Here is a 72,089-nt window from a genome sequence, read left to right as displayed (position 1 = left end):
TATTCAGTGTTTTCAACCATATAATGCTTATTTTAGGTTTAGACATTTAAATACACAAGTACTAGCAAAACCATACATTTATTTATTCATTGTAAAATACACACTGATGTCTATGGAAGCGGCAATAATGTTCCTACAAATATATTCTGACAACATATTTTATATGTTTATATAATATGTATATTAATATTAATATGTATATTAATCATATTAATCATATACAGATTATGTAGGTAACTATAAAGTTCACTCTCCTCTTCTCCCAGCTCACCAGAGACTTAATTTAATGGCTTTCGGGAGGAGAGGATGAATTTGGGTGTTGTAAATCCCACAGCTCGGATTCAGCGCAAACAAACATGGCGGCGCCCATCACCCGGTATAGATTATCTAACGTGGTCATAATAAAAGTGTTTGGACTTTTAAATATATTTACTTGCACATATTTCGAAATCGGAATATCAGATTTATTTTTATTTACATAATATAGTGAGCATGCTTGTGAATATTAATAATAAAAAAGGAAAAACTAAATAAAAGCGATCCATGTGTCTTACAGTGCTGTTGTGGCTGCAGTGTCACATGACGCGTCGCCATGGAAACAGTAATGCGAAACATTTTAAAATAATGGTCGCCTGAAAAAAACTCACCCTTTGGGGTAAAATAGAATATTTTAAACTCACGTGTGAAAAGGTTAAAGCAATCTAGTACCAAAGTTTTATTTTTTTTACAATGAGGTCAAAGAAAACAAATCGCTTCAAATCTCTTCAAATCACACAAACTATGTGATTTGAAAGACTGAGCAAGGGTAAGCGTGTAAGTATGTCTGTATTCATATGAACCGTTTACTTAATATGGTCGTGAGATAAAAAAATAAAAATAAAAAAATCACTATGCAGGTCTTGAAAAACTCTGAGACGTCCTCACGTAGATACACAGGAAGGGCATGAAGAACAGTAACACGCTTGGTGTGTATGTCATGAAACTCCTATAACGATAAAAACAAAATTTTAAATAACTTATTTAATGTTAAACAATACAATCAGATATACAAACATCAGACAAATACCAAAAAAGTGGACAAGTTGTTGTATTCAAAGCTCATTTGAATCATCAAACTTTTCAAATGTTTTCCAATGTTCCTCTTTTAATTAAGAATTAGACCTATAAAATAGGTATAACAATATTTGTACCTGTGCATCATGGATTTTTAGGATTTCAGTCAAAGCATCTGATGTCTTCCCGGTTCTGCCTGCCTTCTGTCTGAACAGAGTCATCAGTCTAGGAAGATGTCGGTCAAGCTCAGAGTAGAATGTGTTGGGCAGGTTCTGGTTTGTAATCCGTTGGAACTCTGCATACACCTACATTTTAAAACAAAGACAGACAGACAGACAGACAACACAGCCATATTAACTATGTGAATCTGGTAAATCTACTACCCTTCCATAAGGCAGAAAACAGCCCCTGAATGTGGTATATGTTGTCAAAAAAAGAAATAACAGGAAAAAGTGCTACTACATTACCTCAGATTCCATTTTGAGTGCAGGCCAGAGTTCCATGAGCTCTTTCACTGGTGGGCATGTCTTCACTATGGTTTGTCGCCGCAGGGCAAATGTGGTTTGCATCATCTTTTTTATAAGCGGTAAGTTCTTCTCAGCTTTCTTCATTTCATCAACGACTTTCTGCCTCAGCTGTTCAAGGGTTGAGGGATTTTCTCCTTGGGGAATGTTGGGCAGAAAGTTTACCTCTGCTCGTTTGGGTCTTTTAATATTTGAATGTGAAGAGTCATTGTTAGGATTCATTCTACTTCTTTTTCCAGCATTCACTGTGATCTCTGGACATCCAGCCCTTCTCATCTTGCTCCTATAGTTGCCCATCTTAAACTTGAGGCTGTTCTTCCATCCATTCCAGCCAGTTTCAGATCCTGCTTCCTTCAAGCAAGGATATTTTAACACAAGAGCCTCAGCTACCATTGCTATCTCCTTGTCACTGGGATAAGCCTTGTAGCCATACATCTCAGATGCTAGCTTTTCTAAAATGTCATGTTTTACGTCTCTTGTTAACTGAAGATACTTGTTGTTCTTCTCAAATTCGGCATTACCTTCCCGAAGTTTCAATTCAACATCCAAAGAAAATGTGGGAATTGGAAAAAGAACTGAAGGCCATCTTCTCCCACGTTCTGAGGATGATACGCTTGAGACTGTTTCCATTGAGGCAACAGAGCTGGAATCTTGCTCAAAAGACACATGCACAACAGCTTTCTGTGGCAACTCATCAATGTCAGTGAGGGATGTAAGTTTTCCATCAAAGTCGGGGTCTTCATATTTTAAACTGAAGTCAAGGTTTATTTCCAGCTGTTCTTTTATAACAGCAATCAGTGCATCAACAGACGCTGGTCGTGAACAGATTTTTAATTTTCTAGCCCGGTCTGGTTCAACAACACGAAGGACCATGGGTTGTGGGGATAGATCTGCCATTATGCTAATGGGAAGCAAAAGATTGGAATGCATAAATGGTTAATAAAATACACAGATTATATGCTGCTAAATAAACGGTAACAAAAATATAGGAATTAATTCATAAAAAACTACTCACCACTGGCTAGACTCAGTTCTGTTTTATTTGTATGAATCTCTTGGGTGTTAACAGAAGCGAGCCTTCTACCTCGTATGCAGAGAGCGGGACTGAATCGTTGAGATCAGACTTCAGGTGGATTGACAGACTTGTCTGGGAAGGTGACAGCTCATAGGATCCAAGATGTTCTAAATACCAGCAATCATAATTAGAACATAGGAATGAAACAGTGCTATTGACAAGGTAGATGTGCTCTACTCTGCAGAACCTAGGTAGTCCACCACTGTCTCCGACAGACAAAAACATTTCACAGACATAGTCTGTGCCATCAATGGTAACCTTTGATGTCTGGTATATTGTGTCACTAGTTGTTAGTCTTCTAATGTGTAGCTGAGCTACTTCTGGTAGAGCTGAAATCAGAACAGAGTCAACCCTGGATGCTTGTGTTTCTGGCTTGAAAAATGATGGGGCAGCAAGATGGTATGCCATCATGTGTTGGTGTCTGACTGCCATAGTCTTCAAAACATTTTTGAAGTTTTGAGCATCATGCACCACTCGTTTAAAAAAACGGTGTTTGGCCTCAAATCGCATTGTCCAAACATGCACCAGGGGCCCATAGCACTTGATCATGGTGGGGTAATGCTCCACGTAGTGATGTTTAGGACGAAGGCTAAACTCTGGGAATGTCTTCAGCAGTACTTGCTTATGATCGCTGATTTTGGACTGAAAATAGTCTAAGGTTTCATCAGTAAATGATGGGCATAATGCTAACTGCACTAACTCTTTCAGTTCCATCAAAACTGTCCATGCACCATTACCTTCTGGTACAACATTGCCTACAAGCAATGGAAGCAGTCGGAGCAGAGTAGCATTTTCATGTCCATTCCCTCCTATCGTTCCTCGAGACAGAAATGTTTTGGGAATTGGTTGAGGCCTATCCACTTTATCAGCATGTTGATATGGGAAAGATGCAATCTTTTGGTTCAAATACTCTAAAGTGAAGTACTTCATCTGGATCAAGGTCTTAATGCAGAGAGAAAGCTCCACAGGAACTATGCCTTCTAGAAGATCATGAAGGACATCTGGAGGGAATCCTGTGATTGGATGAAAGTAATCCAGGGAGTCACGCAAGACACAACTAGCTTTAACACCAAAGTGGCTGGAGGACGTGTCACTTTCCTGAATGTTTTGTACATGAAGGTCATGGCTGTCTTTGGTTCTTTGAGAAAACTGCCTGGCTTCAGTTGCTGGAAACTGTTCTCTTGTGGCCAAGCAGAATCTGCAAACATAACCTGCTTTAAATGACTCCACAAAGCCACCTAATCCATGGGCAGCTAGATTGTCAGCAGACACACAAAATATGGTGCCTTTGACATTGCGACCAAGTCTTTCAATAAAGACACCATCCTGTTCAAGAATATGAACATCACGTAATAGTGGAGCAAGTACAGCTGCATACCCATGCCTCTGGAGGTCTGTCACTTTTGCAAGCATTGCTAGCTGTATATTGTGTAATGCTGACCTGTATTTTGGTGACATATTGGCAAGTGCCCAGTATACAGCACAAAGTTTGTGAATTTTACGTGATGTGCCAAGTGGGTTGGCAATTTCAAGGTCATCAATATAAAGCTGGAGTGGTAGAATGAGATCACCTGTTGAAAATAATTCATTTTCAAGGAAATATGAGCCATTGTAGCATGAGGCATATTGACCAGAATTGGTATTTGGATCAGTGATCATTTTTAGAATGTCTGTGTTTTTAAACAACTCTTGAATCATTTGAAGGATAGGAACATACATTATGGTATGTCCACGTAGCTCCAGCTGATACTCGACTGGCATTACACACGGATAGTTGTGCTCGAAAAATACTTTTCTGCGCTTGGATGTGGATAACTCTGCACCTTTAGAAGTACTAGTAAATATAACATTGGAATCCATTACAGCACTTACAACTTCATCCAGTGTAGATTCTGCCACATTGCAACCATTTTTCTGCAATATCTCTCTAATTGCCTCCTTGATCAAAGGCTGAGATAAGAAGCAGACCTGATTTAAATGTTCCACTATTTCTTGGGTAGCTGTGTTTGAGACATGTAGGATTGTCTGCATCTTCAAAAATAACGAAGATAAATTTATTCTGAGATGTTTTTTTAGTTCGTCAGTGTCACACTGACCATCATCTGGATCCTCATCTGTGCCTGGAGGTTCTTCATACAAATCACCATCAACTGAAGGAATACTGGCTTGACCAACTTCACTGACAATGTCATTTTGAAAGTCTGACGAAACACTTGCTTGGTGTGATCTACTTTTATGAGAATTGAATGAAGAGTACACATTTGTGGTAAAGCTACAATCCTTATATGGGCAAGCCACTGTTTCATGATTTCTTAAATGCCTTCTAAGATGGCAGAAAAGAACAGATTCAGAAAATTGCTGCTGAAATGGGCATAAAGGGCATTTAAATAACAGAGCCTGCTGAGAGTGTTCTGCACTACTGCCAAATTGGCGAGTATGATATCTTGACAAATGAGTTCTAAGACTATTAAGTGTCTTAAATGTACACATGCAATCATTATAGATGCATGGAAGGGGGCTTACACTGGAAAAGTGACTGTGCTGCAGTCTGTAGTGCTTAAATATTTGCAATCTGTCAGTAAAAGAAGCTGAGCACAACTTACATTGCCAAATCATACTGTAGCCAACAACCTGAAAGAAAAACAAAATTAATGTTAGAAAGTGTATAGCTCCATCAAAATAGTTTAATTATTAAGTACAAGTCAACTAACAGGTTACATGATCATGACCAGAGAATACAACTAACACTGTTCTCTTTATAATGTGTTTTTTCATGTGTACAGATAGAAAAATGTATGTTAATGTTACACCGAACATAGTACTATAAGTACATATGAGTACTATAATAGACAAGGCTGTTTAAAGATTAAGCAGGAAAATTATAAATGTGGACCTCTTCATATAGACATCTCAGCACTGTTTTATATTTACAAACAGACGTCATAAGTCAATACTTTAACACATAACGGCTCTATATTTTGCAAAAATACAGGCAATGGCACATGCTCTCCAGTTCCCTAGTTTGCGTATCATTGGCACGCCAACACATTGGGAAAAGTATATTAGTTATCTAGTTTTGTGCACACCTGCCAAAATTAGCAATGGATGCTTTTTTAATTGCGTTTCATGGCGGGCGGGTGCGGTTTTGAAAAATGGTCAAAAACGTGGTGCGGATGGATGGCGGACGGATGATGAGTTTTGTGATGCGGTTGCGGATGAAATAATAGGCCATCCGCGCATCTCTAGTACACGCGGAATTATAGACTATGGTCCGTTTAAAAAATGATAAAAGTTAGCTGATGTGTAACATATGCTTCGTCGTTCATTGTTTTTATTAGGCCCATTTCATCAGTTATTCCTTGCTAGACATCCATGGCTTTTGAATGTAATATACGTAACTGACGAACGCTGTTTAAAGTTTTGTCTTGATTAAACTGCTGCAACTGTTCACTAGATAAACCCCTGTTTAAAAACACATTTAACACTTACCGTGACACCGAAGTTGCTGATAACTGCCGACAGCTTGAAGCTTACATCCTCCTCACTGCAGTCACTTGTGGCGCCAACCTAACTTAAAAACGATCCACGTGTTCGTGTTGCGCGTTGACCTTGGGGCACGTGAGCCTCGCAAGCCAATAAAATGATGATCCTTACGTCAACCGAGTCGTAACTTTTTAATCAAACATTTTTAATTGCTTACGTTATTATCTTAAGCAGTGATTCCTTAATATTCTTTGTGCTCACATTAAACCAGCTGTAAATAGACGTACAATTAGTGCTTAGAGTGAATTGAATATTTTTCTTGCTAAAATCTTTTACAGCTGAATTTATGAAGACCCAACCATTAGGAAAATTAAGTATTTTTTTAAATATTAACTTATTTAAATACATATAATTTAATTAAAACTATCAAACAATTGGTTACACACACAAACACACACACATGCAAGCACACACAATGTTGAAACAACAAGAAATAAGTACAGTTAAATTATACACCTAAGTGGGACTTACTTAATAAGCAAATTGTTTAAGTTAATTAAAAATAATAAGTTTAACTCACTCAAAACTATATAAAAGTCACATAAACTCAAAATATTTAGGTTAGTAGAACTGTTTCAGAAAATTAAGTTTATGCTACTCAATAATTTTAATTATTTTGAGCATTTGGGTTTACAGTGCAGCTGAAAATGATCTGTTTCGGGATGTAAAGGATGGTAAGAATTTTTCTGAAAATTCTCTCTTTCAAACTGATCCTTCATCTCTAGGTTTGATCATTTACCAGGATTCATTTGAGGTGGTAAATCCTTTAGGCTCAGCTAGAAAAAAACACAAATTACTGGCAGTTTATCTTACCTTGTCTGATATTTTACCTCACAACAGGTCAAACATAGACCACATGCAACTTGTTCTTTTGTGTAATGAGCAAGATTTTAAGAACTTTGGACCAGCTCATGTTTTTAGATCACTAATTGAAGATCTCAAAGATCTTGAGGAGAATGGAGTTGTTGTGAATGATGGCAAAACTTTGAAAGCTTCTTTGTGTTCCATCGTAGGTGACAACCTGGGATCCCACATGATTGGTGGTTTTGTCGAGAACTTTAGCCGAAGCCTACATTTCTGCAGGTATTGCACCATTGAGAGAGACTCATTCCATGCCACACCTTTAGAACCTGCTATGAAGCGAACTGTGGAGTCTTATGAGAGAAACATTCAGGAACTTGCTACCATTGGCGATAATGTAGTTGATGGAGTCAAATTTAACTCTCCTTTTAATCAGCTGAATTCTTTTCATGTTTGTCAGCCTGGCTTGCCCCCCTGCCTTGGACATGACCTCTTTGAGGGTGTTGTGGCATCTGATCTTAAGTTGTACATTGATTACTTGGTAAATCAAGAGAAATGCTTTACTTTCACAGAGCTAAATCGCTATATTAAACAGTTTAAGTACACAGGAAATGATGCTGCCAATAAACCAGCTGAGGTTAACTCGGGGAGTGAGAAGCTTTGTGGTCACGCTGTTCAGAACTAGTGTCTTCTAAGACTTTTACCAGTCATTGTTGGACACCGAATTAAGGATCCAGAATCAGAAGTGTGGCAGCTCGTTCTACTCCTCAGACAAATTGTAGACCTAATTTGTGCACCAGTAATACTGGCAAATCAGGTCGCTTATCTGAAAGTGCTCATTGATGAGTACATTCATTTTAGGTGTGTGACTTTCCCTTCTAAGCCTCTCAAGCCTAAACATCACTACTTGTGCCATTACCCAGAGCTTATAAAACAATTTGGACCACTCATTCGCTTATGGACTATGCGGTTTGAGAGCAAACATACCTATTTTAAACAATGTGCTAGAAAATTGCACAACTTCAAAAATGTATGCGCAACACTTGCAGAAAGGCACCAGCTTCTCCAAGCCTATTTAAGTGCTGGAAACCTCTTTCAGCTTTCTCTGCAAGTTGAAAAAGGCTCTGAATTTTATTCTTATGATTTTAACGAAGCGATCAGGGAATCAGTTGATAATTTTGATTTTCAGCCAGGCAATACATTAGTAGCTACTGAAATCAATTTGAAAGGAACAAAGTACAGGAAAGGCATGGTTGTTCTTTTGGCCAGTAATGATGAGGGTTTGGAGGTTGGCAGAATTAAACTAATTCTTGTTCACCAGAATTCAGTGGTTTACTTTGTGTCTGAGAAACGGCGTGCTGTGCAGTTGGTAGATTTGGGTGTATACTGCATAACAGATGAGGACCCAAGAAATGTCTGTGTACTTCAAGAGGAGCTATTAGATTATTACCCTCTCCAGGAGTATAACACATGTGGCTTGTCTGTGATTGTGTTACACCACTCTTTTCCATCTTTTTAAGGTATGTCTAGTTTAGAGGAAATAAAACTTGCCATCTCCTCTTCGTTACCTGGTCTCTCTGATGAAACGCTTAAAAATTTTATCCATGGGCTCTCTGCTATTGCACTGTAAAAAATATTTTCATGATTTGTTATCACAACTTTTAATCTTTTGTCAAATCAACTTAGATAATTAATGTGGTTCAGATAACATATATTTTGAAGTTCTATTTATTAAACCATAATCTTTTGTCAAATCAACTTAGATAATGTTGTTCAGATAACATATATTTTGAGTTTCTATTTATTAAACCAATCTCTTTGTTGCATTAACTCAATTTTTTAATTTCAATGAACTCAAAATTTTAAGGCAACCAGGTAACTTACATTTTTAAGTTAAACCTTTAACTTAAAAATGTAAGTTACCTGGTTGCCTTAAAATTTTGAGTTCATTGAAATTAAAAAATTGAGTTTTTCAATTTGACTTTTTCGTACCAAAAAACTTTAAGCTGGCTATGATTAAACCGCTTGTTAAAAAAATGCAACTTGATCCTTCAGAATTAGTCAATTACAGGCCGATCTCGAATCTACCTTTTCTGTCAAAGATACTAGAAAAGGCAGTATCTTCACAACTATGTTCCTTTCTAGAAAGAAATGATATCTGCGAGGATTTCCAGTCAGGATTTAGACCATACCATAGTACTGAGACTGCTCTCGTTAGAGTAACAAATGATTTGCTCTTATCATCCGATCGTGGTTGTGTCTCTCTATTAGTGTTACTCGATCTTAGTGCTGCGTTTGACACCATTGACCACAACATTCTTTTAAATAGACTAGAAAACTATGTTGGAATTAGTGGAATTGCACTAGCATGGTTTAAATCATACTTATCTGACCGTTATCAGTTTGTAGCAGTAAATGAAGAGATGTCTTATCAATCACAAGTTCAGTATGGCGTACCACAAGGCTCAGTACTAGGACCGCTGCTTTTCACTCTGTACATGCTACCATTAGGAGATATCATTAGGAAACATGGAATTAGCTTTCACTGTTATGCCGACGATACTCAGCTCTATATTTCTTCAAAACCTAACGAAACTTACCAATTCTTTCCATCTTAAAAATATATCTAAATTACGTCATATGCTCTCATTGACAAATGCGGAACAATTAGTTCATGCGTTCATGACATCAAGGCTAGATTATTGTAATGCTCTACTGGGTGGTTGCCCTGCATGCTTAATAAACAAACTACAGCTAGTTCAAAACGCAGCAGCTCGAGTTCTTACCAGAACCAAGAAGTATGACCATATTAGCCCGGTTCTGTCAAAACTGCACTGGCTCCCTATTAAACATCGCATCAATTTAAAAATATTGCTGATTACTTACAAAGCACTAAATGGTTTAGCTCCGTAGTACTTGAGCGAGCTCTTAACGCATTATACTCCTTCACGTCTATTGCGATCTCAAAATTCCGGCCAGTTGATAATACCTAGAATATCAAAATCAACTGCTGGCGGTAGATCCTTTTCCTATTTAGCACCAAAACTTTGGAACAGCCTTCCTACCATTGTCCGGGAAGCAGACACACTCTGTCAGTTCAAAGCTAGACTAAAGACACATCTCTTTGACATAGCGTTCACATAATACATTATAGACTTCTATAATTCAATATTAGGCTGCATAGATTAGGTCAGCTGGAACCGGGAACACTTCCCATAAATCCTGATGTACTTGTTACATCATGAGAAGAATGGCATCTACGCTAATTTTAGTGTCTTTGTTTATCCCAAGGTTTTCCCGCAGCCTGCCGGATCCAGGCCGTTTCCAGATCTGATGAAGGACCTTCGCCTGGACCGATGTCAATGCAGTGCTGAAGTGCCAACTAGTCTCTCCCTATGGAGGATCCCTTTCCCACTCTACAGATAAAGCGTCGTCGGGAAAAATCAATTAGCGTATCTACCCCGAATTGATAAAATAAAATAAAATTCTGAATCAAAACTATAAGGAAACACCAGTAATTTGTTTAGGCTTGGTTTTTAGGGAATTCCAAACCTGCACACATATATTCAAACGCACATAACTATAGAACCAATTCTTAATGCGCATCTGAACGCCATCAGCGTTTCTCACAGGTTCGCGTTTAAAGTCTGTGTAGAGAGAATGGTGTCGTCTTGGCGGCCCTAATTTAAAAACAAATGATCGTTGCGACAGAAGCGAATCAATCAAAACTAACTTTAGCTGGAAAATAACTTTATTAAAGAACCGCTATAAAGCCAAACAATCTTACGTTAAATTATACATTTATCTCTGTAAAGCTGCTTTGAGACAATCTACATTGTTAAAAGCGCTATATAAATGAAGAAGATGACATTGTTTGCGACCTATTACAACTTAAATCTTGCTTATCAGGATGACGCTGCATGCACGCTGGAATTTATTCAGAGGTATTTCAGAGCATAAAATCTTACTCAATATTTATTGTGGACTTTCACATTCTCTTGACTTTTTTTTAGGTTTTCAATTTAGGATAGTTTATCAGGATAAATTGCTAACCATACACTGAATAGAGAATTATTTTATTCACTGCATGAATAACTAAATCTAAAATTTCTAAAACTAAATCTGTATAATAATGATATAATCTGTACATTTTGTTTATTGTAAACATGGAAGGCTAAATACTTTTATATTCAAATTTTGGATAAAATTAAATATGACCCTAACTCTTCATTAATTGAAATTAAATGTAATTTATGAGTTGTCTGACACATTTTGTATTTTATTGTTTAAGTGTATACTGTTTTTTTGATAATTGGATGTTGTGTGTTTTTTTTCACAGAGGACTTGTGGGCATTAACCCGGAAACTGGATCAAAAGTTGCTGCTGGAAAAAAGAAAATGCATGGAATGAACCCATGCACAGTGTATGCACACTGTTACGGAAACTAATGGACTTTGAATGGCTTGCCATTTAAACAAAAGTATTCCAATGGAATTGATACAAGAGACTCTGACCTGATTTCCAAGTTCATGATTGATGTTCAAGTTAATATTCATTCTTGCCTTTTTTGGATTTGGCAAATTAAAGGTAGGCACAGTTCAAACCATTTCTTTTGTTTATGACTGAAGTTCAGTCACACTTTAGGGATGTGTGCCCTGTATAGTTGATACTTAAAGGATTAGTTCACCTCAAAATGAAAATTTCCTGATAATTTACTCACCCCAATGCCATCCAAGATGTTCATGTCTTTCTTTCTTCAGTGGAAAATAAATAAAGTTTTTTGAGGAAAACATTTCAGGATTTGTATCCACACAATGGATTTCAATTGCAACCAACATGTTGAAGTCCAAATCAATGCAGTTTCAAAGGGCTTTGAAGTGCTTCAAACGGCTCTGCATGATCCCAGCTGAGGAATAGGGTCTTATCTAGCGAAACGATCGGTCATTTAAAAAAAAAAAATTGTATATACTTTTTAACCACAATTGTTCGTCTTGTGCTGGTCTGCGATGCGCCAGGCATTACATCATCACATTGGAAAGGTCACGGGTCACGTCATCTGTCTAAGTTATTTGTCTGTGTATTCCGGTTAAAAAAGGTAGGGAAGGGCGAAAAATTAATCTAATTTTCTCCTCCAACTTCAAAATCGTCCGACATCTTTGTTTTAGTTTTTTTCGTGACCTTTCCAACGTGATGAAGTAATACGCAGCGCATCTCGGAGATGGTACAAGACAGGCATTTGTGGTTAAAAAGTATATATATATATATATATATATATATATATATATATATATATTAGTGGTGGGCCGTTATCGGCGTTAACGTGCTGCGTTAACACGAGACTCTTATCGCGCGATAAAAAAAATATCGCCGTTAATCTATTCTCAAAGTTGGGTGGGTATGGCAAGCCATTTTAACATTTAACAGCTAGACTGGATATGTGTTGCAGATATCTGTAATTCAGTTTTGCCTAGTCAAAAAGAACATTTCAGATATCCGCAACTATGGCAAGCCGTTTTAACATTTAATCATTTAAACCGACTAGTCTCTATTTTCATGCTACTAGTACTTATTTTTTAGATACTAGTCTCTATTCCATTAAGTACTAGTACTTATTCATTAGCTACTAGTGCTTATTCTTTAGGTACTAGTGCCTATTCTTTAGATACTAGTGCTTATTCTTTAGGTACTAGTACTTATTCAATAGATACTAGTACTTATTCATTAGATACTAGTACTTATTCATTAGATACTAGTACCTATTAAATAGATACTAGTACTTATTCATTAGATACTAGTACTTATTCATTAGATACTAGTTCTTATTTATTAGATACTAGTACTTATTCATTAGTTACTAGTACTTATTATTAGATACTAGTACTTATTCATTAGATACTAGTACCTATTAAATAGATACTAGTACTTATTCATTAGATACTAGTACTTATTCCAATAGTGACTAGTAACTATTCTTTTGTTACTAGTAACAAAAAATTTTTTTTGCCATTGACTTCTATGGGGATCTGTCATTCAGATATCAACTATTCAGTTCTGACTAGTATGTATTCCAATTGTGACTAGTACATATATATTAGATACTAGTTCTTATTCAGTAGATACTAGTTCTTATTCATTAGATACTAGTTCTTATTTATTAGATACTAGTACTTATTCATTAGATACTAGTTCTTATTTATTAGATACTAGTACTTATTCATTAGATACTAGTACTTATTCATTAGATACTAGTACTTATTCATTAGATACTAGTACTTATTCAATAGATACTAGTACTTATTCATTAGATACTAGTACTTATTCATTAGATACTAGTACCTATTAATTAGATACTAGTACTTATAAATTAGCTACTAGTACTTATTGAATAGATACTAGTAACTATTTATTAGATACTAGTATTTATTCCAAATGTTACTAGTAAGATTTTGGATTTTACTAGTAAGATTTTTAATTGAACTATCCAGTGGCCGTTCTGACTAGTCAAAACATAAGACGAGTAAAAAAGCAGTTGTGACTAGTAAAATAAAAAATCTTACAAGTAACATTCGGAATAAATACTAGTATCTAATAAATAGGTACTAGTATCTATTGAATAAGTACTAGTAGCTAATTTATAAGTACTAGTATCTAATTAATAGGTACTAGTATCTAATGAATAAGTACTAGTATCTAATGAATAAGTACTAGTATCTATTGAATAAGTACTAGTATCTAATGAATAAGTACTAGTATCTAATGAATAAGTACTAGTATCTAATGAATAAGTACTAGTATCTAATAAATAAGAACTAGTATCTAATGAATAAGTACTAGTATCTAATAAATAAGAACTAGTATCTAATGAATAAGAACTAGTATCTACTGAATAAGAACTAGTATCTAATATATATGTACTAGTCACAATTGGAATACATACTAGTCAGAACTGAATAGTTGATATCTGAATGACAGATCCCCATAGAAGTCAATGGCAAAAAAAATTATTTGTTACTAGTAACAAAAGAATAGTTACTAGTCACTATTGGAATAAGTACTAGTATCTAATGAATAAGTACTAGTATCTATTTAATAGGTACTAGTATCTAATGAATAAGTACTAGTATCTATTTAATAGGTACTAGTATCTAATGAATAAGTACTAGTATCTAATAATAAGCACTAGTAACTAATGAATAAGTACTAGTATCTAATAAATAAGAACTAGTATCTAATGAATAAGTACTAGTATCTAATGAATAAGTACTAGTATCTATTTAATAGGTACTAGTATCTAATGAATAAGTACTAGTATCTAATGAATAAGTACTAGTATCTAAAGAATAGGCACTAGTACCTAAAGAATAAGCACTAGTAGCTAATGAATAAGTACTAGTACTTAATGGAATAGAGACTAGTATCTAAAAAATAAGTACTAGTAGCATGAAAATAGAGACTAGTCGGTTAAAATGATTAAATGTTAAAACGGCTTGCCATACCGCAACTACATTCTTCCTATCCATAATTGTAATTTCAGATATCCACAAAGACATTCTTCCTAGGACAAATGACGTCACTTTTGCCATTCATTTGTATGGGGTTTATAATTACAGATATCTACAATTCAGTTGCAGATATCCACTATGTGAATTACGGATATCTGCAATTGAATTGTAGATATCTGTAATTCTAGTTTGAGATATCTTCAATTTGATTCTGACTAGTCATAACTCCAGTTCAAGATATATTTAATTCACCTCAATTCAAGATATCTACATGTTCCTTTTCAGATATCTTAAATTAAGTTTTGACTAGGCGAAATGGCGTTGTAGATATCTGTAACTGGAGTTATGACTAGTCAAAATGGCGTTGTAGATATCTCAAACTGGAGTTAGGGATAGTCATAATTTAATTGTAGATATCTATTATCAAGTTATCGATATCTTGAAATGAATTTTGATTAGAGATATCTGAAATTTGAGATAACTATGGCAAGCCATTTTAACATTTAAAAGCAAATTTTGACTATCCGGAATTAACATTGTAGATATCAACAATGTCTTTCTGACTAGTCGTAATTACATTTTGGATAGTTGGAATTGTCATTCAAGATATCTGTAACGTAATTGTGACTAGTCGAAACGACAGATAGAGATATCTGTAATTCAGTTTTGACTAGGCAAAACTGAATTACAGATATCTGCAATGACGTCATTGAAAATGACATTCAACTCGTCACACATCTTAAATGACAATTGCAGATATCTGTAATTCAGTTTTGACTAGGCAGAATGAAAGTTAAAGATATCTCAAACGTCATTATGACTAGTGCAAATTATTGTGCATGAAGTTGCTCTATTTTACATATCCATTTCCCCTCCCCACCATAATCAAAGAAAAAGTGGGTTAATCAAACTTAATTTCAAGATATCTTTAACTTGATAATAGATATCTACAATTAAATTATGACTATCCCTAACTCCAGTTTGAGATAACTACAACGCCATTTTGACTAGTCATAACTCCAGTTACAGATATCTACAACGTCATTTCGCCTAGTCAAAACTTAATTTAAGATATCTGAAAATGAACATGTAGATATCTTGATATCTTCATAATTCACATAGTGGATATCTGCAACTGAGTTGTAGATATCTGTAATGATAAACCCCATACAAATGAATGGCAAAAGTGACGTCATTTGTCCTAGGAAGAATGTCTTTGTGGATGTCTGAAATGACAATTATGGATAGGAAGAATGTAGTTGCGGATATCTGAAATGTTCTTTTTGACTAGGCAAAACTGAATTACAGATATCTGCAACACATATCCAGTCTAGCTGTTAAATGTTAAAATGGCTTGCCATAGCATGTATGTATGTAGCGCTGTGATTTTAATTGAATCATGTTGCAAAACGGACCAACTGAAGTGCAAAGTTCAATAAAGACAGATAACTGTAAACTGCTCATCTGAATTTATTTATTATATATTTTTAAAAGACATGAGTGAAGGACAATGGAATTATACACCAGAAATGCGAAAAACAACAAATAAACATGTGACGGATAAGAAAGCTTCAGAAGGCAGACCAAGTGAAAAAAGGTGAAGGCTGATTTGAAAAAGACTGCAATTAATAAAAGTTTAACTGGCATTAATGACATTGATTAGTACATTAGGTGATGTATGGATAGTGATTTGTGCTTTCTGTGTTGATACAGGTTTACTTATGTCATACGGTAAAAACCCACAAGGTGGGAGTATTGTATTATAGCAAGAGATCCGTGATGATGATATTTTGCTGTGTTCAGTGATGAATGCCAGTGCATTGCAAAGTTCTTAAAATATAGCAAATTTTGCACCAGACATCAGGCCAATACAAATACTTACTGGTTTTAAATGTGTTTGTTTGGGAATAAAGGCTACATTTAAACCACAGTATGCACATCTCAACATTATCCGACTTTAAGATATAGAATAGGAAGAAAATCCTTTTATTTTCATATACTTTTAAATTACGTCTGTACAAAGCAGTTTAAAATTACCCAAAGACCTTTATTACAATTCTTAGACAAAATGGCGGATAGTTTCCTGTGTAGGATTGGTTAATAAAATGTTTAAGGTGTGGCTTAGCAAAGGTAAATGCATGTTTCAGATATCTATAAAGGACTTTTGACTAGTCAGAATGTTAATTCCATATATCTACATTGAAATTCTTAGTCACAAAGCTAAATGCAGATATCTCAAAAGAAAGGTCTTCAATCAAAAACAGATCTAGATATCCATAATTAAATTGCAGATATCTTTGTTTGAGATTTGACTAGGAATAATTCCAAATCAAGATATACAATTGTAATTTGACTAGTAATAAATTACTTTCAGCTATCTACAAATGTATTTTGGATATCTTTAAAAATTATGAATTAAAGATATCTTAAATTTGATTATGACTAGTCAAAACCAGTTAGAGATATATTGAATTATATTTTTTACTAGTACAAAATCAATTAGAGATATCTTTAAATACAATTTCTACTAGTCAAATCTCATTTAAAGATATCCAGAAATATTTTCCAATGGATGTCAATGGAAGAATATGACTAATGCTAAAATAGCATTAGATATCTCGAATGTATATTAAGAATCGAGTCAAAATTGGAATTAAGATATCTGTAACTGGAATTTTGACTAGTCAAAACTAAATTGTGACTAGTAGCCTATGCAGCCAGGGGTATTTATTGCTAAAACGGCTTGCCATACGCACTAAAGCCCTTGATCACTTGGAATTCACCATGGAGCTTATTATTTAAACCCCTTTTTACGTATGAATTTGTTTTATGCACTATTCTATATGCATATAAGTTGTTGGAGAAAATATATAAAATCCCATAGGTATATGAGCTGTTGGAGAAAAATAAAATTAGGCTACACAAATGAAAAAAAAAAAAAAAAAAAATCAATAGTAAACTTTGACTTTGAACATAAGGTAGCTACAAGTATGCGATTAAATCTCAACATAATTAATATATTATGCACTATTATGTGATTTATTCTCAAAATAATTAATAGGCAATAAACGGGCTGAATCCGAAATCGCCCCCTATACCCTCAAATAGATGCGCTATTTGAGGGGACGGCCATTTGTAGTGGTGTCCGAAACCATTGTGGATGTTATTGAGTGCACTCATTCAATCCCACATGCATGCGCACAGATTCACGCCTAGTTTTTTTTTTTTTTATAAATCCCGATATGTGCGTGGAAAATTGCTTTCGCACGCATATTTCGATGCCCATTTTGTAAGTACGCAATGTGTATAGGCATCAGGCCCCTGTTCTCGACACATTTGAGGTTTAACGGGTCTATAAATAAAATAATACATTTTTAAAAACCGCCCAAGATGCATGATTTAACGTTTCAGTTTTGGTGTTCCTGACCTTTCCTCCATTTTAAACTTCACAGCGTAATGATCTGTTTCAACGTGAAACCGTTGCACAATCTTCAGTAGCACCTCAATGCAGTACACAAGATCCGAGGGGAGGAGTCGGATCTTATATAAGGGGTGGAGATTGGTAGGTTTAGGGGTGGAGATGGGTAGGTTTAGGGGTGGGTTTAGGGATCAGGGGGTGGAGATTGGTAGGTTTAGGTATGTAAGGTGGGAGGAGTTGGATTTTATCCGACTCCTCCCCCCGGATTTTATGCTCTGCATTGAGGACCATCTCACAATCTTACGCAACGCTCCTGACCCATGAAGGTTTCGCCATTGGCCGATCATTGGCGAGTAGGGCGTGTCATAATGGTTGTCATAATTTCCATTGGCCGAGTACGTATTAAAGGCGTGGCTATGGATTTCATTCACAAATCTCTCAGGCTGCAGTTCACGTTCATGTGCATGTTGCTCTTAAAGGGATACAGGCCAGTTTACATGTCTTCTGGAATGGTCAGAATCAGTGATTTGATTGCAATATTATTTAACTTATTACTCATGTCGCATCAGATACCTTTTTACTACTTTTTACTATTACTTTGTGTGTGTGTGTGTGTGTGTGTGTGTGTGTGTGTGTGTGTGTGTGTGTGTGTGTGTGTGTGTGTGTGTGTGTGCTGGGGAACCAAAATAAAAGTTTGTGTTTACATAATGCTGTATGTGTGTGTACTGTGTATAATTATTTTGTATATATAAATGTACACATGCATGTATATATTTAAGAAAATGTGTTATTTATATATAATAATATATATATATATATATACAGTATAGACGTGCAGATATTTCTTAAAAATATAGCCTACATGCATGTGTGTGTGTTTGTATACAAAATAATTATACACAGTACAAACGCATGTATGTAAACAGATGTAGATAGATAGATAGATAGATAGATAGATAGATAGATAGATAGATAGATAGATAGATAGATAGATAGATAGATAGATAGATAGATAGATAGATAGATAGATTTCAGTGGGTGTAGTGGCTGTATAAAAATATATTTACAATAATGTAATGCATTTATTAGAAACAATTAAAAACAATCTAAAATGTTGTGCATTATTTTTTCATAAATTGAAATCCAAAACAAAAACATCAACGACAAACTTCTATTGTGCAAACGAAACCTTAATATGAACTACATGAGATTAAAGACAGACTTCACGTGTGTCGGGTGACTGGTCTGTCTTGGGTCCGTAGATTAACTGTCTTTCGGTGTTCGCTTACCACGTGATAATGAGAATGAAGTTATGGTTTTATGATTGTCTTGCGTAATGATCTTATCTCCCATCATAAGTGTGAATGTACATTACGCGCACACACACACACACACACACACACACACACACACACACTCAGCACGTACTGTATCTTTTCGACCTGCTCGTGTTTACACTTCGGGTCCGCTGCTCCAATGCCAAGTTTGCCAACACACACACGACACGCATGGGCGGAGCTACGAGTCATTCACTGGCCAGTAGCAGAAGAGCGGAGCAATTACTGGCTATAGTGTCGACCAATAAAATGGTTACTATCTGACGGCAGCGGCCAACGAGAGTCTGTGCGTGGATGGCACTAAATTGGGCACGTGTGTCTATGCACATGTTGACACTCGGGAAGTGAGGAGGAGAGAGAGAGAGAGAGAGAGAGAGAGAGAGAGAGAGAGAGAGAGAGAGAGAGAGGGAGCTGGTCTGTGGGATAGGGATAGAGTAGAAGGGATCGTCGGGAAGGGTTTGCGTTGCTTTTACAGGCGCCCTGAAGGTGAGGTATGTTTTTAAAACAATTCGTTATTAAGTAGCATGTCATTACACAGGCATAGTAGGAGAATCCTATTTGCCTTGCTCATTTTCGATTGTTAAACTGTTATTTGATGCAACTGCAACTCGGCGTGTGTGTGTGTGTGTGTATAACTTAAGTCACGTGCAATAATTTGTGTGTGTGTGTGTGTGTGTGTGTGTGTGTGTGTGTGTGTGAAGAAGGATACTGTTTATAACATGTATATGTATTCTAAGAATGCATCAAATTGTATGTTATACAAATGATAATGTCGGGATTGCGATTATATTTAAAATAGAATCACATCCCAGACATTATCGTATCTCACACAAACAGAAATACGTGTAAACGTTTATTTTATTTTATTTTATTTTTATTTTTTATGGAAATAAAGTTGAAAATAATTGAGATTTTGTCAAGAAGTGCTTAACATTGCAGAGGAATTTAGGGAGTTGCTGACATATACTGTGTGTGTGTGTGTGTGTGTGTCTACAGAACAACTGAAGTGGAGCCATAAGTGACCCTAACTGTCATTTTCATTGCTGCTGACTGTCTGAGCAGCACAGATAGTTACAGTCTGAATGAGAAACAAGAAGGGTAGACAGAGAAACAGATTGGAGGAATACAGGAGGAGAGATGTATACTTTGTTTTTACTATGGATTTGCAATGAACAGAGGCACACTTGAAGAGAAAGAGCAAGAGAGAAAAAGAGAGATATTAAAAATGGTTGGGGGAGGGGCGGGCGACATGAGCGAGTGAAAAGTGAGTGTGTGTGTGTGTGTGTGTGTGTGTGTGTGTCTCCTGGTGTTTGTATTCCCCTGCCCCTATATGTGTGTGTGTGTGTGTGTGTGTGTGTGTTTGCCAGAGGCAGGGAGGAGTAAGAAAATTAAAAAGAAATGGAGAGACCCTAGCTGCCTTCTTTAACCACTAGTTTTAAAGCATCCCACTGCACCCCTCCCCCTATTTTTCTGCTCTAGACGACACACACTTACACAATCGTGCACACACTTACACACTTGCATAGGCTTGCATGCTCCTCACTTCTCTCTGATCTCAGAGGGTCTACTCTAGACAGACCCCATGTATTCTGTAATGGCTCAGACAAAACATTATGGATGAAAATAAATGTAATATTGACATTGGTTTTATTGAAGTTGGGTTTATTTTAGAATATGCAGTAGGGTCTGAAAAACCATAATGAAAACCTCGGTTTTCAAATCTAATTTGAATCTCGAAATCAATAGTTTTAGCATTTAATAAATTATAGCATTTGATAAATGAAAAAGACATATTTACAATTTGAAGGTCGCTAATAAAATGTAATAAAATTTGTGACATTGCCAATGGGAAGTCTGTGGTACAAAAGGTCAGATTTCCTTGCTTGCATTAAAGCCCACAAGATGGTCTTTGGAACATTTATGGCATAAAGTGTTATTGTGATTAAAGCAAACCCAATCGAACATATAGACATACAGACATTCAGAAATTCATGTAAGTGTCTCATTTTAACTTAAATTGGTATGCTGATAAAATCATTTGGAATTTAAAAAAATGTGTTAAATATAAAATTCACTAGTGGTCTCACTTTCGGGTTCCACAATTTGTGCAAATTTGCTTTTTGCCTACTTCCATTTTTTCTGTTCTTGATCATTTTTTCCATCTCTTTCCCACAGTCATGCAGTCCTCAGAATCTCCTTCCTCTCAACCGGATTCACTATGCTCCAACAACAGTTTCTTGTTCAGTGATGATGAGACAAATGTTTACCTGTTGGAGGACAGGGACAGGCATTCGTCTCAGTCCAGTCTCTCTAACAGAAGTGGTTACAGTATGAATGGAGAGCAGGAGCGTCCTGGATCTCAGTGGGCGTGTGATGGATTCAGTGACCCTGAGAGGACACAGGGCAACAGTCATGCTAGGTCAGCGTCTTCGTCCATCTCATCATTTCTCTCCCTGTCCTCCTCGTCTTCATCTGGATTAGGTAGTAGCATCTCTGAGAGTGAGCGAGGGAAGAATGGAGGAACTGAAGGAGACCTGCTGTTTGCTCGTAAGGTGAGAATCTTTCCACCAATTCTTAATAGTTTACACCTGGTATTAACATTAGTCTCGAGTGTTCCAATCAAATGTAGTCATTTGAGACCCGTTACTTTTTACTACTAGTACTTGTATGCAAAACAAATATGACTCCTGTGACTACTTGTGTTTGAGAGTCTTTGAATTAAAGGTAGGGTAGGTAATTTGTTTTATAAACACTTTTTGTTATACTAGGCAAGGCAAGGCAAGTTTATTTATATAGCACATTTCATACACAATGGAAATTCAAAGTGCTTTACATAGAAGAAATTAAAATAATAAAAAGAAATAAGAATAATTAAAACAGTTTAGAAAAATAAAATACAGTACAGTACAAACAGTCGGATGAACAGCGGCACAGTGCTCATTCAGTAAATGCATAGCTAAACAGATGTGTTTTGAGTCTGGATTTGAATGTGACTACTGTAGGAGCACATCTGATCTCCTCTGGAAGCTGGTTCCAGCTGTGGCTGGCATAATAGCTAAAAGCGGACTCGCCATGTTTAGAGTGAACCCTTGGTATTTCTACTAGTTGAAACTCTTCACATCCTGATAGCAATCAATAATAGAAGTGGACTAAATATTAAACATGTACATATATCTTCTGTGGAAGTTGTAGGACAAAAAAAATGTTCGTCCAATCGACCGAATATGATGTCCTATCTGCTTGTCAACATATGTGACCTGTGCTTGGCAAAAGGAGTCAGAATGCTAATTACGAGCTACAGGCAAAACAAGTGAAAAATTTCAATAATGTAAACTTTGTGAATATTCATAGCAAATTCTCAATGACATGAGTCTGAACCATAGACTATAAAAAAAGATGGACGACGCCCCTTCACTCTCTTCCATTGGTGAAAAGTGAAGCCGCCAAAGTCCTAATATGGCTGATAAGAACCCGAGTCTGCGCAGTAGTGAGCGTGAAGTTGAGCCGCGATTTCAAGGTCCCACCCACACTCTTGCAGAAATGGTTAGTACAAAGTTTACTGTGTGAAATAAACAGTTATGGACATCTAAAAATTAATGTTGAAGCTTCAATCTCCTCCTGAAAATTCCCAAAAAAGTCTGTTGGTGCCTTAGTGACTACTTAATTTAGAGAAGCTGTCAATCACAGCTGTCAATCACATTCCCGTTTTTATAGCATCAAATAACTAAGACCAAACTTGTTTTAAAAAACGAACACTTGAACTTAAATCAGCATGATAAAAACTACCTTAAATGACAGAAAACATCTTTGGAAAAAATTTTTGAAGTGTAATTTGATTGTTTAGTTTCCGTCGCACCCAATAGACTTCATGGGGAGGGCGGGGTTTATGACCAACCACCTGGGGGCGATCGAGACGTTTTGGCTTTTCAGGACTTGTGTGGCATGCTTGGTCTGAACTAATGAAATGTGATTTTCAAACTCATGCTGATGTAAACAAAACAATCTTACTGACAGTAAGACTGACAGATCCGAAGCGTGCGCACAAAGACGCGCTCAATCCCTACATGCACAGAAGTCTGCACTTGAAGTCTTTTTTTAATGGAGAATGTGAAAATAACAATAACTCATTTTTGAAAATTTGCTCATTTGCGACTCATTTTGCCAGTACAGATCACTTATGTATTTCCTCCCTGCTCGCACAGACATCACACATCATCAGCGCATTGTTGACACAGTCACCGGGCGCTGTAAACAAACAGCAGTCATCTTTTACAGTTCCTCCTGAACCAAAACAACAAGCTTATACTGCATTCACGCTATGTCGTAACTGAAATTACGAGATGGCAACCCATGACGTTCATCCTCAGACTCTTTAATTTATGTGCTTCTGTCAACACTATCAACGCCGAAATGAATCTGCAGCAGTCAGGTGGTACTAGTAAGAGCTCTGTAAGTTGTTTATGTTCATTATTATTGTAGGTCTTTGGGTAGCTCGTGACGCTTTGCAGACTCTGCTGTGTGCGTTCATGTGTTTTGGAGGAGGCGTGGCTTTGGAGATGCTCTGAAGTGAGGGTGGGATCTCATGTTTTCAAAGCTAGCTTGCTATTGCTAACCTCTCCGAAATTGCCTACCCTACCTTTAACAGTTTACTATATCAGTGTATTGTTGTGCATCGTGTCGGCACAGTGATTATCACAAAGGTACCTGAATTTTGATTCTGCAAACAATGTTTTGAGCTGAAGACTCACAGTTATGTAGTCAAGTACCTGTATTAAATGAACATAAGATGAGCATGCTTCACACGACATGGTCTACTTTTATTCCTTTCTATTTATTCATTTAGCAGATGCTTATATCTGCTTGGCAAACAGATGTTCTGAGAACAGATGGTTCTTAACTGTAAAGACACACTTGGCCAGCAATGTTTAAAACCTTTGTTTTTGCACAGATGTTGATTGCCAGGTGAGTTGGTGGTCCTTCACTATCTTCCAGGACACATCAGGATGCATTAGTGTTTTCACCAGAACCTTTTGACCCCATTTACATCTGAATTTAGTGCTGTCTACTTATGCTGGGATTGTATGAAACGGATATTAATATCAGATGCAAACAGGATCTTAGAGAGTTAATTTGAATATCACATGATGGTGGCTTTCTCTCCTCCTCAGTGTTTAGAGCTCCAGGGTTTTGTTCGGCCTCTGCTGGAGCTTCTAAACGGACTGAAGAAAGGAAGATTTGACAAAGGTGAGATAAAAGCACACTGTCCCTGTGTCCAGTCTTAAACATCTCTTTATTTGAATTTATACCACTGTAATGGGCCTGTAATAATCTGTGTAGTTTAGAGTGTATCAGCCTTTTTATGTGTGGTAATTTATTTGCATCTGTTCTCTTGTTTTCTGACTCTTCTGCAGTCCACTGCTTTTAAAAAAAAAATTAAACCCAAAAGTCAATTTACTTTCTGTTTTCAGATTTTGCACATTTCATTACATAGGCTAAGTAGAAAACATAAACCTGTGCAGGAAGTGATTTAATCTGACTCTTTCTGATTTCATAAACACGTTTACTGCTTGTGATTGGCAGGTCTGAGCAGTTTTCAGCAGAGTGTTGCAATGGACAGAATTCAGAGGATTGTGGGAGTGCTGCAGAAACCACATATTGGGTGAGAGAGTGTGAACATCAATAAGAACTCTAGTATAAAATTAGATGTTATTCTATCATGAGAGAATACGCAAACAGGGTTGAATTGCAATATTTTAGAGTTGTTAAATATAATCTCACCTTTTTGTTTGCAAGTATTTATGACATTATTAGAGACTCCATCTTCTGAGCAAAGTCTTGTTATGTATAGACATCAGGACATTCTAAGGACATAGACCAAAATTTTTTTTTGTAAAAAATCTGCAGAAGCTGCTATAAAAAAGCCATACTTACTACAGAACAGTTTTGCTTTCTGCCATTGCTTTTTGGCAAGTGCAAACACATCTTAATATATCTTAAAAATAAACAACAATGGAAACCAACAGGCAGATATTAATAAGTAATTTCATTTGTAAATAGACAATCTGTGGACATATTTATTATATTTGCAGATTAACTACTACCTTTTTATAAGAAGTTAATACTTTTATTCAGCAATGACTCATGAAATTGATAAAAAGTGAAGTGAAGACTTTTACATTGTTACCAAAAACATCTGTTTAAAATAAATGCAGTTCTTTTGAACTTCCTAGTCACTGAGGAATCCTGAAAAAAACTGTATCACGGTTTCCACAAAAATATTAAGCAATGTTTTCAACATTAATAATAATACATTCTTGAGCACCAAATCAGAATATTAGAATGATTTCTGAAAGATCATGTGACACTGAAGACTGAAGTATGGCTGCTGAAAATTCAACTTTCATAGGAATAAATAAAATTTTAAAATGTATTAAAATAGAAAACAGTTATTTTAAATTGTTATAATATTGCACCTGACTGTTTTTACTGTCGTTTTGATCAAATAAATGCAGACTTCGTGAGCAAAAAATTATGTTTATAGTGGGTTTTCTTAAAAAAAAACAAAAAAACATTTACAACATATTTAATTTTCTGGAAAACCTGCATTTTAACTTTATCAGTTATTTGACTTATATTTTTGCCACTAAAACAACTATATTCATAGGATCTATTCTTTCAAATTTGACAGTTTGTTGACTGAATTTCAACTCAGTAATTTATTAAGTTTTTTTTTAATTAATTTTGGAAAAGCATTTCATTTTCTTTGTATTCACTATTTTAAAGTTAAAGCAACTTTTCTTTAAATTCAGTCTAAAGTGAATGGTGAGACCATTGTGCCTCCTGCTGTGTTGATTGCTCATATCACTGCTATGATGCACTACCATGCACTACCATTGCAAACCTCCTAAATGCACATTATAGACAGATTTATCTCCTCTTGCCTCAAACTCTTTCTCATAATCAGATGAGAGAGGGCGAATATCTGAACACGAGGTCACTGGTCTGCTTGTCAAGCTTGATATTTGTGCATGTTGCTCTCATCTTGATTTTCTAACCTAAATAATTGAAAAAGCTTTGAAATGTATTGGTTTAAAAAAGTCACAGAAAAAAAAAGAATTTCTGTTTGAAAGTATTAAGTATATTTGTGTATGGGTAATACTGAGGATGTTATTTTTACACATGGAACTCTTTTGAAAACTTTTACTATGCTTTTAGTTTTATAGCTGCCACAAATAACTAATCATGGAAATTGTTGATTATAGCATTATAGGGTATATAATATATATAATATAGAGGTTAAATCTCTATAATAACCTGGAAATAGAAAATAAGTCATTTTGGCAGCTTAGTTTTAATAAAAGCAATAATAAATAAATAGCAAAGTTCTGAAACTTAAAGCATAGTATAATGACTGCTTATATATTAAAATAATTTAATTTCTCAATTCATACCCCTTTAATTGGATATAATTCAATGGAAGACATTGAAAGGCACAATATGTAACTTTTTTGCTTTAAAAATAGCAAAAATCACTATATCTATGTTATATATTTTTTTTAGTTGTGTACTTACATTATCCCGACTGTTTCCAACAACTTTCAAACCAGGAGAAATTTGTAATTTAATTCGAAGACACGTCCCGTTTCTTTATTTCCGTTTTGTCGCCGTCAATGGCGTCATATCCACGTTGTCCCTGGTTTCTGCTCATACTGCCATAGCAACCAGAGCCCTCTGATAGTAACCAAAGCGATTGACGTGGACAACTGTGTAGTTCACAATGTCTGTTTGCACGCTGTTGTTGTTTCGTTCAAACATTATGGACCATGGCAAGCAGACTTTGGATAAAAAAGGAGAACTAAAACGAGAATCAATATCAGCGCGGTGTTTTCGAGATGCCTAGAGCTCCCATAGACAGTATATAAACGAGAGCTCCACGTCCGAGACTTCGACCGCTCCTACATGTACTTTATTAAACAGGTGAGCACAGTTACATAAAACTAATCAATGTTATATAGTTCAACAATGATAAAATGTTAGAATATGATCTGTATGTTATTCTAATGTTGATCTAGCTTACTGCTAGTCTCATACAGACAAACTAACACATAAATTTCAACACATTTAAATGCAGTTTAGTGTGATTGTGTAATGTTAGACCAAGTGAAACAGCGCTGCGTTACCTCACAAGTTTAATTTGTCTAATAAACTGACCTGTGAGTTGTAATTCTGCACTTGCGTGTAGTTCGGTAGAATGAAATGTCCATATTCCTTTTATATCCGCGGGACTTGCGTCGCGTGTGGAGCTGATAGCTGTCTCTTAGCAATCCCGACCTGCTTCATATCACAGTCATGATAAAAACATCGATGTATTCAGTCATCCATAAACATTATTAGACCGGTCGGCTTGACGTTGACGACAAGATCCATAATTCTTAGCAAATGTTGCGTCATCAAACTATGCCTTTGTTATTGTAAAGAGGCTAGCGACCCCTAGCGGCGAAAAATTCCATACTGTACGTTGAATTCATGGAAACTGGGAATGGGGTTTCATATTAGTATTATTGTAGTTTTTAGCGCAATTTTCCACCGGACAAATTGCGATTGTTAACTCATGATTTCTGTTCTGTGGGTCTGTGCGCACCAATCTTGCACTTCTATCTACTCCTCAACCAGACCACCTAGAGACTTCGGGTTTTCGGCATTATGTTAAGGAAGGTCTAATCTCGGGAACGCACAAAAAAAATCCAGGAAAAGATTTACTATCTCTTAGTGTTGTGATCCCATGAGGTGAGAAAATTGCGCTAAAACACTCACTGAGTTTTTATTACTTGTTTGGAAATTGTTCAAGATGAACACTCAAGTAAGCCAGATGTATATTGTAGGTTAATGATTAAGATGCTCTAAAGTTATATTGTTCTATTACTTGTTCACTTATTGCTCAAAATATTGTTATTGTTCATATTATGGGCAGTCTTGGCCTAATGGTTAGAGAGTCAGACTGATAACCCAAAGGTTGCGGTTTCGATTCTCAATACCAGCAGGAAATGACTGAGGTGCCCTTGAGCAAGGCACCTATCCCCCAATCACTCCCCGGGCGCCGCAGCAAAAGTGGCTGCCCACTGATTTGGGTGAGTGTTCACGGTTTTCAGTGTGTGTGTTCACTACTCACTACTCCTAATGTGTGTGCACTAACTTAAATGAATTAAACACATAAAAACTCAAATTTATTTCAGATATATTTATGTTATTCTGCTTATTGTCTCTTGTGTGTGTGTGTGTGTGTGTGTGTGTGTGTGTGTGTGTGTACAGAGAGAAGTACTTGCCTACTTTGCTGCAGATAGAGGGAATGCTAAAGCTTTGGTTCCCTCAAGTGACTGCTCAAGTTTCCGTGACACCTAACTCTGCTGACTTTTCACTTCGAAACATTTCCACCCATGGCAAAAGCAATACTACTCCCCCACACAAGCACAAAGACCAATTACATATTCCAGTCAAGGTTTGTGTGAGGCACACAGCATATTAGTTGGTGTACTCCATTTACACTATGTGAATTTGTAGACATTGATGCCCTTTCTTATTTTCTTGGCTCTTGCAGAAGCGAAGATTGAGCTGGTCAGACACAGACTCGCGCTCCTCTTCTCCTCCCGTGGTGTGTAAGCGCACCAAATGTTGTGAAGAGCAACATCAGTGGCCATATGTTGATAAAGGGGAGGGCTCTTCAGGGACCCCTTCCCTTTCCTCATTCATGAACCAATCAGACAAGCGAGTTAGTGAAACCCTGGAGCACAAGGTCATCCGGTGGTCAGGTTCAAGACTGACATGGGTGCACATTGCTCCCATCTTCTCCCCACCAAAATCTGGTCCCTCTCATAAAGGCGGAATGGCTAATGATAGAGGGAGCGGCAGCATCCTCCTTCCAGTTTCCCCTCTCACCAGCAGGAGCAGTCCAGCCACGCAGGACAGCTTCATCTCTTCCACCACACCTTTTTCAGAGCCAGCTGGATGCCAATGCCAGTCTGTGAGTTTAGGGACAACAAGTCCGTTGCAGGAATACACCCAGATCCCACAAATCACAATGAAGCCTTCAAACTTAGAAAAGCAAAGCCCTTTGCAAACCTGATGCAGAAAAACCAAGCACAACCAGCCAAAAGTCTTCTCTGTGTCAGAGATGAATTGAAGTATGGGCTGTTGAAGTGGTTGTCTATTACAGTGATTAAAAACGTATTTCTAAAGAATCTCAAAGAAGTTTAAACTCAACATATAAGACTTTTTTGGTATCGACTGGGTTGAAAAATTAGCTGTTTTTGAACTGGAAATGAGAGTACCCAAATTAAAGGTTAAGTGTGTGAGTTTGGTGCCACTGCCATCATCAAATGGAATTGCAAAAATAATAATTTCACAGAGGTTTTCAAATACTCCCCCATCAGGAATTGGTCAGCCAAACAGAAAGCCTTGCCCAAAAATCAAGGCATTGGTTGAGCCAGTGTTGTGCTGGACAGGATGCTCAAACAGTGTTTGCATGACACAATTATAACATCCAAAAAAATTACACAGTTCACCTTTTTTATATCATGCAGATGTTCATTGCCTTCAGGAGTGTGTTTAAATCTGAGAGAAAGACATTGACTTTGCTTTAAACCTAAAATGAGGTCAAATTAAGATGAGAGAGCAATCATTTTAATGGAAGGATAACACAAGGTCAAGCCAGTGGTAGAACTTAATAGAACGTAGATGGCATAGAATAAAAGGGTTAGTTTTTACTATAAGTGTGTTGTTTTCTCAAATTGCTACTGAGAATGTTGGGATTATATTTGTGTTAATTACAATCTGAAAAAGTTGCCAGTAATACAACACAGTTGTAGCATGAAAGGCCCGTTTTGTGGTTCTGAGGAAAAATGTAGCAGGATCATAACTGACTTTTCAATATCTGATATTTTACGAATTAATGAGTGGATTGTAACAGAAGCTGTTACAGTTTCTTTTACTGCATTTTATAAGTGTGTGTGTGTGTGTGTGTGTGTGTGTGTGTGTGTGTGTGTGTGTGTGTGTGTGTGTGTGTGTGTGTGTGTGTGTGTGTGTGTGTGTGTGTGTGTGTGTGTGTGTGTGTGTGTGTTGGCAGTGGTGGGGTTTTAAATGTAAATCAAACCACTTTATTTATTTGCTGTAGAATCTGTGACAATTGCTCGAACTGGAAAAAGTACCCACAACTAATATACACATCTGTGAGTCTGCTTGAAATATTGTGTACAGTGCACTAAAGGAGGCTAGATGGGAAAACCTCCTGTTCCTCCTCCTGTCAGATGTGAATTTAGGTGCTTGAATGAGGCTGTTCAGTGATATGAGACATCCATTTAAACAAGGGTCAGAAGTCAGAAAGGATAAAAAAGTGCTAATATGCCAACCTTTATTTATTTAATTGTTGATTTTAATATTTATTTATGTTTATTTGTGTATGTATTTATCCATATGGCAGCTGAGGTCATTAGAGCTTGGTCAATCATGGAGTATTTTTCTCATGGAGTTGCTGTACGGAAAGTAGAGGAAAAAATGAAGGAAATCTGATAATGGAAAACCTGTGCCTTTTCTCTAAAAAGGATATTCATATTCATACTCATATTTGTTGATTGTGTATTTTTATCAAATGGTAGAAAACACAAAATCTCAAAACTTTCTTATGCACAATTTTATTCATGAGAAAACTGCCTTTGGACACAAAGTATCCATTTACCACTAAAAGCACAGTGAATTACAGTAACCAATAACAAATGGTTAGATGACAAATGTCAGTCAATTGGTTGTCATAGCAACATTCAAAGTGGTGCTGTATTTTACATTTACATTTAATAATTTCACTGCAATCAATTGAATCATTTAACCACCAAATTTCTTGGATCATTATTTTTGGAGCTGATGAATTATAATGTTGAATTGCACTTATGCATCAATTAATGGGACAACAATTGCATCAACTTCACATGCTGCTAAATTACTGATTTTTTTAAAAAGAGATTTTAATTGCTTAGTAGTCCAGCTGCCCTATAGCTATAGAAATTCTTGCCATGGTAAAAAATTTGAACTGATAACTGCATCACCTTTATTATATGTAATTTACTTTTTACGTAATGATTTTGTTGAAGTTGCACTTGTTTTTATTTTGTCATGTTTTATACTGTACAGGTTATTTAAGACAAAGACCAAGAGCATAAAGATTCATAAAGGATGTATATTGGTTGTTAAATCTGTATTTTTAAATAACTGTTAATACACACTGGAAAAATTCCCTGCTGTCTGTCCTTCTTTCCAGTCACGTTGTCTTTCACCTGTTTTTCCATTCTTCATCCCTTATTTACTTTTCTCTTTTTCTCTGCTTTTTACTGTTATTCATGCTTTTTTCAACAAAGACAAACCTTTTAATAAATAATACATTTTGGAATGTACAATTTGAACGAGTTCTGTTTTATTGGTGTATTTACATCAAAAATCAAGTTTTCAATGTTGTTTTGTCTATGTGGTGTTTTTAATATGCTTTAAGACAAACCATGTGCAAATTCATGCCAACACCATTACTGAGTATTGTCTCCTGAAAACGTCTAGGTTACCACTGTAACCTATGTTCCCTGAGAACAGGAAACGAGACACTGCGTCGACTGACGCTTTTGGGGAACGAAGGTCTGTAGAGAAATACATTTTAGTATTAGTTGCACAAAAAAAAATGAAAGAAGACCCACTCAGCTCTCACCTGTGGTGTGCGAAGTGAAGACTCACCACAGTTCTTTATGAACATGGGGTCTACCACCATTACATGCCTGAAAGAGGCACTCTCTCTAACCAAGCCAAGGCGGGCCGTCAGAACATCGTACCACTCATCATGGGCCCAGCCTCAGGCCTGATGTAAGAAGCGCCTGGGGAGTCGTGGAGAGGGCTAGGATATAATTACGCCCTCAGGGGAGGTGATCCATCAGCAATGCTGTTTGCATGTGTGCTAGATCACCTCCCTCAGGTTCCTCTTCTTGCGGGAGTCCCGCCTCTTCTGTGACCTACTCCTCCACGGAGGGGGGCGCACGAGAGGCGAAGCTGGCTCTCTAGCCCTGTCTATGGTCCTCAGACTGTGACGGGCCAGGCCCTCCTGCCTGTCTGGGCGTGGACACGGATCTCGGCGGTATACAGGTTTTAAACACAGCTGAGCGCGCCTTCGCCTCGGCTGTGCCGAGGAGGTGCCGAAAGTTTTTCAAAGAAAAACGCTCACAATTTGCACATGCAGCTCCCTCGAGAACTGCCTGTGCGTGCTCTTCCCTAGACAAAAAACGCACAATTCGTGTGTATCACCCGACGTCAAATACCTTGGGCACGGGTCTGCACACTTCTGAAAGCACTCAGCCTTCTCAGTGCATTTCACAATTACCTTTTTTTAGCGCTTACAGACAGAACAGTCCCTGAAGACGAAAAGATGAATGTCATGTTTGCAAGGCGCCCTTATATACTTCCGGGTCTCACGTTGATGATGTCATGGGCTGTCGCCGGTCAATAGGATTGCCGTGATTCGATAGTAGTTTCAGACACCTGTCACGCCTGAAGCGTTCCCCAAAGCGTCAATCGACGCAGTGTGAGTTCCCTTTCGAAAGGGAACAGCAGTGAACCAATGACAGTCTCAAAAACGCGGTTTGAAATCACCGTTGTTCTCTACATCACAAAGCTGTTAACCAATCCCGTCAACGTGCAGGCAGGCTTTAGCATATCATTAACTATGCTGCAAAGCAGGGGAGTCTTGAGAGAAGCCAGGTTATCCCAGTATATTTTTCTATTGATATGAAAAATCTGGTACATTTAGCAATATAGCAGGTGAATTATGTATATAATGTATATTACAATGTTATTATGAACTATATGCCTTTCTCCAATGAAGTTCTAAGATGTTCAAAGCATTTCTAAGGATTCTGATTTTTAGAAGGCAGACTGAGATGGCGAACGGGAACATGGTGAAACATTAGCAACATATTATTAGCTGTTTGATAACGTAGTCAAGCAAGAGGCTAATCATATTAATAACCATTAGGCTATGTCTCCAACGTTGCAGAGAGCGATACATAAAACGTATTACCATTTTCTTAAACACCTACTTGTATACAAGTCTGTATAATTCCACTTCTTCTGAAACAGTTTCTGGTTCAATTAAACTGGCTGAAATAAACCAGTATTTCCACTTGCCAATGTACACCGTTTACTACAGTAAAGTTGAGCGAGTGGTAGTCTGAGTTTGTGTGATTGAGTAGAGACGGGGCTCATTTGCATATTCATGTATCAACATATTCTAAATGAAGCAAGGCTGTAGAGTTACATTCAAGCCATTTTAAGGCATGAAGAATTTTTTTTCACTGGAAAACCCATCTAAATATGTGTCAGTCACCTCAGTTTGAACTGTTTTTTTTTTGTTCTCACCATTTCCCCTGCCTTGTTTGTTGTCATAGTTACAGATTTGATTTTGTCACTCAGTTCAGGTGTGTGTGTCTAATTGACCTCTACCTCTAAAGCTCTGGGGGCAGTCGTGGCCTAATGGTGGTTAGCGAGTCCGACTAGTAACTCATGTTTGCCTGTGTATTTTAGTTTCCTTGTTTCTGTTCATTGTTGTCGGGTCTCGTCAATGTTTGGATGTGCTATACACTACTCTCTTTATGTGGATTTTCCTGTGGATAAATTAAAGAAAATTAACTTCATGTTCTTGTGTGTTCTAGCAACACAATCCTTGACAGAATATCCTACCCAAAAGTGATTAACACAGCGAGATATTTCTCTATTTCCCATTAAATAAAAAAAAGTTTTTCACCCTGGACTCTCTCTCATTCCGGTTAATATGCCTTGAACAGGGACAACGCTCCCTCGAGAAACATATGGAGGAGTTTCTCGATCTCGCCTACCAGACACCTTTCCCGAATGACTGTCTGTTCTCGTTCTTGTACGCTGGCCTGAACATTGCCTCGAAAGCGCAGTTGTCCGGGAAGGGTCTTCAAGGGAGATTTGCTACTTTTTTGGAATGGGTGCTGGTATACTGTGGATCATCACTGACCATCGGACCAGCTGACAATGGCGCTATCTCCACTCCCAACCCAGTGCCCAGCCAGAGACCATCCCGCTGCGAGGAGCAACAGCACAAGCCCACCGCAGACCAAGCGCCCAGCTCTGCCGCAATGTTTGAGCCTGCGTCAAGAGGAGCAATCGAGCTGGACATCACCCTGGAGCCTGAGCTAGCCGCTTCTGACCAGGTGTGCGAGCCGGCTGCCCCATCCTTCGCCATGGGAGCCCTCGTGGAGTACGAGGGTATGGAAGTGAGCCCCACCCACCATCCCGCCACTGAGAGTGAGAGTCTCATCCCCTCAGTACCTTCCCAGCCTCCTCTAAGTGGAGTGGCTATACCTTGTGCCTGCTGTGAGCCACCTCCTCCTGGGCGTGGGGAGTCCGTGGTTCAGCTCTCGGCCTCAGAACGCTCCAGTCCACCACGACCCGTCGCCCTGGCTCCTTTATCTGGGCTCCTTCCTCCCTCGACTCCAGCAAGGACCATCGGGCATTCGGTCTCGCCGGGATCCCTTGGACCATGGCACCACCTTCGCCACGGACCTGTGGGCCGTCTGCTGCTCTCCGGCCCTCCATCCCTACAGCTCCAGCTAGTTCCGCCCTTGAAACCATTCGGGAAATTGACAAATGGGACACCCTGTTGACCACAGGGGATTCAACTTTGAAAGTGTTGTGAAACGTGCAAGAAGCAATATGATGTAATTGTGCAGAAATGTCACCACAGGTATGTTTTTTCCAATGAGCTTAGGTTGACACAAGGCAGTTTTGAAAAAAGAAAGTGACATGTGAAGGCCAATAGTAACCCCTACTCAGAATTTGTCCTCTGCATTTAACCCATCCAAGTGCACACACATTAGGAGTAGTGAGTAGTGAACACACACTGCAAACTGTGATACACACCCATTTCCTGCTGGTACTGGAATTGCACCAGCAACCTTTGGGTTACTAGTCGGACTCGCTAACCACCATTAGGCCACGACTGCCCCCAGAGCTTTAGAGGTAGAGGTCTATACTGACTGAGGCAGGTAGTTCTCTAATCGAGTATAGTTTCAGTTAGCCAAGTGTGTTCTGCAGGGGGTACAGATTTAGATATTGCACAGGTCTAGAGGAAGAAAGACTCGACAGTTTTAATCTGTTTGGATTGAGTGGGATTTAACCTCATCCCAGCTGGTGCCCATGACTCTGTGGTGGCTATGTTCATGTAGATGTATATGTTGGAGAAAATGAGCTGTGTGTTTGCTTTCATGTGCCAATGCCTTCAGGGTGATTTAGTCTGGGAATTAAGCTCTTCATTGCATTTCTATTCAACCAAACAATACACAGGAGTAGTTTTTATCCCCCAATAGGGGTGAGTTGAATTAATTTAGAACTTATATATATCTGGTTCTGAACCACCAGATTCAATTTTGGCAAAACTTTTCTTGTAGCCATGGTAACTACAAATGAAACAGATTTTCCTGTTTTTTTATTTTTATTTTTTATAATCACCATCATCAGTCTGCTATGTGACAAATGCTCAGGTGTTCAAATGTGTATACATGCAATGAACACACACACACACACACACACACACACACACTCACACACACACACACACAAACACACACAAAAAAACAGCCTTTTTAAATAAAACTATAACATTTTTGTTTGTTTTGTAAATGAATTCACATGGTTAATTACATACATGCCTAAACATGGTTAATTGATTACAAAAAATGTTTTGTAGACCCACAAAATACCACATGACTGGTTTTTGGTTTATTTAAATCACCACAACTCCTACACAGAGGCAGTGTGCTAGTACTCCACAAATATCACACACATACACACTCTCATTCTTTTTAACTTTATATACACACTTTCACTATAAATGCATTTACAGAAAATCATGCATGCAAATCTACATATACAAAAACTCACTATGGATGTTTCCAAATCTGTAATAAAGCATGCCACGCACACTCTCTTTGACACACACCCACACCCACATACACACAGACACCCCTCCCCTCTTGTATCCAAGCAGTTTTAGGCAGAGATCAACCCATATCCACCCCCACCCCCCAAACCTCCATCCTACTACCACAACATCCTACCCCACCCTCCATCTGCCCCTCTTCTCTTCTATTGGAGGAAAGAAACTAGGGGAAAAAGCAGGGGGAGGGTGCGGAGAATGCATTGCCTCTGTGTCTTGTGTGTACTATTATGTAGGACATTAAAGGAGAGAAGGTGACTTCATATTATTTTGGAATGCTTAAATGATGAAATTTTGTGAAATTCTTCAACAAAATAGAACAACTTCCAAATGTACAAACAGGAAATTAATTTATGTACACAACATAATAATTGATTTTCTTGTTTAATTTTTCAGAAATGTTATACTGAAAATGCACTTTTTAAAAATTGTAATCTATTGTAATATATTATATTTTGCTTGTTTACAAAGCAAAATGTTAAAGTGCATCTTAACAGAGATGAATTGGGGTAAACATAACAGAAATAAATTGGAGTAAACCGCTGGTATTATTTTATATGTCTGGAGGAGAAAAGGTTGGAGAAAGTAACTCGTCATGCCCAACTCTGTCGTGTCTGTCTCTCTCCCCTGCTGTGTTCATTCAGAGTGCTCCATTAGTACTCACGCGAGCTGACTACACACACACACACACATTCTGCAACACTGCTGTGACACACAAATGCAAATTAAAGCACACGTGCAAACACACACACATGAAAAATCCTCATAAAAGATTGAACAAAATTATATAGCATTTATATACATGAATATGCATGCAAATACATTAGTCACAATTATCAGCATTTTTACAATTATAACTACAGAGCTATTTTCTTTTATAAATAGTAGAGAAACATGAGATAGCTGTTGATTGGCTGTATTGTAGTGACACCTCCTTAATATGGCACGTGCTTGGCTGCAGTGATTATACCACTGTTTAGTGGAACAGGCAGAAGATGTGTTGGTTTTAGTAAACCAGTATTTGAGTAGCCAAATCACTTGATGCTCTGACTTTGAGCCACATGGATTAGGGTATTGTTGATATAGTCTGACTATAACACCAGGCATTCTCTGTTCTTATAGAATTGAGTGATGATTGTGACACCCTGTAAGTTCTAAGCTGTTTGTGTGTGTGTGTGTGTGTGTGTGTGTGTGTGTGTGTGTGTGTGTGTGTGTGTGTGTGTGTGTGTGTGTGTGTGTGTGTGTGTATATGTGTGTGTGTGTGTGTGTGTGTGTGTGTGTGTGTGTGTGTGTGTGTGTGTGTGTGTGTGTGTGTGTGTGTGTGTAAAGGTGTACAGTGTATTGTCATTTTTCTTCTTCCAAAGGGGCGAAGGTGGAAAGCGATGCTAAAAAGGAGCACTCCTCCAGGCTTGCTGTATTTGGGCCAGCATGTGTATGTGTTTCTGTCTATTGTGTATTTTGGACAGCAGTCCCCTATGAGTGTATGAATGTGTCTGTGTGTATGTGGTGTCATTGAGTTAGTTTGACCATAGCACCTAACCTTGGTCTAACGCAACTACAGAGAGACTACTAAATTAAGAAGGCAGACAGATAGAGTATGTAAATGAAGTGTTTTTGCATTACTAGACAGAAGTTCAGCTTTATTGTGTATGTGCCCTGAAACATACACAAAACATTTAGTACTATGAGCACATCACCTTCTTGAACTGAGTCTGACATACAGTATGTACTGTGAGGATTTACAAAACTGTCATACTCCACACTAATGAACTACCAGTCCACATAACTGATGACCAACTAAAATAGAAGATGGAACCTCCCAACACAGAGCAGTTCTGACAGTAAAATCTATGATCTTAGATTTGCTCTACTGCTGCATTAGGATTCTAGCCCATTTAAAGGGATGGTTCACTCAGAAATTAAACAATTCAATTCAATGTAATGTAAAGTGAACCAATCTTTTTTTTTTTTTTTTTTACATAAAGTGTTAAAGACCGAACTGGATGCAATTCTGTCATCCATTGTAAATGGATGTTGGCTATGATCTGGGTAAATTAATAATTAATAAAAAAAAAAAAAAAAAAAAAAAAAAAAAATTAAGCTAATTAAAATAAATAATGAAATTATTAATATGGATACTTTTAGCACTTTTTTCCCATTTTAGCCTCTTACTAAGAACCTATATGTAAAGATCTGTGTAGGTTATGTAATAAAACTGTAGTCCATGCCAGTATTCACTGACAAAAGCACATACAGTGCCCTCCACAATTATTGAACCCCCTGGTAAATATGATCAAAATTGGCTGTAAAAAATAAATCTGCATCGATTATCCTTGTGATCTTTCATTCAAAAAATGTGCAAAATTCTAACCTTTCATTGAAGTAAAAGAATTGAAAGTGGGGGGAAATCACATTATGAAATAAATGTTTTTCTCCAAAACATGTTGGCCACAATTATTGAAACCCCTAGAATTTTTTACGAGTAAAATATCTCTGAAGTATATTCCCATTAATATTTACCTTTTTTAGTACACCAGGGTGACTAGGAACATGAAACTGTCCAGCTATGACTTCGTGTTTCACAGGAGTTTAAATATGAGGAAACACAAAGGCCAAATCCCCTTAATCATCCATCACAATGAGTAAAACCACAGAATACAGTTCTGATGCGTAGCAAAAGATTGTTGAGCATCACAAACTAGAAAGTGGCTGTAAGACAATAGCTAAAGAATTGAAAATCCCCATTTTGACCATCAGGGCAATAATTAAGAAGTTATAACCAACTAAAGATGTTATGAATCTGCCAGGAAAAGGACGTGTGTCTATACTGTCTTCATGCACGGCGAGTATGAAAGTTTGAGTGGCCAAAGACTCTCCAAGGATCACAGATGGAGAATTGCAGAGATTAGTTGAGTCTTAGGGTCAGAAAGCCTAAAAAAAAAATTATCAAACAACCCCTACATCCTCACATGTTGTTTGGGAGGGTTTAAAAAAAAAAACCTCCTCGCTCATCCAAAAACAAATTCCAGCAAATTTAATTGTCAGACACGACTGGATCTTCAAACAACACAGGGTTCTGTGGTCAGATGAGACTAAAACAGAGCTTTTTGGCAGCAAACACACTAGATGGGTTTGGTGAACACAAGGATAAAAAGTACCCCATGTGTACAATTTAATATACCATTGGATCTTTAATGTTGTGGGCATATTTTTCTGCTGGAGGTCCTGGACTTCTTGTTCAGATACATGGCATTGTGGATTCTATCAAATATCAACAGATAAAAAATCAAAACCTGACGCCTTCTGCTAGAAATCTTATAATGGGCCGTGGTTGGATCTTCCATCAGGACAACGATCCAAAACAAACATCAAAATCAAAACAAAAATTTGTTGTGGAGCACAAAATGAAGCTTCTGCCATGACCGTCTCAGTCCCCTGACCTGATGAGTGGGCTGAACTGAAGAGGAGAAGCACCAACATGGATCTGGGAATCTGAAGGATCTGGAGAGATTCTGTGTGGAGGAATGGTCTCTGATCTCTTGTCAGTTATTCTCCAAACTCATCAGGCATTATAGGAGAAGACTCAGAGCTGTTATCTTGGCAAAAGGAGATTGCAAAAAGTATTTAATGAAAGGGTTTCAATAATTGTGGCCAACGTGTTTTGGAGAAAAACATTTATTTCATAATGTGATTTTCCCCCCACTTTCAATTCTTTTACTTCAATGAAAGGTTAGAATTTTGCACATTTTTTGAATGAAAGATCACAAGGATAATCGATGCAGATTTATTTTTTACAGCCAATTTTGATCATATTTACCAGGGGGTTCAATAATTGTGGAGGGCACTGTACATAATCATTCCATGCATACTGTACATAATTAAACACTTGAATGAATCCATATATTCACAAATGCAGCACTATACAAATGCCCTCACAATGGGGACACAAAAAATAGACATCATACACACGGTCTCATTCATGAAACATTCGCAAATATACAAATATGTGTAATATACAAATATACAAATATATAGTAAATATGTGAGTGATTTGCGCGTAAAGAGACCTTCCCGAAAACTCTTCTCCTGATTCACAAATACTTCGTAAACGTCAGATGTTATAGTGAAATGTGTGTGTGTTAATGAATTCCAATCAGTCGTAAATGGGACGTGCGTGCACGCTCATTCTCAATTACCATAAATCCCGCCCATTAAATCCGACTGACAACTATATATGGGCATCATATTATGACACCAAATGAAGGATTTCAACATATCTTCTTAAAAGCGAATGAAAAAGAGAAATTTCTCAGATGCAGAAATTGAAGTTTTATTATCAGAAGTTCATTCAAAACGCCACATTTTATTTTCAAGCGTACATAGTGGCGTATCAGGTCCTAAAAAAAAGGAAGCTTGGCAGCATATTACAGATGCAGTTAAAGGAGAAGTTCACTTTTAAAATGAAAATTGTGTCATCATATACTCACCCTCATGTTGTTTCAAAGCTGTATGAATTTCTTTCTTCTGCTGAACAGAAAGGAAGATATTTAGAAGAATATCAGTAACCAGACAGTTTTTGGGTCCCAATGACTTTCATAGGAAGAAAAAAATATACTATGGAAGTCATTGGGACCCAAAAACTGTCTGGTTACTGATATTCTTCTAAATATCTTCCTTTCTGTTCAGCAGAAGAAAGAAATTCATACAGCTTTGAAACAACATGAGGGTGAGTATATGATGACAGAATTTTCATTTTAAAAGTGAACTTCTCCTTTAATGGAGTTTCATCTGTTAATCGAACAGGCCCAGAAGTGAAAAGAAAATGGTTCGACATTTAACCCCATCAAATAAAACAGATTAAGGTGAATTAAAATGCAGCCTTATTAATGAGCAAAACGTTCGGATGTTAAACGCACTATTTACGCGTGGCTGGGAGCAGGTGTAGATTTCTTTCGTACCAACATTTGGAAAATACGAACATCTTAATGAATCCGAAAATTTACGCCAGAACCACTTTACACACGATTTACACAAAAATTCGTTCTGCTCGTGTTTCATGAATGAGACCCAATGTGCTTTGATATTAGCGGTAGGATGGAGTGTGCAAATGCACTCAGCCTCATTATGTCTTGATCTGTCTTTCCTGACCATCAATACGAGCAGAAGAAAGAGCAAGAGAATAACTGACTCAGAAGACTGCATAGTTATGCACAGTGGCATGCGTAGACCTCTGCTGGGGCAGGGGTGAAATTGAGTTTCGGCCATAGACTGTAAAAAAATATGGACGTAGTGTCCGTGACGTCACCCGTAGGTTTCTGAAGAGCATTTTTGAAGCCTAAAGTGGGCGGAGCTGGCCGTCGCCATCTTGGCCTTGCGTCACTCCCGGATAACAGAAAATGGGCAAAGAGGCGGGGCGTGAGTGGAGCTGAGGAGCTCAATTAAAAGTTCCTATTTTTGCCCTTCGAAATATTATAATAGTTAAAAGACATGGCTACAAGTGAGACTGTGTATCGTGATTCTGTACTATTCTGCTAGTTGAAAATGCATTATGCAGTAACTTAATATTACTCTGAGAGTGTGTGTGTGAGACAGTGATTTATGTGCATAACGTTACATGTCAGTCACTCTTTTTTTATAGTCTATGGTCCGTCAGCGCGGCATCGCTCGTCAAGTTCGTAGAGAGCTTATTCGGTCCATTTTAAATTCTGATTTTGGCCGCCTCTCCATAGATATATTGCCTATGAAGTTCAAGTAAATGAGCTAGAAAATCCGCGCTCATTCAAGGATGTACATTTAACGTTATTGCATGGACGGAGAAAGCGCCGACGCCTGCAGGATTTCATCTGACGGTACATAAGCATATTATAATCTATCTGTTCCGGGAGAGCAGAACGACCGAGCCTTTATTGACATTTTAAAATCTGATAACTCCAAAAAGCAACGAAATTGTCAGACATCCATTAGTGCATGTTCACAGAGGAAAACAACTGAAATACAGCGCTGGTTGTTCTCTCGAATGATACTCGACGACAACGACGGAACCCAAAGCCGTGGGCGAAGTAATGGGTGTTTTAAATTGTATGAAATAATCCCGAAAAAAAACACAAAACACTGCAGAGGTGGCAAGTTCAGCAGCTAAAATTTGCTGAGGTGAAGTGACGGCTAGTAACAGCAGACAAACGGCTAGCATTGACATCAGCGGCAATCCACCTGTCACTCAAGTGGCCACACCCTTGCAGAACTTTAAATATTAATCAACTAAACGGAAGAGTTATAAAAAAATTCACCCCCCTCACAGTTGTCATGAAGGGCAAAATTAGCTGTATAGACCAAAGCCACATACAGACACCAGGCTGTAAACATGTTTTTTTCTGCTGTAAAGTTGGTCATTTTAACATGGGGGAGATACAGATTTGACTCACTTCTGACAACAGCCTCAAGCGGCCAGTCAACGAATTGCAGTTTAACTCACTTCCGTGTTGGTTTCAAGAGAGAGACGGGGAGGTTGCCGCTTGGTTTCGGCTAGGGGACAAGAACAATCCTCCGTTGGCTAGACCATCCCATTTAACAATGCTCGGTCCGACCTTCGTGGGCTTTGAGTCCTTCAAAGGATGCAGCCTCTGAACTGGGACACAGCTAATAAAAACTAAGACTAGATAAACAAAACAAAACATAACATTATGACACAGGATTACTGGAATGCAGTGGATGGATTACACTCCATGACCTAGATGGTGTTTGCATGTTTGGGGATTGATTATGTGAAGATTCCAGATTCTGGCTTGGCAGCCATGTTGGCTGAAGACTCTGGCTCGACAGCCATATTGGCTGAAGACTCTGGCTCGGTGGCCATCTTGGCTAATGGTTCTGGCGGGGCGGCCTTGACGTGACAAGGCCTAGGTTTGGCGGCAATGACATGAACAGGCTCAGGCTTGGAAGTCATGACATGAACAGTCTCTGGTTTTGCAGGCATGAAGTGAACAGATTCAGGCTTGGCAGGCCTGATGTTGAACAGGCTCAGACTTGGTAGTCATGACGAAGGTGAGAAAGTTCAAGAAAATTCTCGACATAATCCTTGATGGCCTGATGGCCTTGACGAAGGTGCAGGGGGCAAATGGCTGGGCTCATTTTTTGTTGGGTCTAGCTTTCTGTAGTACATTTCCACTGAGGCGAGTTGCAGTGAGAACCCAAGTGCAGTTTTATTGAACAAGATGTGTGAACAATCCATGAACCAAAAACAAACAAAAGACTTGGCAAAACTTGACTTCACTTATGAACTAGACACGAACAAACAAACTCACCACAATGGGTTTCACGAACAAAGCTAGACGGAACCATAAAACAAGAGGACTATACACAAGACTAATGAGCAGACAAGGGACACCGTGCACAATTAAGACAATGCACCAATCAGAGAACATGACACAAGACTAGGGAAGCACAAGACATGGCAAGATGACATGGAACGTGACTAAGGCTACGTTCAGACTGTCAGTCCAAATCCGATTTTTTGTGCATATCCCATTGAAATCCGATCAGATTTAGCAAGTGTGAACTGCAAAAAAAAAAAGTGTAAATCCGTTTCAGTATGAACGCTCTCATCGGATTTCGCGTTATGTTTTTTTTTTGTGTGTGTTTTCTCCAATCAGAAACAAGCTAGAGTGATGACACTCATACTGCACATGCACAGTTAGACCCTCCCCCCACCAAGAAGACAGTAGACATATTCAACATCTGCTGCTGCATTTATTGAACAAAACTTGTTTTGGAGGTATGAAAGCAAATTTTTTCATGAGATATATTTTTGTCATACTGTCCTGAAATTTTGTATGAATTAATCAAAACTTACTTAGTTTGAATTATTGTTTTATTGACTTCTAAGTGACATGGTTAGCATGTGTCAAAGTCAGTGTGTCTAGCAGGCACATGATGTTCTGTCATGGCTGATAGGGTTGGGGACGGTTGCAACAAGTTATAAATTGCATGTTTAATAAAAGTTTGTTGCATTGCAAATAGTTAAATTCTTCCTGTCTGACACTGAAATATGGAGAGATTGAATAGCATCTGTAACATCTGCACACCGAATCTATGTAGGCCTATGTTCTACACATGAACAAACAAAACTCAATAACTGTTATTTGATAAATATGACTAAATAAATAAATAATAGGCTACAATAATATTATTGAAATAAATAATACTATAATATTATAGTAGGCCTAAAACAGTTAATATTTTCAGAATTCTATGCTCATTGAGACAAAAAGCTTAAGTTAATTAAAGGTCCCGTTCTTCGTGATCCCATGTTTCAAACTTTAGTTAGTGTGTAATGTTGTTGTTAGAGTATAATTAATATCTGTAAAATTATAAAGCTCAAAGTTCAATGCCAAGCGAGATATTTTATTTAACAGAAGTCGCCTACAGTGAATGGCTGGTTTGGACTACATCCCTCTACTTCCTTCTTTAATGACGTCACTAGAACAGTTTTTTGACTAACCTCCGCCCACAGGAATACACAAAAAAAGGGGGCGTGGTCTTGTTGCGCTCCCACGGAGAAGAGGAAGAGTTGCGTTTGAAGAATAACAAATTTTAAATCTATTTCAAATATGCTTCCATACATAACATCACGGTAAAGAATATTGTACTTAGCGTTTAAAGTTAAGATAATGATTCTGCTCAGAAAAGTTGCAATTCCTGTTTTCTCCTTATTGTCTTTAATGGCTCTTGGAGTCCCAGTTTCACTCAGAGTCACAGCCCAGACGTTGAATCGTTGGGCTGATTGGATTAGCACATATGCTTTTGAATGGTTATGCTGATTGGATTGAGACTGGTAACACGCTGGAGTCTGGGGCGGGTTGCTTAACCTGTATACTTAATTTGCATGCTTTGTTCAACCTCAATGTAAATCCCTCCCCCTAAATGTATATAAATTTGCAAGGCAACTGTCTTGAGTTAGACTTGGAAGAACACTACAGACGACACACAGCGAAGATCCCAATAAATCACTTCTGCTTATCCCAACGTCTCCTGGTCTTGCTTCGATGAAAGAAAACTTTCCAACAGATGCTGCCACGACCCGGATGGAGAAAAAGGAAACTCAACAAAGAACTTCAAGATCAAAGATCTGAATCTTGAAACTTCAAGCCCAACAAAGATCTGACTAAGTTCCAGATTGAATCTTCTGAATCCAGATTGAAAACTTCAAGCTCCAAAAAGATCTCAAAGACTGAATTTTTCCAGACGGAATCTTTCTCTACAAACGAAAGACTTGGTGAGTTTCACTCCATTCAAAGAACCATTGCAGACCAGTACAAAATTGTTTTCCTCTGCGCCGTTCAGAGAAGTAGTTAACAAACAGCTGTAGAGTTTGGTTAACTAAAGATAAGCCTCTAAAGTTTGCTTTTAGAGATGAAAGATATCCTCTGCCAGGCAGGGAAGATTAGGCAAGGCAAGGCAAGGCAAGGCAAGTTTATTTATATAGCACATTTCATACACAAAGGCAATTCAAAGTGCTTTACATAAAATAAATTAAAATAATAACAAGAAATAAGAATAATTAAAACAGTTAAGAAGAATAAAAACTAAAATACAAACAGTCGGACGAACATTGGCACAGTGCTCATTCATTAAATGCATAGCTAAACAGATGTGTTTTGAGTCTGGATTTGAAAGTGACTACTGTAGGAGCACATCTGATCTCCTCTGGAAGCTGGTTCCAGCTGCGGCTGGCATAATAGCTAAAAGCGGACTCGCCATGCTTTGAGTGAACCCTTGGTATTTCTAGCTGATATGATCCTAATGATCTGAGTGATCTGTTGGGTTTATATTCAATGAGCATATCTGCAATATATTGAGGTCCTAGGCCATTGAATGATTTATATACCAGTAATAATACTTTAAAATCAATCCTAAATTTAACTGGGAGCCAATGTAAAGACCTGAGGACTGGTGTGATATGTTCATATTTTCTGGTTCTGCTCAGAATCCTGGCAGCAGCGTTCTGTATGAGCTGCAGCTGTCTTATGGTCTTTTTGGGAAGGCCAGTGAGGAGTCCATTACAATAATCCACCCTGCTGGTGATGAAAGCATGCACAAGTTTCTCTAAGTCTTGTCTGGAAACAAAGCATCTAATTCTTGCAATATTTTTCAGATAATAGTATGCTGATTTAGTTATTGCTTTGACATGACTACTGAAACTAAGGTCTGACTCTAGTGTCACACCAAGATTCCTGACTTGATGTTTCGTTGTTTGACCCCTAGAGTGAAGGTATGCGTTCACATTGAGAACTTCATCTTTGTTTCCAAACGCAATGACTTCAGTTTTGTCTTTGTTTAACTGAAGAAAGTTTTGACACATCCAACTGTTGACTTCATCGATGCATTGGCACAGGGAGTCAATGGGGCTGTAATCGTTAGGCGATAGGGCTAACTAGATCTGTGTGTCGTCTGCATAGCTGTGGTAAGAGATTTGGTTCTTTTTCATTATTTGGCTCATTGGGAGCATATACAGGTTGAACAGGAGTGGCGCAAGAATTGAGCCTTGAGGGACTCCGCATGTCATGGATGTCCACTCAGACTTATGATCTCCTATACTCACATAATAACCTCTCCCATCTAAGTATGACCTGAACCATTTTAGGACTATCCCAGAAAGCCCCACCCAGTTTTCCAGCCTGTCGAGAAGTATGTTATGATCGACAGTGTCAAATGCAGCACTGAGGTCGAGTAGTACCAGCACTGATAATTTGCCTGAATCAGTATTAAAGCGAATATCGTTTATTATCTTTATGAGCGCTGTCTCTGTGCTGTGGTGCGGTCGGAAACCAGATTGAAAATTGTCAAAGTATCCATTCGAGCATAAGAATTTGTTCAGCTGATTGAAGACAACTTTTTCAATGATCTTGCCTATGAAAGGAAGATTTGAGATCGGTCTATAGTTGCTTAATAAGGTCTTTTCCAGATTGTTCTTTTTCAGGAGGGGCTTGACAACTGCAGTTTTCAGGGAGTTTGGAAAACTCCCAGAGAGAAGTGAGGCATTTACCACTTCTAGAAGATCTGCTTTTAAACTGTTTAACACACTTTTGAAAAATGATGTGGGAAGTGTATCAAGAGCGCAGGTTGATGTTTTAAGGTGCTGTACGGTTTCTTCCAAAATTTTACCATCAATTTCTTTGAAATCAGACATAGTAACTACTTTCTCAGGTGGTTTGATCTGTCTGACCCCAGGGCAATTCAAGGATGTGCTGATCACCTTTCTGATATTATTGATTTTCTCAGAGAAGAAAGAAGCAAACTCACTGCACTTGCTGTCTGAGAGCATTTCACTGGAAATCTGGCTTGGGGGGTTTGTCAGTCTCTCTACAGTAGCAAAAAGAGTGCGTGTGTTGTTTAAATTACTGTTTATAATATTTGAGAAGAAAGTCTGTCTAGCTTTGCCTAGTTCCATATTAAAAGCATGGATGCTGTCTTTGTTGATGTTATAATGGACTACAAGTTTAGTCTTCCGCCACATGTGCTCTGCTTTTCTGCATTGTCTTTTCATATTTTGCACTGCTGTTGAGTTTCTCCAAGGTGCTTTTTGTCTGCCACTCTTCTTCCTGACTTTAACAGGAGCAATATCATCAATTACACTTTTAACTTTTGAGTTAAAAGAATCAAGGAGAAAATCAACAGAGTCAGCAGATATGCTTGGTGTTAAGGATATAGCCTTCATAAATAGTACACTAGTGTTCTCATTTAAGCATCTCTTCTTGACAGACACAGATCTAGCTTCAGTGGCAGGAGTGTTTTTAAAACACTTTTGATTTCTTTCGCCATATTATTCTCTGCACTATCTATGTGGATGTTACAATCTCCAGCAATGGCAAAACAGTCAAACTCTGATGTAATTGTTGATAACAGTTCTGTAAAGTCCTCAGCAAAGGCTGGAGAGTATTTTGGAGGCCTGTAAATAATGATAAGTAAAATGCGTGGAGCACCTTTTAACACAATACCCAGATATTCGAAAGACAAGTAATTCCCAAATGATATTTGCTTACATTGATAGATATCTTTAAAAAGAGCAGCTAGACCCCCACCTCTCTTAACAGCTCTGCAGACACTCATAAAAGTAAAGTTAGGAGGGGCTGCTTCATTGAGGATTGTTGCACTGCAGCTGTCTTCTAGCCAGGTTTCATTTAGAAGCATAAAATCCAGGTTGTTTGTGGTTATTAAGTCGTTGACTAGAAGTGATTTATTTTTAAGTGAGCGGATGTTAAAGAGTGCTAACTTAACAGACTTACTTTTCCCCACAGCAATATTAGTTTGACGTGTAATAGGCACCAGATTAGATAGGTTTGCTGTACGGCTATTGAAGGCCTTAGACTTTCTATCTTGTAATAGAACAGCAATAGAGGAAGATACAGGCACACTGGGTTCCCGTTTGTTCTGTAAACATTTGAGAAAGTTACTGTTATCAAAACGGGGACCCGACACATATCACTGAGAGCTGGTATCAGTTGTTTTTGGTTCACCTCGAGCTGATGGAGGAGGGTGTGGGCCCTGGCGTTGTGGCAGAGGCCGAAGAGCTCTCACAGGAGGGGGAGGGCGAGCTGGGCCCGCAGGCTTTGATGGTGGTGCCTGTCGTTTTTTGTTTGGTATCTGGGGGCTTGCAGCAAAAGAGTGGGATAGTCTGGTTCCAGCATACACCAGTTCTTCCATTTTCTGTGAGAAGCAAAGGAGTGGAGTTGCTGGAGATAACGTGTCTGGTGAAAGGGGCTGTTGCTCTGGTGTTATCGGAGGCTGTGATATGCTGTCCTGGTTTCCCTGGCTGTTTTCCAGGAAGTCGTCCTTGGGTGCTGAATCTTGGAGCAGTTCTAATATGTCACAGTCTGTCTGTGGTGAGCTCTGTGGGCAGGGCTCAGCTGATATTGTGTCCGTGAGCAGAGGTTGTTGTGGCGGAATGGTGTTATCATGTCCATTTTGCTGTAGTGAAGTCCCGTGGTCATTCATACTGTGTCCAGGTGTGTGTGTGCCGTTCAGATTGAGTTGATTGGCACACACTGCAGAAGGATGATTGAGGGAGAAGTAGATATTGTCCTTTAACACTCTTGAACCAAGTTTGTTTGGGTGATGGCCATCCCGATGAAAAAGTTGTCTCTGACTCCAGAAAAGATTGAAATTGTCAATGAAGTTCACTCCTTTTATATTGCAGGTTTTTTGCAGCCATGTATTAAGCCCAAGCAACCGTGAAAACCTGTTTGTTCCTCTTGCTGGGAGAGGTCCACTGATGAATGTTTGAACTTTCAGACTTTCAAGTGTTTCAAAAAGTTCATTGAAATCCTTCTTAAGGAGTTCTGACTGCTCTTTATGAATATCATTCTTCCCCACATGAATGATGAGTCGATTTGCAGTCTTATGTTTCATCAGAATGTTCTGAAGTTCCTTGTTTACATCAGAAGTTGTTGCTTGTGGAAGGCAGCACATAGTTGTGTCCCTGCTGCTAATGTTTCTGATTATGGAGTCCCCCACTATCAGAGTCCTGGTCTCGGCTGCGCTCTGAGCTGAGTGCCGCTGTCTGCTCGACCTTGAGCGCCAGTTAGCATCAGTGTTAGCTACTGGCTGATTCAGTCTGTGTTCGATCACATTCATCACATTTGGGGATTCCTCATTTACATTCATTAGCACTTCAAATCTGTTCTCAAGATGTATAGGCGGTGGTTGGAGACCAGTGTTTGCAATCCTTGTCAGAGCTGTATCTGGGGTAGAGGATGCTACTGCGGCAATGTGTGATGCTCGTGACAATCTGATGTCTCGAGTGCCTTTGGGTCTCGCTCCCTGTTTGTGCCATTGATTAGTAAGTCGATCGGCTTGTTTCTCTACCTGTCGAGGAGCACTAGTTTCATGGGACTCACCGGTATGCTGAGGGTTTCCATGACGAAGCTTTGTTGTGTGCTCCGTCTGGTTTGGTGGTCCCGTAAGTAACTTTGTTTCAAGAACTGCAATCCTTTGTAAAAGTCTGTGGCAGTTGGTGCAGCAAGTAGATTCCTGAAGAGGCATTTTCTCTTATCCTTTAGGCAGTTGTGTTTTCCTTTCCCGGAATGTAAGCTGGTCGGGTAAAAGAATTCTCAGTTTTTGTAGTAATCCAAACTTTGTCGTATGAGCACTGTGCTGATTTGCTGAAGTTAAAATTAGGTGATAAAAGGAAATAAAATATAAAAAATATATATATGTAAAAAATGTAAAAGCGATAGAGCAAAGCGCGGAGCAGTAAGCAAGAGCGTCCGAACAGTAGCTGAGCAGGAAGTGTGAGCAGGAACAGTAGTGCATGTACATGCACTGTACATGTACTGTACATGATTAGCAGTACATGTTAATATTTGTGTGTATCCTCTTGCTAGAGAAGATCTATCCTCTGTAAGCTAGAGAAGATTAGCGTCATGTGCTAATAAGATTGTACCCTCTGTTTGTAAGACAGTAGAGAGAAGTTTTAGTGTTTTGTGATTGTGAAGTAACAAAGGAAGTCACAAAATGGTTGGAAGGAATGCTAGGCTGATTCCCACAACGGAGAAAGGTGGATTAGCTACCCCTTTATGGACAGACAATGAGTTTAAGTCTTTGTTAGGAGAATGCATGGACTCAATCGTGACTGAGGAAGTCAGATTGAATTTAACAAAGAAATTTGGCATTCACCCAGAAAAAGTATGGTCAAATGAAGATTGTAAAAAGATACTAGGAGCAAGTATTCGCAAGAACAATGTGAAAGCCATTATCTGTTGTCACAGAGAATTTAGCTTATCCATTGCACAAGAACAAGCTCAGTGTATTGCTAAGTTAAAGGAGAACTCCGGTCAATTTTAACATTGAGCTCATTTTTTTGTAAATTTGGAGTGCTGTCAGTACAGAGAACAACGACAAAAATCTGTGTTGCCTACATCGTGTTATCCTCTTTTTAAAATTTGCACCCTGTTGACTTAAATGGGGCAAGTTTTAAACCTGCTTTTAGCCTCTTATCCTTGATGTGTCATTACAAGTGCACCAGCCATGTGAGTGATTCCTTTCAGAGTGAACACGGTGAATCTGACTGCAGTAGATGTGAAAGATATGGATAAAAATTATGTTTATTCAGCCAGCGCAAATACCTGTATTTACTTCCCGTTTTCGGTCGAAGACCACAGTAGTCGATTGTTCTCCACTATTGCTTAGAACATAAAAATGCATTGCCTTACTTAGAATTAACATGGTCCAGTAGAACCCTGCAAAACAACTTGGACAGGTTAGCTACTTGGGAAAGAGACTCTGATGTCAAGGCAAGAGTAAAAATTGCAGCAGCATCCTTTAAGGTCAACACAGAGAATGAACAGAAACGTCCTAAGAGAGAGGGTAGCTGTAATTACTGTGGTAAACCTGGCCATTGGATGAATGAGTGTAGGAAAAGCAAAAAGAACTTTAAAAAAGTTAACAAGGTTACTCAGCTTCTGCTCAGCCTGCTTGCTATTCTGAAGCAGCCCCTCCCCTCCTCGTTAAACTCGTGGGGCAACTTGATACGGTGTTAACCATTTAGGCTGTGAGTGCTTAATTTCCCCAGAAACAACAACAAAGATGAAAGACTGATTTTTGTTTAATAGAACAAAAGGAAAGTGACTGTCTCCACCTTCCTTTGGGGAACCCTGGTTAAGTAGAGTCACAGTCTTAAATGTTATACCACAGAAATATTCCAGTCAGACCCCCATCCTCTATTATGATGTCTATTATGACTGATGTTTCACTGGAGAATGGAAATGTGGCAATTTTCTCACACTGTACAGTGTGCACACAACAGGGACAGAATAGGACACACAGACCAGTGCGGAGCCCATGGAAGAACCGAAGTGCAACAAGACTATTACTCGTAAGGACTTCACGGACCCTAATTGCATGGTTGTTTCTGTGTCAGCATGCAATTACAGATGAACAACACAGATCATGCTATGTGCCTGTAACTATCACACGTTACAAGAATGAACTTGCTATGTGCCTGTAACTTACACAAGTTACAAGAATGAACTTTTAAGTGTCTAAATTTGTATTTTTGTGAGAGTTTTTAAGAACTCTCAAACGGGGGACTGAAGAATAACATATTTTAAATCTATTTCAAATATGCTTCCATACATAACATCACGGTAAAGAATATTGTACTTAGCGTTTAAAGTTAAGATAATGATTCTGCTCAGAAAAGTTGCAATTGCTGTTTTCTCCTTATTGTCTTTAATGGCTCTTGGAGTCCCAGTTTCACTCAGAGCCACAGCCCAGACGTTGAATCGTTGGGCTTATTGGATTAGCACATATGCGTTTGAATGGTTATGCTGATTGGATTGAGACTGGTAACACGCTGGAGTCTGGGGCGGGTTCCTTAACCTGTATACTTAATTTGCATGCTTTGTTCAACCTCAATGTAAATCCCTCCCCCTAAATGTATATAAATTTGCAAGGCAACTGTCTTGAGTTAGACTTGGAAGAACACTACAGACGACACACAGTGAACATCCCAATAAATCACTTCTGCTTATCCCAACATCTCCTGGTCTTGCTTCGATGAAAGAAAACTTTCCAGCACGTTTGTAGAGTGTGTTTGTCGCCATGTCGTCGAGACGCTGTTATTTTCATCCCGGAGTCCAATCACCTTTGTTTGGCCTTGCAGGGACGCTGTACTTAGAGATCAATGGTTACAATTTATGAGCATGCGCATGCATCTCCACGTTATGGTAAGAGACGTGACCTTTCCGGGCAACGTGCGCTAAGCTGCTGTCGAATCACAACACAGGAACCGCTGGCGCAATCAGAACTCGTTACGTATTTCTGAAGGAGGGACTTCATAGAACAAGGAAGTCATCAGCCCGTTCTTAGGACAGTGAAAACAGCTAAATATATTGTGTGAAATATACTGTTTTTTTACACGCGAAACATGAACACATGTTATATTGCACACTGTAAACACAATCAAAGCTTCAAAAACACACGAAAAACGGGACCTTTAATGAAATTTAAAGGTATTAAAAAAGGTATTTTTAACATGTTGCAACCGTCCCTGGGTTGTGTTGCAACTGTCCCCTGGGTCGGGGTCAGTTGCAACATCTGGCTTCTTCCATTCAAATAAATACTGTGAACGATATGTCATATATAATCATCTTCAAATAAATACTGTGAACGATATGTCATATATAATCATCTTTAAATGGTATGGATAATTAGCAGACAGATGCAAGTTTAATATATACAAATTTGGTTGGTCTAGTCCAAATAATCTCTGAGTAACTCGGTCTCCCCTACTCGATTCTGACTGGCTGCAGGGTGTCCATTAAAAAGTGATAGAGGACACCTAGTAAATAAACCGTCAGGCGTAACCAGGGAAACCAAGTAATTGTTTGTAAAAACTTTAGATTTCGATTGTAAAACTAATTAAAATATAAACTAATGTTTTACAAATGTGTTATTTGGCAAGTGACCATGGTATAAGCGGGTTAATGCCCTTCGAGGTGTCCATTGTCAGGTATTAATGGACAACGGCGAGGCTCGTCGGGCATTAACCCTTACATGTAATATCATTTCAGAGGGCTTGTTAAACAGATCAAATCAAATATTTCATTTTCATAGCATGATAAAATACCGTTATTATATTGGGACGACAAGATGGATCATTGGGTAGCACTGAGCAAGAAGGTCCAACCGTTGGAGACATGCAGGCAGCACTAGTGAATTGTTGATACTTCATTAGTTTATTTAGTGTAAATTTAAGCAGTTTGATGAATGGATGGATGATATAGGCTACAGCATATCATATTGGTTCAGGTGTGTTTAATTGGGGTTGGAGAGCTAAACTCTGCAGGAACAGGATTGGACAAACCCTGGTACTTTTGGAGGTAAACATTTAAAATACACATTATTAGCAATTGTAATTGACCCTTCGCAGGGAGCTTGATTGACAGGCGATCTAACCAATCATAATCCGCCATCCGCCATTTTGTCCGACAAAGCAGTCAGGAGAGATAGCAGATTAACATGGGAGAATTTGAACTTGAAAAACGGAATGTACTGACGCCTTTCCGCGGTTAAAACAACATTCCTTCTTATGTTCATTCATGTTTATTTGATGCTATAAATTAACTAGAAGGAAGAGATGATCGGTTCACGAGCAGCTTTAACTGATGCTCTAGCGATCTGTCAGACACATTTAAGAGCCACAAAACGGTATGTATCGTTTAAATTTCTTTTAAAAAATGACCAAATTTGAAAGGTGAGACTTTGTTTAATATGTCTAATATCAAAAGTAACCTGGTCCGTCCTGTCTGTCAGCGTGTTGTCAGTCTCCTCTCTGCTCCGCGATGTATTTTTCACTGCGTGAGAACATGGTGTGGCGTGAGAGCAGCGTAGCTTGTCGGGCATAGCGACAGTAAGGGGGGCGGGTCTTTGCGAAGGGTCAATTGTGTCCTTAAAGCAACACTAAAGAACTTTTCCTCTTCGGTCCCCCTACAGGTTGTAAGCGGAATTGTCCATTACCACTGTCGTAAATAATTTAGCCTACAGCCTGTCACACTCGCGCTCGCTGTTTATCCAGCACCGACTTTAGAAGATGTCCACAGACAAGGTAGAATACGTTGCATGATTTTATGAAAGTATGATGTATTGCGACATCAGAAATGAAGAAAAACTAAATAATGACTATTGTAACGCTTTCCGTAAAGCAAGTCAAATTTGTAGTTTCTTATGTCTCATTCGAACTACAGAAACGCTACCTGATCTGGTGAACTTGCATAGTGTGGTTATAGCAGATATAGGGCTGCAAAGCAAATCCAGAAGTGCCTTTACCCTGTTACGACTTGATGAACCACTGATACGATTTTGGAAAAATTATTTTAAGGTAAAAAAAGTTCTTTAGTGTTGCTTTAAGAAAGTCTGTTTTCACTTTTTAGTAAACAAAAACTAAATTGTCATCAAAGAAATGTGTTTCCCTGTTTCCTGTGTTTGGTCATTAAAGGGTTAATAACGTTTATGATATCAGTATCAGTACATCATTTTAAGCAGGTTATGTTGAACAACAACGAAATTTTCCGCTCCAGGTCGACAGATGTCAGCAGCGTGCCCGGCGTCAATGTGTTTCCGGAGGAAACGTACACCAGCAACTTCCGTTTCCGTTTCGCCATTGGAAAACGTTCAGCGAACACTGTGGGAGAAGAGAAGTCTAGAAACATTTCAGTTCTTTTTCCTCTCCTTATTTACACAACTATCGGATTAATTTTATTTTAGTGATTTGGTGTGGAGGAAGAAAAGACGAGCATTTTAGATAACGAGGAAACTTGCCTGGTCGCTGTAAAACAGCTGAATAAAGTTAGAGGTAAGTGTTTGTTTTAAGGTTCGGTTCGTTTCGTTTGCTACCGACACCCTTCTTTAAAACATTACCATGGTAACTAACTTATAACTACTGGCATTTAATTATCGTTGATACAATTATAGCTGTTACTGTAATATAACGGCGGCAACTTGGTAACGTTACTTTTTTTGAGTGCTATCAATAACTGGACAGTATGATATTTTCTGCAATGCATTCGGTACTTTGGTCACATTCTGACAGATTTAGGTCTTAGTGAACTCTTGAGGCCAGTAACACAACACGATTGAACTGAATCTTGCGCAGCAAAACATTGATAATATTTGTTTCACTGATTCTAATAAGTAATGCATTTTCTTTATTGTATCGTCTTCGTTGTTGCTCTTAGAATTATACAAAAGCAAAAATCTGTAATGCGTGCACAAGTTGGAGATATTTATAAATTGAGACTAAATCAAACACCAAATACAAAACGTTGTTATACTGTTGTTCTGGCCCATTTATTATTGTGGTTTCAGTCATTTATTGAAATGTATTGATTTGTGGACTGAAAACACTCAAAGGAGGGACTAGTAAGCAGATTGTGATTTGAGACCGTAGATAATTGTGAACCATTATACATATCAGGTTGTTAAGGAAATAAACGATTAGACTTATCTATTAATGTAAAATATTAGCTGTTAAACTGAGAGTGGTCTGTGACATTAACATTAGTATTACATTTTGTTTGTTTGTCTATTAGATTTTCCTCCAGAATGTCTCTTCCCAAGCGTGAGGTTGATGAGCTGAGGCCATGGGTGGAACGCACAGTAAAGAAGGTCCTTGGTTTTTCTGAACCCACTGTGGTCACAGCAGCGTTACACTGTGTGGGAAAAGGCCTGGACAAGAGAAAAACCACAGGTAAGATGTTTGCCTTATATGTACTGATATAAGTTATTTCTGTACCTGCTATATCATATTACAATGAAATTACAGTTCTACTGTAGGAGTGAATGCCTGCGGAGATGGAAGAAACAAGTCTGTCACGCAAATTGGAAGTGTTTCTTCTGTCCTTGAGACAGTTTTTACTTCTGCAGCAAACCTAATGCTGGGCGTACACAGTGTGATTTTTGCTGTCGTAGGAGCTCGCAAGTGATTTTTTTTCTAGTTTGAGAAAGCGCACGTCAATCGTTTATGCTCATATGGTCGCACCTTGTATCGTGTGAGAGGAACTACGAGCTGAACCAACTACCTTACGAGCTCCTCCCAATAATTTTTAAACAGGTTAAAAAATGTGTGGAGTCTGGCTGAATTTGACCAGTGTACAGGGTCTCCTGGGTTCCCAGATCATACAACCACATCACATAGGCTTCTAGCACACACACACACACACACACACACACGCACACATAAAAACACTCTCTAGTTGTTTTTGTTGACCTTGCTGTTCTTTGCTATTCACCTAATCATTTGCACAGCATTCTTTTTTTTGTTTATTTTTCCATCTGAAGCTATAGCAACACCATTGAAAATATTCATGTTTTTAGCACCAAAGCTCAAGCGATTGCCACTGGCTTGCAATGTACAGGTACAGCCGTGCCGTATACAAACTGCTTTGACACGATTATCAGGTTAACCTGACTTGTATCATGTGCAAGGGCTCACAACAAGCTCCCGAGTGTGTAAACTCTTACTCGCACTGTGTACGCCAGGCTTAAGTTCAGCCTCCTTATAGCTACAATGCTTTAAAAAATAAGATCTCTATGGTATCTTAAAATTCATTGTGAATATGTAATTGTGCCTGATTGCTTGAAGCTTGTAAATGAGAGTGGTGAGGCTTATTACACACACAAAAGGGTGGAGTCTAGCATTCCAGAAAGTTCCTTTATATATTCATATCATGATGATTGATGTTACATTTTTAATGTGTAGGTTTGCCATTGAAACATAACATGATCTCACTCAGCTTCAATTTTTAAGTTTTCAATAAGCTTCAAATTTTTTTGCAATTTAAGTAGACTTATGCACTGACTAATAAAGAGATCCTTAATTTGCCTTTTTAAAATTTTTCATTATTTTGCTTTTAAACTTGTACAGATACAGTAAATGTCTGTTCACACCAAGGACGATAACTATAAGGATAACGATATAGTTATAAAAATCATTCTATATCACTACTATAACAGCACAGAGAAACAATATCGTTGGCATTACTTTAGAACGATTTTTCCAGCTGACAGCCAATCAGAATCTATTCTGCTTAGAACAAACAAAACAATGTCATCTGCTAGTTCTTGGTGTGAATGGGCCTTAAGTCGGGGTGTGTGGAAACAAGCTAGTATTTTTTGTAATAAAGATGTGATTAGAGACAAAACTATCCCATTTCAAAAATTTGTATAGGAAACATGATTGCTGTTTATTGATTGGCTTGACATGTCTTTACCTATCCCATCTAATTTTTTAACGTAACACCTTGTCTACACCAGACGTTAGCAGCGCGATGCGACAAAAGCAAACAGAACCCATTATAATCAGTGAAGCTGTCTACACTGGATGCAGCGCGACACAACAAATTCCCGACATTAAACTGATGCCTGTTCTATTTCTGAAGTACGCTCGCACTACTTCTTACACAAAGAACAAATGGATTTGTAGCGGTTGCTTTGTCACGTCCAGTGTAAACGACATCAATGCCATTTATGAAGAATTCACTGGTTTATGAAGAATTACTCATAATTTTAGAGCGAATTTTATTATGCGGCTGATATACTGTGGCACGGCAGTGATAATTCCTTGAGACTCTTCATTAATGAAGATCAATATCTCTCTTTTACTTTTAGACCAGCTAAGGCCGTTTCTTGATGATTCAGCAAGCAGCTTTGTTGAGCGTCTGTTTGAAGCTCTTGAGGAAAGCAAAAACTCCCGTGGCAATAAAGGAGCTGGAGAGAAGAACCGCAAAAGAGAGCTGAAGGTATAGAGTTTTCTGTGGCTCCAATGTCTGAGCAAGACGGAACATTTATTAAGGAAATTAAGTCTGTTCTGAATCAATTGAGTCACTGTTTTATGAAACTGACACTTAATATAAGGTAAAAGTTATAGTTAAGTAAGCTTTCTCTGACTATGTCTTGTCTTTTACATCTGTTTTATTTTTCCTCTCTGTCCTTTGTTTAGGAAGTGTTTGGAGATGAGGTGGAAGGAGTGAAGGATGGACACAGTGTGGATACAGGGGTAAAGAAGAAGAGAGTACCTCGCTTTGAGGAGGTGGACGAACCAGCTGTTTTACCTGGACCCCCTACAGAGAGTCCTGGCATGCTTACAAAGATGCAGGTAACACACACCATCAGTAAAAGAAGACACTAGACAGAGGTCTCTGATTGAGCACACACAGGATCACTTCAATAAAATGTTGACAATTTAATGAAATGAGTAATGGGATGAAGTGTGATCACTACAGTATTTAGAACATTTAATGACTTGTAAGTATTTGGGTGAAACAGATAATGCTTAGTGCTGCACAAGTATGAAAGTTCACAGCTTTTTTTTATTGAGGACACTACATAATTTCTCATAATTGAATAGTTTTTGATGGACTGCCTGTGTCAAGCATAAATACTATCTGTGATACTCTATTTTCAGATAAAGCAAATGATGGAAGCAGCCACACGGCAGATTGAGGAGAGAAAGAAACAGCTAAGTATTGTGGCTCCTGTGCCCTCTACACAGGTAATAAACAATACCAAACACTAATAAATGTGTACAGTAACAAAGCACTTATAAATCTTTTGCGAACTATTAGTTCACAGTTAATTCATAGTTTATAAACTGTAGTCTTTACTTTAAAGGCATACTATGTACGTTTTTTTGGATCAAAATATCCCAAAACCACTAGAACAATATTATATATTTTGTTGATTTGTGTACTTATATTATCCCAAATGTTTCTAAGAATGTTTAAATCCAGAGAAATAAGCAGTTTTAAACCAGGACACGGACCATCATACCTGCGTTTCCCTACATTTATTTTGTAGAAACCATTGAAACACCAAAGATGCTTGCTTTAATATATTATGTGTTTTATTAGACAGGTGAGCAACTGTGTATACATTTTTCGAAACCATTGAAACACCAAAGAAGCTTTAATATATTATGTATTTTATTAGAAAGGTGAGCAACTGTGTATACATTCATCGACAGAAACCTAATCATTGTTATACAGCTCAACACAGTTAGTCTTTTTGTTTAAATCTCGTTTTCTTGATTTACCGCGAGTACCATGTTTTATCATACCTAATATCGATCTAGCTCACTGCAGTGTGCAACAAGTGCCTCATATAGAAGCCGCCAAGCGAACGCACTGAGTAGCATTATAACAACTTTCAACACTCTCAAATGTATCTAATATGATAAAACGGTGCTGCATTAGCCCAGATACGCATGACCGGAAGAAGCTTAAGTGTCTGCGGTGTAATAAAAGCTCCACTGCTCCCAAGCCGAGTGTCATGCTTTTCTCTCATTAGCAATTGCTCCAGCGGCCTCATTTCTCTCCAACGGCTTTTGTAAAGTTAATACATCTTTAATACATTACCGATCATCCATGAATTTGATTTCTGCCCGAGTGCCGTCGTATTCTCCACCGGCTGTAGAGGTGAAGACGACAACTCCCATGATTCCACAAAATCAAGGCGGTGTCATCAAGCCTTGCCTTTGTTTTGAATAAACAACCTCTAGTGGTGAAAAATTACCTAGTGTGGCTTTAATACATCAATAGGCTATATACAAATAGAGTTCTTCATTCATCTTCACTTTAATTATTAAATTATTATTGTTTAATTAGCTCATATTTCAAGTTAGATAATGGTGCATTAACAAATGATTACCCATACAAGTGATGTACAGTATTTTAAACCAGTAGTAAAGGAGCTGGTAATGTTTATTAGGAGTAAATACTTCTCACTTTAGATTAGGTCATGGAAAATACAAAATTGCTATTAAATAAGGACTGTTTTTCTGTGCCGTTATCGTTATAGATGTGGTGTGCACTCTGTTATTCTTTTATGTCTAATATTTAAGCATTTTTCCATAATCGGGTATCGTTTTTGGAATATCGGATTCACCGATCCGATAGATGTCGCCATCTTGTTGTCTGTGCTTATCATTAGTCTCATAAAGTCGCATTCATAGTCCCGTTCACTCACCAGGTTGAGGCTCAGGAATGCTCCAGCTTAGCCACCATATGTAACTTTTAACAAGATCGACTCTTTTAAAACGCCCTAGATTAGAGGTCGAGCGATAGTGGATTTTACCGATAACAATAACCAGGTTGGACCGCACTGGACAATAACCGATAGTTTTCAAAATGATACTGAATGAAAACAAACAAAACACTCCAAGTAAACACAGTGAAAAACTGACACAATCAATGAACTTACTATTTGTATGTAGCCTATTAATATATTAACAATGTAAAGACCACAATTTATAAAATATGAATTTACCAATAGTTTGCAAATGATTTAGAAGTACTTAATTACTGTATACTTATAAAGTGTTACTGACTTTTTGTGAAGGGGTATAAATATAATTACTATGTTCCAATGAGTGTGTGTTCCTTTTGTTTAATTTGAGTGATTTTAACTTCTGCTTTAAAAATAAGCAATCAGCAATTATACATTTTTAATAATTAATAACTATTGGGTTTTTTTTGTTTCATCCTGCTAATCAATTTATTGAAGACAATTGATACATTAATCAATAACCAAAACAATCAAGTGTAGCCCTAAACTCCAATGTTTATAATAAATGTCATGTTATTACTGGTACAGAGTAGCAATGTTGTTATCTCTTATGTTATTTTTTTGTCCCTAATTGCCTGTCATTCTTTGTAATCTAAGCTTTAAAAATGGATACCAAATTTTGTTCTTTCTCCTATAGCCCAGAATGGTTCAATCTCAGACGGACCCTAGTGCTACACGTTCCAACCTCCCAGCGGGGGGTGCCACCCAGTCCATCGCTCCCTCTCAGGCTGCTAACTTCATGAATGACGCTATAGAGAAAGCCCGCAAGGCAGCTGAGCTGCAGGCCAAGATCCAATCCACACTGGCCATGAAACCAGGGATTCTGGGTGCTTTGGGCAACACAGGGCCACATAACCTGGTAGCCCTGGCCAACCTGCACGCCATGGGCATTGCACCACCGTGAGTGTTTTAAACATGTTGAAATGTCTTTTTTGTACATAAAGAATATTGGGAACAGGCATCATGTATCCTAGAAACATTTTTATTAAATTGCAATGTGTTTTCATGTTAAGGAGGAATTTATTCGCTTAAGTTCTCATATTTGCTTATAGTAAAGTGGAGCCTCGTGAGATTACAAAGCCAACTCCCCTCATTTTGGATGAGCTCGGGCGAACTGTTGATGCCAGTGGGAAAGAAGTTGAGCTCACACATCGTATGCCCACTCTAAAAGGTACCACACACTGCTACAGAAATATGAATCTCTCACATTTTGTTGTTTTGAAATCTATTTTTCCTAATGTTCTGTTTTATTTTTTTCCCTCTGTCTCTAGCAAACATCAGAGCGGTGAAGAGGGAACAGTTTCGGCAGCAGTTAAAGGAAAAACCCAGCGATGACCTGGAATCCACGTCTTACTTCGACTCACGTGTGGCCCTTACTCCTGCACAGAGAGCCAAGAAAGGCTTTAGGTTCCATGAACAGGGGCGCTTTGAGAAGATCGCCCAGCGCATTCGCACCAAGGTGGGCAACAGCATCGAAATAGATAAAAAATTTGACTTTGCTCAATAGCTGAGAAATAATATTATCTCCTGTCCTCAGGCTCAGCTGGAGAAGCTACAGATGGAGATTGCTCAGGCTGCCAAGAAGACAGGCATACAGGCCTCCACTAAACTTGCTCTTATTGCCCCCAAGAAAGAGATGGGAGAGGGGGAGATTCCTCGTATAGAGTGGTGGGACTCCTACATCTTGCCTTCCCACATAGAATTGTAAGAGTCAATAGCTTTCAAATCTGCTACAGACAATTATAAAATATACAAGACTGGTTCAGGAAAAAAAATTGTGCCGTTCCAAAGTCGTATTGACATTGTGAAGAATTAAGGCTGTCTTTTCCATATAATCTGGCAGTCATGCAGTTCCTTTTGATAACTGAGTGAAAGTTCTGTTCTTTTTCTCAGATCTGCTTGTACAAATTTAGATGAGGTGGAACTGCATGGAGTCACCAACCTACTTGAACACCCTATTCAGATGGCCCCTCCAGGTATCCATGCATGCATTAAACATCAAAACCCTCTGCAGACAGAAACTGGTTGAATTTCAAAAGACCCATTGATCCAAATATATGGTCTAATCTTTTATGTTTCTATTTCTGTCTTTGTCTTTTTGCTTCTCTTTCTCAGTGGATACAGATAAGCCAGTGACTCTGGGTGTGTATTTGACTAAGAAAGAACAAAAGAAGTTGAGGAGACAAACACGTAGAGAAGGCCAGAAAGAGGTGCAGGAAAAGGTCCGATTGGGTCTTATGCCTCCACCGGAACCCAAAGGTACATCACCAGCCAGGTTTAAATGTTTAAATGTCAAACAACCAGCCAACGGTTTGGGCACACCTGCTCATTCTTAATTACTATTATTTTTCAATTAAAGGTGTAACGCAGTTCGTTGTTATGGGAAGAAGGAGGGTGGAACATTTAAAGCAGGGGTCGGCAATAGGCGATATTTTCAATATTTGCAATATTTTCTGGCCCGCCGGATTATTTTGGAAGTCCGTTTTTTTTTTTTATCAGCCTATTTTTATTTTACAATAACGGTTTACAAATAGGCCCTGTGTATCATTCGTTACTTATTATTTATTCGGGTATAACACACCAGAGCATGTGAGCGGAGTGGAGCGGGAGCGGGCGGATCTTGGACAGAGCGCAGAGCGGCATTTTTAAAAGGACGGAGCGTCGCCTTATTTCCTGCTCCAATTTCACTCCAATTTCGCTCAGCTCACACCACGAGTCTGAAGCATGCTCAGTCAAACCTAAACCAGGATCCATCTGTCTTGCACAGTCATCAACAGTAGACTATTTTCAGTCAAAACTCGGCTCAATAATGGAGTTCAAAAAGTAGGCTACTTCAAAAAGGAAAATGAGAAGTCATACAGGTCAGGTGTACTATTATTATAACTAACTAACAATGATAATGTGGTACAAGAAAACGAATGTGGAGACATCGTTTCAGTCAGCAAAGATTCATTTTGGAATCTCAAAAGACACATCTCTCGAAAACATGATCGTGAGCTACGCGAACACTCTGGGAAGAAAACAAAAGGTTTGCAAATTGAATACGGTAACTTGTAACAAAGTGTAAATTAAATATAGCTTAATATTCAAACAAATTCGTTGTTTCATTCAAGTAGACCTAATGGTTCGTTTTATTTAGCCGAATTTGTGTCGTCCGTAATAATATTTATATTATTAGGCCCATTTATTCGTTTAATTTTACAGCAGTTTGTGTGTATGGAAGCCAATTTAAATTTTAATCGTGCGCGTTGCGCAAAAGTTCACTTATCAAAATTCTGGCCTTATAGTTCATTTACTTTAAAAAATGTATGTATATTTTTGTTTATATCATTTTTATTTATATTAATAGGCCCATTTATTCGTTTAATTTTACAGGACTTTTTGTGTAGGCTATATTCCTTCTGTAATTTGAAATAAAACATTTCTATTTGAAAAATGTTGTTGTTACTCATTAGTTCTTTAGGAGGTAAAGCTAAAAGTGATATACATGTAGATTTTTTTCCTTTTTTGGAGCGAGCGGGGGGCGATTTGAGTGGAGCGCGAAGCAAACCTCGTTGAGCGCTGAGCGATAATGAGTGGAGTGGCCTGATGTAGCTTTGAGCGGGGAGGCGGAGGGGTGAACAGTTCCGTGAGCGATGAGCGGAGATTCTCACCGCTCCACTCCGCTCACATGCTCTGTAACACACTGATAAATAGTATGTATTACCTGATAAAAAATATTTGCACTAAATGCTGCACAAAACTCTACCACTACTTGAGAAAAGCCGTAGCCGCGCGGCGATTTCACCGCCGCATACTGTGTGAAACGCCCATAGGGAATCATGCGGCGCGGGATTACATTTTAAAGTATAAAGATGGTAGCGATCGGAACTCTGGTGTACCTGTCCTATACTTTGGACGGAGCGGGCGGTCTGACTGACAATAGCCCACTCCCGACATCTTTTGCAGCGTATCCGCACTTCATTCTGACCACCTGTACACCTAGCTCTGAGGAGCTGTTTGGTACTGAAACCATTGTCAGTCAACAACATTCTTTTTTTACAAGGATGTTTGAAATAGTTTAGCAGAAAAACTTCATTTGTCAGTAGGGCAATATGGTTTTCGTTTATGTTGCTTAGAAATTTGAGTGATAGGCTTTGTCCTATTTAATTTGTTATTTATATTTCATTATTTTGTTCTGTGACATTTTTTTCTCTGCTGACAGTAGGCTACAATGTTAAAATAATATTTTATATTGACACGAACACAATTTTTGTATAGCATTTATAATTGTTATAGGCTACTTAATCTCTCTCTTTCCGTTAGAGACATTTGAATGTGAGATTCTGGAAACGAGATCTAAATTTTGCGGACCCGTCAGGTCGGGAAATAAAGCGGGTGAACACAGAGTGTATTTTAAGTGGTTGCTGAATAGAACCTTGTGGGAGCGGGATGAAAAAAAAAACAGTACCGCGCAGACCTCCTTAAACCTTAGGTGTGTGGTGTGGCGCAATGGATAAGACACATGCCTTTGGTGTGAGAGACCCGGGTTCGAATCCACTGTGAGACACCAATGTGTCCCTGAGCAAGACACTTAACCCCTAGTTGCTCCAGAGGCGTGCGACCTCTGACATATATAGCAATTGTAAGTCGCTTTGGATAAAAGCGTCAGCTAAATGAATAAATGTAAATGTAAATGTAAATGTGTGTATGTGTGTGTCCCGAATAAATAATAATAAAAAAAGGAATAAAGTTCAAAAGTCGGACTGTAAGCGAATGAGGCATGATTGCTATTCACACCTTTATTAAAATGGCTGTAATATGTTACCACAATAGTACTTGATCTGTTTAAAATGATTTCATTGATATATGCAATGTAGACGTTAAGAGCATACATTAAGAGTATTTAATTTGTATCCATTGGCCAGCTGGCCCGCCATCTACTGGCTAAAAAAAAAAATTGGCCCGCGGCCAAAGTTACTTGCCGACCCCTGATTTAAAGACTTTAATGACATAAAATATATCAACAACAAAACGAAAGTAAAAGAAAGCAGCCCCTCACGGACGACTGCTGTCACATAATAAAACATAAAAACCACAACACAAGTCCAGGCCTGTCCTCTCTCACTCTTCACTGTCGTCGCTCCTCCTTTATGCCTCCGCAAGAGATACAAGACCGGTGCGTCTCGCAGGTGTCGCTCATCATTAATCACGCCACCGACCTTGCGCCGCTTTCTCACGGCCCTCGGTCTCGTCCTGCTCGCCACAAAAGGTTTTTCACATCATAATTTATGAACACTTGGGTTTATATTCAGGATTTGTACAGTCATGAAAAACTTGGAAAAGTCATGTAATTTTAAAATGCCAATTTCCAGGCTTTGAAAAGTCATAGAAATTTGTTTCACAAAAATCTGTATAATAGAATAGCCTATATGTTTAATTAGGGCCTGAATGTCAGCGCGGGTATTGCGCATAGATTTGCTCATTCCCATATGCTACACTCTTATAATGTGGGAAATTCACTATAACTTGTTGGTTAGATCAATAAATGAATCCACATTTTCAGAATATCTTGCCAAATCAGTAATTTAAAACAGCGTCTGATTCAGCAGTACCACGTCGTCTCTCTCTCTATCTGATGCAAAAATGTCTTCACATTTTAGCCCACTGTGTCAGCACTACATGCGAGCTGCACGCTGCGATTTTAGTGTTTCATTTTCATGTCTTTTGAAGTCTTTCCAATTTAAACATTCAAGCGATTTTACACCATTATGTACTCGCGCACTCTCTGAGAGACGGTTTTCTGTGCACTCTCAGCCAAAGCGCATACACACAAAGCGGCCTCGCAAACAACTCGAGTTCTGTCAAATTGAGTTCTTTTTCGTGGCTTCTTGCGCTTAAATGGCCAAATACTGTGTCTTGGGGAGTATCCCCATACACCACGTTGGTTATGTCTTAAGTAAACAGTTGAGAATCAGTATATTGGATCAGTACATTCGCCCCACATGACCGCAGCCTAATACCCTACTCATCATTAAAATGAAAACATCCTTCATATCAGAGTCACCGAAGGGAATTCCCCCCATGTTTGTGATGCTATGTTCCCTGCATCTGGCACAGTCGAAGCTTGTACTTACTTATTATTAAAACAAATAGTATTAATAGTCATTCATTTTAGTTAAGATATACTATGATAAATTTTAATATGGATTTTTATTCTTATTTTACATGTATGCATAGACTTTCATGGAACATTAGGTCATGAATATTGCCTCAAAAGTCATGAATTTATTGGTAAAAATGTGTATGAACCCGGTATATTTTAGCTTCTACAAAGTAGCCACTAGATTATAGCTCTGTACTTTTCTCTGTGTATGCAATCTTCATGTGTCTATGTTTGTGTGCAGTGCGGATCTCTAATCTGATGAGGGTTTTGGGGACTGAAGCTGTGCAGGACCCCACTAAAGTGGAGGCTCATGTTAGAGCACAAATGGCCAAGAGGCAGAAGTGAGTGGTTTCACAAGCACAAAGGATTGGTATCAAAACCAATAGTACCGTATTTTCCAGAAAAGAAGCCCCACCTGGTCAAAATGGCACATTTACAATCATTATAAACATGTATTTTAGTTCCCCTCACTCCACAACAAATCCTTTAAATTGAATTGTATTAAGAACAGGAATGAAAGTATACAACAAACAAATTAAGTGCGCTATACAAACAAACTTGAGCATTTCTCTCATCCGGCATGAATCCAAATGTGTGCGCTTTTTGCATTTTGCATACTTTGCTTTGGAAAATAAGTTGTAAAATGTTTTAGATTATTTAAAAAATTAATTTCTTTACTTTTTTTTACCTTTATTACTTTTGTTGTTTCATGTTTGATTTGCATAGAGTGATGTTTTATTGTGTATGTTCAGGGCCCATGAGGAGGCAAATGCAGCACGCAAACTCACGACAGAACAAAGGAAAGAGAAGAAGGTGAAGAAACTTAAGGAGGATTTGAGTCATGGGGTTCACATTGCTGTTTACAGGTACAAAACGACTAATCAGCTAAAATCTTGCATTCAGATTTGATATTTGTCCTGTAGGGGTGGAGCCGAACCCGAATACGGTTTTCGGAAAGGCACAAATAATGTGTTTTTTACGAATACTTATTTCGAACAAATACTTAAAAAAAAAATTGTATTCGGGAACAAGAAAAACTTTATATCAAAAAGCGGCGTTTCCTCCGGCTGTAAATCCACTTGTTGATAAGAAAGGAGGAAATGACACGGAAATATTTTGGATTAGGCTAATGTCACGTTGCCATAAGGGGTCGTTCACATAGCGCGTTTTTTGCGCGTGCAGATTTCAAATGTAGGCGCGCGGCAAGCGTGCTTATAATAATAGAAGCGAAAGGCGCGCTCGTTTTTCCAGGCGCGCCTATGTTGGTTGCATAGCAACGACAGACGCGGTGCGAACTGCGCTCTTCATGATGACGAGGAAGTATCAGCAAAGAATTAATTGATTTCTAGCCCTTGCATTAGCTTTAGATATATTTATGGACATGAGAAATGAAATAAAAAGCCGTCATCATGTCATTAATATCAGTCCATCAGAAAAGCTGTTCTAGGCTTATTCTTGGCTGGATAACTCTTAGCAGGTTTAAAAAGCCCTTTTAAAATTAAATATGAATGCAGTTTTGGATTAAATAAAAGTACAGCCAAGTCAAATAAAACACGTTTTATCTCCTGTATTTGGTAACACTACAATAAGATACCATTCATTAACATTACTTAATGCGCATCTAACATCAACACATTGAGGGAACAATATATTTTTACAACATTAATTAATGTTTGTGAATGTTATTTAATACAAACACTTGATTGGTCATGTTTGTTCACTTCAGTCATTGTGCATTAAATAATGTTAACATAAATAATGTTAACTTTTGATTTTAAAAATGTATTCTTAAATGAACCCCAAGGAGAATAATTGTGACAGAATAATATGACTATTGTTTATTGTTAGGTCATTTTATCTAATGTTATCTAACAAATTGAATCTTATTGTAAAGTGTTTTTAATACTACAGTTTCCATCTTTGTAACCGTGATATACACTTTAATATATGTACATTTAATCTAAATTAAGCTTTGGTACCGAAACTGGTACAGAGAACCGAGGATTTTCACTGGTATTGGTACCGAATACTGAAATTTTGGTACCGTGACAACACTAGTAGCTCTGTTAGCTCTGTAATTTAGACAATAGGCTGTTGACAGAGTAACGTTAACATTGGTAATGGCTGTTATGTTATTTTCTTTTCAATGACATTCCTTGTTACATGTTCATTGCTGGATTTAAGGAAAAACATCAACCAATATTGCATATCCATAATTATTATAATGGATATAATTAAAGAATACTTACACTATAACGTAAATTAGAAGTGTAACGCAAAAAAAATGGATTTTTACACCTATTTTGAATTTTACTCGAATACAAATACAAATACAAATACTTTTCCCCCCTCAACAAATACAAATACAGATACAAATACCGGCTGCTTTGCACACCCCTATTGTCCTGTAACACGCACTGAATAAATCGTAGATTAAACAGTTTGATTTCAGGGTCTTGTCAGCTTGCAGAGTTCTGCTTTAGAGAACAAAATCTCCCACAGTGTTTCCAACACCAGTGTTCTACAGCCACGCTGCATCCTGCTAATCCACAGCTCCACAAAGCTGCATTCTGAATTGAATGTGAATAGAGAAGCCCACAATTCAGAATAATAGTAGTCATCAAAAAAATTAAATGATGCAACTGTATGAGAATTAGTCAATTGCCAAATATATTAAACTATCGAAAAACAATTAGCCACTAGATTTCAACTGGATATTCCTACTCTTGGTATTCTCTTGTCTCAACCAACTTTGTGTGATGTACCCTGGATAGTAGTTAAGGAGGACACTAGTTGGTTAGTTTTACTTTACTGTCCAGTTATTAATATGGTGCTACCTGACTTAGACCTATTATATCACAGTCCAAATTTGTTCTGTTGCGTCACATTCTATACAGATTTTTTTCTGTTTGCTCTCATGATTTCAGCTTTGTCAACTTAATTGCATTGTTCTTGCTGCTTGCACACAACAACATACATATAGCATGGCCAGTTTATATCCTGTTATTTACTCAAGTGGTTTATCTGCTTTGCCTGCAGAATCCGAAATCTGTATAACCCAGCCAAGAAGTTTAAGGTGGAGGCCAATGCAAACCAACTGTACCTTACTGGCACTGTAGTACTGCACAGAGACCTCAACATCGTAGTAGTGGAGGGAGGTTGGTGAATGTGATATGGGAATCTCTATAAATTATTATCTTCACAGATGTTTTTAAATGATTTTTTTCAGGATCATTATTTATCTTTAATCGACTTCTTCCTCCCTATAGGACCCAAGTCACAGAAGAAGTTTAAACGACTGATGTTGAGTAGGATTAAATGGGATGAGCCAAATTCCAAGAGAGATGGTAAGGGGAAATAGGAGTGATTGAAGGCTAAACATTTATGATCAGTCTTTTGAGCTGTGATTTGGAGCTAACCTTTGACCTTTCATGCTTTTTCTTTTTTTTTTTAGAACCTCAAGATTCAGATGATGAGGGTTCCAGGAAGAATAATAAATGCACCTTGGTTTGGGAGGTAAATGCATACCCGTTTCATATAATTAAATGAATCATTTACTGAAAATTATGCATTACTTTCATTACTCACCATTTGTAATAGAAATAAAAAATCTATTTTTGCTGTTTCATTCAAGCCAATTCACCTTTATTTATATAACGCTTCATACAATATAGATCGTTTCTAAGCAGCTTTACAGCAATAAATGGCAAAATAATGATCAATAATGTTGTTGACCATTTCATGGTTTTTACTGCGGTAGACATTGTGATATGAAGTAATTCAAAGTAAATATGTTTTTCTTTATTCTTATTTTTCTTTTCTTTTTCTTATTAATCCTTTGTGTTCTTAAATATATACATTTTATTCCTCAGGGTACAGCCAAGGAACGTAGCTATGGGGAGGTTAAGTTTAAGCAGTGTCCAACGGAAAACATGGCTAGGGAACATTTTAAGAAGCATGGCACCGAACATTACTGGGACTTGGCTCTGAGTCAGAGTGTTCTGGAGACAACTGACGACTGAGATATAGACTGAACTCTGAAGAACAACAACAACAGAGGACAGTGGCATGTGGACCTTACACCCTTTTTTTTTTTTTTTTTTTTAGAGAGAGAGAGAGGTGGAATTGACTGTGGCAGAGATAAAGATGTATATGTAAATATAGTTTGAGTGTGTAAGAGGATGATTGACTTTTGCATACCTGCAATATAGGTGTAAAACAATGCAAGGCTTAAGAAATGAGCTAGGATGTTAACCCTTATGTGTATTGCTGCAGAACTTCACAGTGGTGGCAGCTTAAACAAGGGTGGACACTGGTTTTGTATCTCTTGTAACAGTTTTATAGTGTAGGCTGTTCAGTCTGTGATCTCATGTGTGATTTCTACCTTGGATCCATCTGGTTTGAGTGCTGCATCATGTGCTCTCACCATTTTGATGCAGTATTTTCAGTAAGTAAGCCTCACTCCTGAAATAAGTTAATTCTTACTGTGTAGTTTGTTACTGATTGGACAGACATTTTTGAGAGCAGATACAAGAGTATTGGTTTCACTATAACACAAAAGTGTTGATTTTAGTATGGCTGAAGAATGGAGAAGGATTTTTATTTTGGTTCACCTATTCAAATGTCCAATAGAAAGTGACAGAACACATGGCTGCTTACGTTCATGGCACATTTATTTTTCATACTCTCATCCCCCCATTTCATGTCAAGAAATCACATGCAAAAAGTGCAACCAACCAAATGCTGATCATTAAAGCTTGGGCAAAAAAAGAAAAAGAAAGTTCTTGTTTGTTTGTTTGTTTGTTTGTTTGTTGAGAAAGTTTTACTTAATTTTAAGATATATATATAACGTAATTTCAACTAATTTAAAAGACATTGACTTTATTAAAGAATACCACCATGGCTATTTCTAGTGCCAAAACTTCACATCTCCAGTTGCTATACTTGATAAATGCTTCTGATATGCTCCCAAAGATGCAGTGGTGGTACAACAGTATTTGGACCAGGCATTCTTTCTTCACCAAAACTGTGTTCC

At 38.0% G+C, this 72,089-nt stretch overlaps 3 protein-coding genes across 5 annotated transcripts in view; 2 read left to right on the top strand and 1 right to left on the bottom strand.

The window, feature by feature from the left end:
- The window catches only part of LOC307173066 (uncharacterized protein), a gene marked incomplete at its 3' end in the record, with an annotated part of 4,563 nt that extends 1,810 nt beyond the window's left edge, over positions 1-2,753 (bottom strand). Inside the window, exons 1-4 of the mRNA XM_079895869.1 lie at positions 2,593-2,753; positions 1,521-2,478; positions 1,191-1,358; positions 890-985 (exon numbers count right to left, since the gene is read on the bottom strand). Of these exons, the coding sequence (XP_079751995.1) occupies positions 890-985; positions 1,191-1,358; positions 1,521-2,474 (1,218 nt within the window). The 5' untranslated portion in view covers positions 2,475-2,478; positions 2,593-2,753. The remainder of the gene's footprint in view (positions 1-889; positions 986-1,190; positions 1,359-1,520; positions 2,479-2,592) is intronic.
- Positions 2,754-19,477: 16,724 nt separating this feature from the next.
- LOC307172733 (uncharacterized protein) lies at positions 19,478-31,691 on the top strand. 3 transcript variants are annotated; one of them, XM_079895310.1, is made up of 6 exons: positions 19,478-19,739; positions 21,429-21,805; positions 24,422-24,497; positions 24,834-24,912; positions 28,563-28,749; positions 28,849-31,691. In XM_079895310.1, exons 2-6 carry the CDS (start codon positions 21,431-21,433, stop codon positions 29,371-29,373), a joined length of 1,242 nt encoding a protein of 413 aa, XP_079751436.1. In that variant the 5' UTR covers positions 19,478-19,739; positions 21,429-21,430; the 3' UTR covers positions 29,374-31,691. The 3 variants fall into 3 exon arrangements, with proteins under 3 accessions (XP_079751436.1, XP_079751437.1, XP_079751438.1); XM_079895311.1 differs by having other exon boundaries at positions 19,586-19,744; positions 28,849-31,689; XM_079895312.1 differs by having other exon boundaries at positions 19,670-19,739; positions 20,250-21,805; positions 28,849-31,683.
- A 23,750-nt stretch (positions 31,692-55,441) lies between these two features.
- On the top strand, positions 55,442-71,657 carry prpf3 (PRP3 pre-mRNA processing factor 3 homolog (yeast)). The gene is made up of 17 exons (XM_079895308.1): positions 55,442-55,642; positions 56,379-56,536; positions 58,456-58,586; positions 58,787-58,942; positions 59,252-59,338; positions 61,547-61,809; positions 61,962-62,080; positions 62,181-62,368; positions 62,447-62,613; positions 62,803-62,885; positions 63,025-63,168; positions 67,296-67,395; positions 67,807-67,920; positions 70,094-70,212; positions 70,324-70,401; positions 70,509-70,570; positions 70,927-71,657. Exons 2-17 carry the CDS (start codon positions 56,392-56,394, stop codon positions 71,074-71,076), a joined length of 2,106 nt encoding a protein of 701 aa, XP_079751434.1. The 5' UTR covers positions 55,442-55,642; positions 56,379-56,391; the 3' UTR covers positions 71,077-71,657.
- Positions 71,658-72,089: the final 432 nt, after the last annotated feature.

Source organism: Squalius cephalus, assembly GCF_949319135.1.
Source record: "Squalius cephalus genome assembly, chromosome: 15".
NCBI lineage: Eukaryota > Metazoa > Chordata > Actinopteri > Cypriniformes > Leuciscidae > Squalius > Squalius cephalus.
This window is presented reverse-complemented; position numbering and strand designations above follow the sequence as displayed.

Coding starts and splice junctions, on each gene's coding strand:
- prpf3 (XM_079895308.1), top strand. CDS start 56,392: ATGTCTCTTCCCAAGCGTGAGGTTGATGAGCTGAGGCCATGGGTGGAA. Junction 62,886..63,024: donor TATTCAGATGGCCCCTCCAG/GTATCCATGCAT, acceptor TCTCTTTCTCAG/TGGATACAGATAAGCCAGTG. Junction 70,402..70,508: donor GCCAAATTCCAAGAGAGATG/GTAAGGGGAAAT, acceptor TTTTTTTTTTAG/AACCTCAAGATTCAGATGAT.
- LOC307172733 (XM_079895310.1), top strand. CDS start 21,431: ATGCAGTCCTCAGAATCTCCTTCCTCTCAACCGGATTCACTATGCTCC. Junction 24,913..28,562: donor CTGCAGAAACCACATATTGG/GTGAGAGAGTGT, acceptor GTGTGTGTACAG/AGAGAAGTACTTGCCTACTT. Junction 28,750..28,848: donor AATTACATATTCCAGTCAAG/GTTTGTGTGAGG, acceptor TGGCTCTTGCAG/AAGCGAAGATTGAGCTGGTC.